The following is a 60,948-nucleotide window of genomic DNA, read 5'->3' on the forward strand; positions in this document are numbered from 1 at the left end:
CGCGGACATCCGACTGTGATCCTGGCTATATATATATTGGTGGAATTTTATGGTGGTGATAACAATTTTAGTGAAGTTGATCATATTATTGTTTTGTGACTTGACTCTGTGAGAAAACAATATGAGAAAACAATACATCGTGAGGATGATGATTTATATTGTTTTGAATAAGTGCTTTGAGTTTTATGAAAAACTTTTGGGTCTTGTGTGATCTATTTAATGTTTTGGTCTTTGTACCGAGGGTCTGAGAATTGAGGGCCATAGTGGTTACCAAGAGTATGGAATCGTGTTATTGAGTTTTGTGCAACATTTCTGGGTCTTATGTGACCTCCTTAAATGTTTTGGTCTAGTGTGACCGTGCATGAGAGGTGCGAAAATAATATTTTCAAATCGAGTCTTATATTGTTTTGAGATTGGTGTCAAGTTGGGAAAACAATATTTTAAAAATGATTTTGATATTGTCAAGGTTGGAGGAATTGTGAACAAATTATTCTGAGGCGGTTGTTAGGTCCATAATTATCTAGTAATTATTCCCCTAATCTTGCACTTTTACTTAACATTTGTGTTTATTTTTACATATTTATTATGTTTTCCTCATCATGCTAGGAAATAATGGAAATGCCCTAAAAACTCAACTTTAGCACATTTTCCTACTCCGGCTAGAAGAAACCGTGCTAGGCAAGGAAGGAGGAGCGGAAGCCTGACCAAATAAACTGAAAATTTCCATATCCATTCTAGACATCCTAAGGATCATTTCTTATGAAGAGATCAAGAGCTATTTCGGAGTGTAAGGACTTCAAAAGATCGGTACAAGTTTCTGCACTAGAAGACAAAAAAACTGCAAAACCGGACCTGTACGGATTCCGGCAGCATTTCTGGGCAAACCACGCGAATTAAGCTCTCAAATTTTACCAGGATGATCTACACTCATGGAGGAACATTTGGTATGAAGAAGTAAAGGCCAATTCCGAACTCTCGGTGGAGATTCAATTAAAGGAAGAAAGGAGAAGAAAGTGCGCAAACGGACAAAAAATGGGTCAACGCCGGATTTTGGACATTTCCGGTCGAGAACATGTGTGGAGGACAAGAAAGAGCTGACTAGGGTTAGAGACTTTAGGTGGGAAGACTTTAGGTCTAGATTATTTTGAAATTCAAAATTTGAAAGATGACAAGTAGTCCTATTCTTACACCTTACACCTTTGTCTCCCATTTATTACTTTGTTCCCCTACACAATGACCCTTATACCCTTACTTTTTATCCTCCACCAAAATATCTATGGGCTTTCTAAGTCATTTCTATATGGAGTCAAAGACTAGATCCATAATTTGTGCTTACACATTTGTCAATCACATCTAGCCCTTCATTCCTTTTGATCTCGACCCTTGATTTGGATTGCCTTGGCCTTTAAATAGCCCTTCCTCTTTCCCCAAAACCGTGCATCCCCTTGGCTCCCTCATTTTAGAGCATCAAAATCTCTATTTTCTCTAGTTTTAGGTTAGTTTTTCATACCTTGTACATAGTTCTTTGAGTTTGTGTGAGAAATAGGTGTGTAGGCACTTGGGTTTCACCAAAACTGAAGTTACTACACACTCTAAATCAATCACAACACTTGCTTTCACACATCCAAGCCTTTTTTTCTTCTTTGTTCTTGAGTTTTGTGGATGTGTATGGTGTTTTGGGTTGTAAAACCAAAAATCCCATACCTTAAAGCAATTATCTCATCATTTGACATCTTTGAGAGCTAGGTGGGAGGTTGGGTGCATCACGAGTATGAAAGTATATGCAAATATATGTGTGATGTTACCTACTCCCAATTGTAGGAGGTCAAGTTTTAATATAGGGAAAAAAGTAAGAGTATCGTACCCAAGGGATTGAGTAACTCTACCCTAGCTAGATCACCGTGAAAATACACAGTCATATTGTGTTATTGAGATGGTGAATTGTGTATTTAGTTGTGATTGTAGAATGGTGTGAATGAGATGCAGTGGCTTGTATGTGTTGAATAACCAAAGTGGCCACCTATGTGGTGATTGGGCTGTGTGGCAACCTGTGTGGTGATTGGCCTGTAGATGAAAGAGTATTGCTTATAGATTACTGTTTTCTGAATTGATTGATTTTAATGTAATCTCCTGAACTAAACTATATGTAGGGATTACTATGATTTTGATTTGTGTGATTTTGGGTGATCCCCTGAACTAATTTCTCGACAGGGATTACTGGTTGTATTTTGGTGAAATTGTGGTGCAAATTTCTGAGTTCACCTTTAGTGTTACTTAAGGTGGAATTGTTTAGTTATCGTTTTGATAACCGAATGTTGAGTCGAGAGTCAGAGTATATGGTGTTAGTCATGAGTTGGCTTACTTAAGCATGTTACTGAAGCTTGAGGTGGAATTGTTTAGTTATCATTTTGATAAGCATGTGTTTTTGTTTTAGTTGTTTGAGTTTACTCACACGAGCTTCATAAGCTTACCGGGTTTGTTTGTTGCAATCCGGTGCACTATTCAATGGTGTAAGTTTATCATGTAGGTTAGGGTGAACGTGGTTGAAGCTAAGAGGTCCCTTGCTTTTGCAGTTGTAGGTTTAGAAACTTATTTGTTGTTCGCACTTGTTAGTCTTCCGCTGTGTAGTGAGCATGATGAGTGTGTTATTTATTGAATTGTTGTTTCAGTTTAATTTGTAAACTTGGTGTAATGTAATATGTGACTCTAAAGAATGAGTCTCTATTGACATTGTGGGTTTAAAGCATCTTCATGTACTTGTTTTAAAAAGAAAAATTTCCTGGTTAGTGTTGATGTCTGAACCATCACGCTCGGAGTATTTGTGATTGTTTATTTTATTTATTATTTGTGCTTGAAAATCGCGGCGTGACATATAATGTCCTAATCATGTGAATTTACTGATTCTGTATTTTTTTATTTATTTAGAGAAATGAAATTGATTTAATAATTAAGGAACATTACAATCGAGTAACAGCGAGCACTATCCATAAAGATGGAGTTACAATGTAAATGTAAAGCTTCTTGAGCTAGAATATGGGCCACCTGCTGCAGGATTTCTTGTATACATCAATCTTGCTGCAGATAAGGAGGTCAAGACCTCCCGCAAATCTTCCACCAACAAACTCAACTCTAACAAGCTTTCCACCAGAGAATTGACCTCTAAGACCACCTCCAAAATAGTCAGATTCAACAATCAGAGGCATCAGCTTTTACACCCCACATCTAATTTAACCATTAATTAGGGCTAGCATTTTGGGCCGAACTAGCTGAATTTCGAACCGCTCCGAACCGCTTTGGGCTGAAAACTCGGCCTGCTGACTTTCGGCTCTACTAAGCCGTATCGTTTGGCTTCATTCGGCTCGACTACGGTATGGTATTCGGCATACCGTCGATATACCGTACCGATCGAGTATACGCCATACCGGATATATATTGTATATATACCCAAAATGATTTGTCAAAAGCGCGACTTGAACCTCTATCCTCTTACATAAAGATTCCGATCCAAACCACTGGACCACAAGTTGCTCTCATTATATTTTATATTTATCAGTGTCTTACACAGTAAAATGAAAATTGGTTGAAGGCGCAACTCGAACCCCTCTTCTCATAGATAGAGGTTCTAATCCAAACTACTGTACCACAAGTTGCTCTTGTTATATCATCTACATATTTTATATTTATTAGCTTCTTAAGTAATAGAAGCAAAAAGGGAAAAGGAAAATTGAAAACCCATCATGTTCAGATGATCAGATCTATCTCTTCTTCTCCTCTCTCATTTCAGAATTTCTTTCTAGAAACCAACAACCATTCCAGAATCACACAAGCAACCATTTCAACTCATATAACTATATCAAAACCTCAAAAGCCCAAATCACCAAAATCCCGTTTTCACCATGGAGTAATTGTTAGTTCTGCGATCTGAACACTTTTTTTGTTCCTTCACTGACGTCATCCTCGATGACGGAGCTGGTCGCAGAGTTGTGAGGATCGGAGTCGAAGTCTCGATGCTAGGATCGGAGTGTGAGTCTCGACTGCCTCTACTAATTCGATGGAGGAAGAAGAACATGCCCTCTCAATTCTTCTCTTTCTTCCTGATGCGGCTGAAATAGCCTCACAATTTAACCCTGCAAAATGTAGTTGTTAGTATAGGATAAGCAGGGATCGTTCAGTCCGGGGATTGTAGGGTACACCTACATAAAAAGGTCAATTAACAAATAATAAAAGAATAAAATGGGGGTTTTGAAATTTGGTTTCTAATCTACTTAAAATAAAAACAAAACAAATAAAACTATCTACAATGATGGACTTCCCTAACCTAGACCACTACCACTCGGAAATTACTAAGTGTAAACACAGAAAATTCATTTCAACATGCTACATAAATGTGCCCATCTTAAATGCTAGATAAGAGCCCAAATGAAAAGCTGTCACGTTCCAATCCATTTATCTAATTCGTTCTTCGAATCAACTCACACGTGCAAATTAACCATTACACATAGCAATTAACACGTAATTTCCAGAACCGTTTAACCATTGAGACATGATTTTTACCACTCTTTAGAACTAATTACTACTTGTTTAACTCAGCGTCTTAACAAATAATAATTACTCTTGGAAAATTAAGCAAACACACAAGAATACTCAGCGTGATTCTAGCATGCAAACTTATTAACCTAACTCTGAAAATTACCTAAACACATAAAAGGGCACAAGATTGTAACATGCATCATTAAAGAATTCTCGAAATTAACTCAATAATAAACTGAAAATCTCAAAAATATTAATAAAAATATTCTGAAAATTTCATGTCTCCAATTACACAACTCGCAAATCCAAACACACAAAACCGAAACAAAAATTATAAGTAGAGTCATAGTTACACTTTGAAGATTTTTCCTTAGCGGCTTGGCAACAAGGTGATGAACTCGTCTCTGCTATGATGGTGGAGCGTCCTTGACTTAGCGCCTAAGAACTTCGTAGATTGATGGAAGGATGGTGGTCACGGTCTTGTAGGTGATGGAGGTTTGAGGAGTGAATTGGGCAGAGTTATGAATTAGTTTTTGGTCAGGAAGTGATAGGCCAGGAAGTGATACTCTTGGTGTTGAGAATGGCTGCTATTTATAGAGGAATCCTCCTCTCTTGTGATGTAATCATGGCCAATCATCTAGAGGTGATTTCTCCTCCAAATTTCCTTGATTTTCTCATGACAAAGTCATGAATTTTCTGATCTCTTTTCCCTTTAATGACTCATGGTATATTCCTTGAATAGTGACCAAATACATCCCTTATTCCTCTCCTTTGAATTGCACTAATTTTTTCTTGCAAGATTTGTGCACACAACAAACTCCTATAATCAAGAAAATCATAAATTAATTAGAGTTATAATCAATAGGAGATAAGATAATTAGGATAAATCTTGAATAAAATCTCCCCTTTTATCTCCCCTTGAATTCCTCCTGATTTATGTGCTTCATCTTATCCTTCATGTTTGCTTGATTACATCACTCAAGAGTTCTTAATGGGATGGACTCCTAAATTCTCTCTTTAAAACAAGAAAATCAGAAATAGGAAAGTTCAAATGAAAAAAGTTCCCTAAAACAAAATAGCAAATATTTCCTAAAATGAAAGAGGAAAGTTTCTAAAATGACTTATCCTTCATTTACACTCATTTCTGCTCTTTTTTTACCTCTTTTCACCATTTCGGACCTTGGAGTACCTAAAAATAGAAACTATGTTATAATTAGTAATTTTAAGAGAATAACTTAGCCAAATGAGGGAAAATACATATTAAAAACGTCACACTTTGTGCTCCTATCACTTCCTTCTCTTCCCTATTTTTTCATCTTCTTCTCCTCCAGATCTGCAAACCAACTTTCATGGAGTTTGCTTGCAAATACCGGTTACCGACCAATCCCAAACCAAGATTTTTGGTTACCGACTTGTTGGTATACCGATTATTTGGATCAGTTACCGTTTGAGAATCTGCTTACCGAAAAGAGTCGGTTCGGCAAACTGTTGAGGCAAAATTGCCTCGGTTTAGTACCGAATCCAGCCCTACCATTAATTAGTGTATTGTTGGTGTTTACGAGTCTTTACTTCTTTGGTTTCTATTTTTACCATTTAGGGGACCTGAAAGTTCACTTTTTCATCGACTCATTATTTTGAGAAAATTTTCTTCAGGAAAGTCATAGAGCACATTAAACCGAGTCTGTAGACACATAGAACACCCGAAACGGAGTTCGTATAAAAAAATTAAGGTCTAAAAACCCCAAGGTACCATTTCTGAACATGGGTATGAATAGAGAAGTTTATATTTAAGGTAATTTGTATTTCAATTTACCCAACCCAAGTTAAAAATTCTCTCCACGGCGCCCATATTCTTGACCCCACCTAAATTCACTACCCGGCGGGGTTATCCGCCGTCTAGCCACCAATCAGTGCGCCACCGATATCATTCGAACCGCGTTGTCCTCCTCTTCTATTTTGTGGTGGTGGCTCCAAATGATTTGAAGTGTAGAAGGATTATCGAAGCAAAAACCCTCGCGATCGACCCATATTTTTGACCTGGTCGGAATTTTCATCTCCGACCACCATTTCTGATGAAACCACTTGGGTTTTGAAGCGCTTGGGACGTCTAACAAACCCTCCAAATAGATTGAACCGATTTGAAGCGAGAAGGTGGAATTGAGCAATTGAAGTTTTAGGGTTTTCGATTTCTATCGAGGTAAATTCCGGCAATTCTACTTGTCTTTGACTGATATTGTAGTTGAGAATGTCGTTGGGCTAGTTGTAAGGGTTCTTTTGCCATAGGTTCTGTGACCTAATTCTATGTCAGAATCAGCGGCCCGTGGGGGTGCGTGCCTCATGTTTTGGCTTTCTAGTTCTGCTTTCTGAGGTGAGCTCAAGCTGAGGATCCAGGAAATGTAGTTTGTTCTAGAATTTGGATAGTTTGATTTTCGTTCGGAAATTAGTGAGATTCTGGATTTTTGAGTGTCGATTCGTGAAATCTGACCGTTGGATCTTTGTTGTTTTTCTTTCGATAGCCAGAAGTATTGAAACAAAGATAACCTTGAAGTTTAGGTTAGTTCCGAGGTGAATTCGAGCCTTAGCTTCCGGGAGGTTGATGTTCGAGGGTTTTCAATTTTTATTTAACGTAAAATTAATTTAGACCTTCCAATTGGTTGTTCATGAGTGTTACTTTATACAGGATGTGAGGAGAGCCCACTTGAAGAGAGTTTCTGTCACGCCCCGGATTTTGAATAACAAATCCAAATCCGAAACATGAATTAATACAACTCACATAAATACAACCTGAATTTTTTTTTTTTCAAAACAACCACACCTCACATCGCTCGATATTACATAAACCAAATCTCAAATTTGTTTATTACAGCACACTCTCACCAAATTATATTGTAAGTCTCAAATGAGCACAACTCACCTCACAATTACAATTGCTGTAAAACTAAAACAAATTCTCTAACCCGCACGATCACCGTCCTGATTCTCCTGACCTGTAGGATTACCCGCTACACAATTTGAATAGTGTACCGGGATTGCAACAACACAAACCCGGTAAGCTTTTGACAGCTCGTATGAGTAAATGAAAGGATTGCACGATTTAAAGTAACCAGATCAACTCAAGCATAAATTTAACTCAAGTATTTTCTTTGCATAATAATTGAAGTGTACAACGTCACTTCAAGCATCAATCAACTCACATCTCAACATGACTACTCAAAAACAAACAACTGTTTACTCAATATATACTCACAGGCTTATGATTTATTTATATAAATCATCCCATGCAGTATATTATACTTACAGGCTTATGATTAATTAGATTAATCACCCCATTCAGTATATCATACTTACAGGCTTATGATTAATTATATTAATCACCCCATTCAGTATGTCATGTCATACCCAAGGGCATATGATAACTCGTTTATCCCCCAAGCAGTATGATGGCAGACAGACTAGAGCTCTAACTGTATCGTAAAGTGTCACCTGGGCCAAGGTTCACCTTACGAATGACTGCTTTTCTCAATTCACTCGACTCCTCATTTAATTCATCTCAACGACTCAACTATCGCACTTTACTCAATTACCCATTATCATAGACAACACAACATCTAAGATAAATCACATATTCCAAAGGGTAATGCTCAAAATATAACTCAGTAAATTACACCATCCAATATATATTCCACGTAAATATATATATACGTAGTCACCCACACAAGAGTGACCACTAATACCAACTATAGTTCACATGCAATAAAATCTAGAAATTCATTTTTATAGTTTAAATACATTTTACTTACCTATGGACCGTAGTCGATCAAGTCCATATAATTTAAAACAAATATTTATTTTCATAAAACAATTTCCACAATTTCTCAATTAAATAAAATCACCGAATTTCGGTTCGTGAATGAACCATGTGCGATTTACTCACCTCGATATTCCCGCTGCGTCTTCAATTCAACACAATACACACCGAAACCGCTCACCCAAGGAAGACCGTCAATCACCTAGTCAAACATGACCTTAACTTAGCCAACAACTCAAAAACATACTCAAACAACAATCCAACGGTCGGATCGAAATTAAATGATGATCCAACGGTCGGATCCTCACGGATCGCCTTTAGGATCACCCTCCAAAAATCATCACGAAGATCCAACGGTCGGATCTTCCTGAATCGTCCTTACTAACATCTTCACAAATTTATACGAAAATCCGACGGACGGATTCTCACGAATCGCCTCCCTAATCACTGTTTTGCATTTATACGAAGATCCAACGGTCGGATCTTCGCCCATGACCACACAAAGCCACTGGGACAGTCATAAGATCATCATATCAAAACTACAAGTCCATCTGACGGTCCTAACTTCACAGATCACAAATCTAACGATCGAAATCGATCTAAACTTAAAAATTCATAACTTAATCATACGATATCCAAAAATTGCGTATAATATATCAAAATGATCGTATTGAAATATAGAATCTGAAAATGCACAGAAACCATATTTTTGATCCCCGGAGGTGGCCGGAAAGGGCCGCCGGAGTTAGTGGCAGAGCCGCCGCCGACCACCGCCAATGGTGTCGGGGCCGGGCTGCTCCTCTTCCTCTCATCATGCTTAACAACTTTCATAACTAGCATGAAGTCTAAAAACGAAAGGAAGTGGTTGGAAATTACCTAGAACAGTTGAAGGTGGCCGGAAATTTTCCAGAAACCGGCGAAGAAATGCAGAAACCGGCGAGCCAAGATTTCGACGTAAAAACTTCAATTTCAGGCCTCGATTCCTTCTAGAGAGTTGTTAAGAACATCAAGGCAAACCCACTGGTTCAAGAATCAATCAAAACGATGCACTACAACTCGAGATATCACGATCGAAAGGTTTTGATTTTCGATCAAAAACCGGTCGAGCTCCGACGAACGTGAAAATGGTCGATTCAGGTCTGGTTCTTCTTGGTGCTTGTTCAGAAAGTTGATGCGAATCATATGAGCCAAGAATCAAGAGTATTGGTGGCTTGTAGCTCAAGATATTGAGATTGATTCGAAATCGGCTCAAACGGAGCCAGGTCCTCCGCCGTCACTACAGTTCATGTTGCGGCGCAAGGATGCCACCGGCGGCTGCGCAAGGTCTAGGCGAAGCTACTGGAGGTGGTCCGACGTCTTGAGGTGGCCTGAGGAGAGAGAGGTCGGCAGGTGAATGGTTGCTCTGTTTTTCTTGCTGGGTTCGGCTGATAGAGAGAGTGAGAGTGTGAGTGGGAGAGAGGGAGAGTGTGAGTGAGGGAGAGAGAGAGTGTCGGCAATGTCGATCAATACAAACAATTAACCCAGCATAATCATTAAAGTTAAAGTAATCGAATCATGAAAGTAAAGCACACTGTTTGCTTTGATTAAAGAAACAACCGGGTATTACAGTTTCCATCGACAGTAGACTTAGTCATATACTGTGAGTGAACCTTTATTTTAAATAAAATGCATGCAATTATTTTTCTGAACTAATGGTTTTAATTATCTTATTGGCATATTCAATTTTGGATTCAAAAAATGACTTACGATTATTGCATTGGTTTGATTTTCCATTAAGAATTTTGGATTTGAATTATTATTCTTGATTTGTGATTTCCGATGGAAGTCTAGAAATTTGATTTCCTTGTTGATTTATGATTTTCTTAGAAATCTCGCATTTGATTATTGTTCACGATTTGCATTAAGATAATTGATAATTCTAGGGCCTTTTTTTATGTTTACTATGAATTTTTTGGTTATGAACCTTCGACTACGATTGGGAATCGGACTCATTTTTATGTTTGTGATTTACAGATTATATGAGATCTTAGGGAAGTGCTTTTGAATTTTTTTCTATTTTTATTCTCACCATACTATGGGTAAGCTACGGTTATTTGATTTCATTGCTAGCTAGTTTTTTTCTGTTATTGTCCGCCTTCGTGGCTAGGTGAACCCTTGCCTTGGTGCAAGGACACCATAGCCCATCTGCCTTCGTGGTGAGGTGAAAGGCTTGAGTTATTATTTTTGTCCACTCACGCTAATGTTTTTCTGAATATGTTTCCTGGGCCCTTCGGTTTTTCAAATACCCAGTCTGCAGATTAGCTATTCGGCAATAGTAGGAGTTGAGGCATAGTATCTACCGTTGTCATCTTGTGTGTTTAGACTTTAGATTACCTGTTTAACCTACTAGTTTGTTATTTCAATTATTTCTCTTAGAGCTCTGATTACCTATGGGAGGTTGTCTTTAAAATGGAAGTTTGATTAATAAGGGTCTACGACCCGACTACCAAATTGTGGAGATTTGTATTAGTTAATTTTGTAGTCTTCAAATGTTGGATAATTTGATGTTTATTTGGAAGTTTGGATATTAATGAGTAGGAATTGTATTTATTGTGGAGTCAGTATAATTTGTGGGGCATGTAGGCTCTATGTGTTGAGGATGATTGTTGGGTTGGAAGTGTAAATTTTGACTTCTATACGTTTGGGTTTCCTTCTTTAGGAGAATTTCTGCCAAATATTTGTAGAATTACCTCTTAAGTTAGGTCCCATAGGCTCATTCTGGTTTAAAGGGTTTAATCCAGGATGGGTTCTGTCATCAGCCCTTAAGCCAACGCAACTCTTGCACCATATAGACAGGCAAGCAACTCAGCTTGCTTTGCACTATGAACCGCGTCCATGACATGCATGAAGCACAACATTTTTAGGGATGTAGAGGGCGATGACATGGGGTGCTTCATGCATGTTATGGTGGTAGAAACGTGGTCGCTGCCATTTGCATAAACATGGTCGCATTATAGAAGGTAGGTTGGCATGATTTGCAATGTACTCCTCCCACCAACCCATAGTAAAAGTCATAACCTCATGAGCCATAAAGAACCCTCCCACGTACACCATCTGATTCATGTTCTTCCAAATTGCCCACAACAACCTAAGTAGGGTTGCAAATGAGTGTTTACAGAGGACGCTTGATAGTTGCCGTAGCCAATCATACACATTAACAACATTTGGCAAGAAAGGGAACGGACCATTTGGGGCCAAGATTAGTATCTCGTTGGCTGCGTTACACTCCACCCTAGCATGCAGCGGAGATTCCACTTCCTCATCACATCTAGGACATTGCGTGTCAAGATCAATACCTCTATCTCTCATTCTGCTTCTAGTAGGCAGGATATTGACAAGCTTTCCACACACAGATTTTTACCTTACCTAGAACAGGAGCATTATCATACCTTCTTCGACAGATCATTTGAAGAGGTTCACCCAAGGCTAGATCACGAGCAACTCTATAAGCTGATTTCACTGTAAACAAACATTTTCTATCAGGAGCTCAACTCTATTTATCACAATGGTGTCTGTCACTCAAAAAAATACGAGTAATAGCTGCTGCAATATCAGGAGGGAATAACGTCGCAATCAGTGTGCTATTCCATTGGCCTGGGCTTTGCATCAAATCAGCAACCAAATAGTACTGGGGGTTGAAATAATCAGACAGGTCATGACCATATAGCCACGGATCAGTCCATCGCTTAGTCTATAAACCATCTCCAATTAATTTGACTTCGGATACCAGCCTTTAACACTTCTCTTAAGGACAGGATGAGTTCCAAGAATAGGAAATACCAACTCCCATATCTACTTCCTAAAAAGAACGAATCGGAAAATAAATAGCTTTACATAAACGACATACCAAAGAATCTAGACGTTAAAGAAATCTCCATGCCTGTTTGGCTAACTTTGCAAGGTTGAAAGAATATAGATGTCTGAAGCCCATGTCTCCCTGAATTCTAGGTTTACAGAGTTCTTCCCAGTGGCGCCAAATTATAGCTTTCTTATCATCCTTGTCACCGCACCAAAATTGGGCACATAATTGATGCAACTCATCACAGAAACCCTGAGGAAGCAAATAACAATTCATTGCATATAATGGCATAGCCTGAGCCACAACCTTTAACAGAATCTCCCGCCCAGCCGCACTTAACATTTTCGATTTCCAAATTCCAACCCTTGAGCTTCTTGGTGAGTCCATCCTTGACATAAGCAAATGCCTCATTCTTGGACCTTCCAACATAAGTGGGTACTCCCAGATATTTCTCACGAAGTGAAGCCTGCTCCACCATGTTCAGTTGGCAAATGAGGAGGCCCCCACCCACTAATAACCACACTACTCTTTCCCATATTAACTTTCTCACCCGAAGCCCTTTCATAGATATTAAGCAACTGTTTAGTCAGCCAAAAATCCTGTAAAGTAGCTCAGGAATACAACATACTGTATTGGTTTAAATACAAAAGTTAAAATTGTAATCAACTACTGTCTAGACAGAGTCTAGGGGTGAGCAGCAGTATAACGATTGATTCAGTACCTATTTATTTTAGGTCATAGCTAACCTAGAGTGGTTGATTTGAGCAGGATCAGCGTCGAAACATAGTCGAAAAGGAAGAGAATTGAAGAAAGGATTAAAAATTGAATGCCCGTCAGATGGGATCAGTATACGTTGTTTCAACTTACTGAGCATTAAAACTTTTAAAGACCATCAAAAGAGGAAATCTTGAAAGCAAGACCACTATAATCTATACTAGCTTTTAATTACTTTTAACTGTGCATTTGGTGAACGTTTGGTTGTATCTGCATGATTATAATTATTTATTGGGCAAATTCAAGAGTTATATCAAAACAGAGATGCTGAAACTCACAGCAGGTTCAGTTTTATAGGGGCAAAAAGGAATGATACTGAAAAATTGCCAATTTCACTGATATACTTCTCCATAATCATATGCAGGCTCTTTCATCATTAATAATAAAAGCAACAATAATGTCCCACAAAATTTGGAACACTAGAATTATCAAAATGGCTTAGTTTCAACAGCAGTAATGTTGGTGTAAATGTTTTTATCTTATAGCTAAAATCACATCAACTTCACCAAGTTTGTTCCCAAGAACAACAAAACATCACCAATCACCAATATAGGTTTCAGAATAACAGTCCACAGTTTTCAGATGAAAAGACCAAATGCAATCTCATTCATTTGCAGCTGTGTCCTCAGAGGGAGCACCTCCTCCATCTACACAAACCAGACTATAAATCAGACTACAAAGGCAATAGCTTCTCTTTTCTGTTTTCTTTAGTTGAGCAAAATGTAACTGGGCTTTCACAATGTTCTCAGAAAAAGAAAGTCCGTGATAAGCATATACCTTCGCCATCGGATGGAGCACAAGGAGACTTTCTGTATCTTGTTTGCTGTTGTGTAGGCTGCAAAGCATAAAGAGAGTACTACATTAGCCCTACAATCACTCATTCCTTGGAAATACTAATGCAGTTTCTTTTCATTACTTATCTGTTTCTATAATCCTTAAAAGGATTGTTCCAATTTTTATATCTCATACAAGTTCAGTATACTTTAATGCAACTACTTGGCATGTATTATGCACTTTATTTGCATTAATTGTCAAACAAAATGGCACCTTCTGTTACATTAACCCTAAAAAACTAGTGTAGGGAGATTAGCGCGAATGTTTAACGATAATATCAGAGTTGCATTCTGCCCAAAAAAGTTTGCCATCTAATCCAAAATCCTGATATAATCGACATTACACCTTGTTGTGACCTAATCAAAAATTATAACTACAATAATGATTAAACCAAGCAACTTCAATAATTTACTCAAGTATATTCATGTGCTTTATAGCAGAAAGAAAATAAGTTCATAGCAGTCAACTAAGCACAAAACTTGTTTTTGAATTGCCAAAAACTATCATCTAACTCATGTTTTAACTTCTAAGCAACGACCCTTATCAGCAGAATAAGTGGACACAACCATAGTTGAATCAGGAGTGATACCTGTAATTTTGGCCGAAGGGCTTCAAGTGGTCCTTTAGGCTTCTCAACACCTTGCTGTTATCATCCAGAAATCATCAAATAATATGCAGTAAATACCTTAATGAGCATTTCCCCCTGTTACAATTAGCAGGTTCATCTACAGAGTTGGTAAAAATACCTTTCCAAGCGCCCAATCAGCAGAATCAAAGTAAGCACGTTCATGGTCCTGAAATCAAAATCAGAGTCTTAGGTTGGCGCCATTTAAACTAGCATAACATTCTAACAACTACTGACGTAAGATGTGAGCAAAATAAAAAAAATAATAAAAAATTCACCTTAGAAATCAGTGGTGGTTTCTTCGGAATGATTCCACCATACTTTTTCTTTAAAACATCTTCCTGTGAAAAGCAATAAACTTGAGTCAAATGTCTATAGCTGTACAACAATTTTGATACAAACTATTTCCATATGTACTTCTTTAGCAGTAGATAAAGACTCTTCATGAAACCAAAAGGGCATCTAGAAAAGCCAAATTATGAACACAACCTCCTCTGCGGATGGTTTTTCCGACTGCTCCACTCGTGGCTCCTTGCCATCCTCCATTCCCAAAGTTAAGTCCTCACAGCACCGTAGGAAATGCTAGCTGTCATAACAAACTAGTTGTCATCAAACAAAAACACGCACTTTGCAAACAGATTCAACATGAGAAAATAAACTCCTTTATCACATACAACTTCAGAAAGGCAAAACAAACATAAACCATTCCAACCCTAATAATTAGGGGACGAAAGTCCCCGATTTTCATTAAAATGAAAAAAAAAAAAAAAAACTGTCCAAACGAAAAGTTTTAGACCTCAAAAACAGTTATTCTACTCCTTAATACTTGGACTGAAGCATTTTTACATACTTGTTATAATGTGTGGAATCCAATTCAATTTTTCATGTAGGTCAATTGTTCGTGTTAAAATGACAGTTGAATCAGCTAATGCTATGTATCACAAACCGCAACCACCTCAATTTCCTGAAATCATTATCTCTATACTAACAATTACAGCCAACTTGAGAAAAACAGAAAATTTAATATGAACACTGAAGAATCAAATCAACGAGAATTGAGCTGAGAATTTGATAATTAGATTGGGGACATGAGAAGTGATTCACTGAGCCAACAATTTGATGTTTTCTCTCGGAATCTAGATTGAACATTGATCTAATACGACATTGAAACGAGAAGTTGGAAATGCAATTCGAAATTGAAAAAGAAAAAAGTGTGGGGGATTGTTCGTACCTGGAAGAAGCGATCTAGAGAGAGAGAGAGAGAGAGAGAGAGAGAGAGAGAAAGCAAATCTTGGCGAGAGAAAAATGGATGGGAAGAGGGTTAAATGGGTTTGTTGAAGATGATGGGAAGAGAGGGAGGACATTTTGTCACGTGGTGCGTGTGAGGACTCTTTCCATTTTGGTTTAGCTCACCAGAGTACCCTGTCACTCCAGCTCAACGCGTTTTTGTTTTGGTTAAACTGTATGTAACAAACAAAAATTGTTAGATTTTTACCTTGTTAGGCTTGTAGCCGTGCGGTGCACGTGTTAATATTGGAAATCATTGAATGTGAAAGTTTCCTTCACTTCTTCAATTTGTTCATATTTATATATTTTAGTTAATTTTTATAGTTGTGGATATAGCCTGTGCCATCACCGGGCTTCCCTTTAGATAGATAGATAGGATTCTTTTTTTTATGAGAAACACATTTTTTGATGTCTCTGACAGAAGAGATAGATGTGAGTCTTGCTTCTAAGTTTTTTTTTTTTTTTTTTGATCGGAAATTAACTTCATTCATTAAAGACTACTGCAAAACACAGCACCCATCAGGGTTTACACCAAATGACTAACACTCAGACTAACATCACATATCCTCACTCCGACAAAGAGAAAAGGACGCGTCAATGGATCCAACAACCACAATCGAATTGAGCCGCTGCTCGAGCCAATCGGACCAAAATAAGTAGCACTAACTAGAATAGGTACTAACCAATAGAACACTATTGGGCGGGCTATCCCAGGATCACCCTTTCTCCTCAACACAGGCTGATAATGAAAACCCAGCACAAAGACCAGGTAGGACTGGATCCTGACGACGAGCCAGCAACCCAAATCGATCCGATTGCCGGAAACCACGACGACTACCATAACTCTAAAAAGCATGGACTTATTTGAGATCTGACGAGCAGATCCAACAATAACAAACTAAAGACTAACAGCAAAACCAGTAAACTAAACAGACTAAACAAAAACCCTAGCCCAAAGGCTCGGCCCAAAAGCCACTCCCCATAAGGATCCGACGCCGCAATCCACCAAGGTTGAGTCCAGTGACCGCGCGCTCCGCCGTCCCGCCCCTCTGCATTGCCTCGCCGCCGCAGCGAATCCCACCACCACAACGTCGTCGCATCACAAAGCGGGCCACCCCAGTACCTGGACGCCAACAGAAGCAGAAACCCCAGAGAGATCAGATCCCCTCCAGGCCCGCCTCTGCCATGAGATCGATAACCCAGCCTTCGCCAAGCCTCCAACCTCAGCCCCGCCATCGCCAAGCAACGTCAAGCCACCATCCTCTGCCGTGACACCAGAATCAGCCGGTAAATCGCACCACGCCGAGCCACCTTGACCCCCGAACCAAGAAGAAAGAAAATCGATCGGTCTTCTCTGTCCGAGATCCAGCCGCCATCCCTCCCTAGGCCAAGCCTCCGGCATAAAACTGCACCGATCATCCTCTCCCGGACCGGACCGCTACGGCAGGAGCGCCGGCGGCGTTCGGCCGGGAGAGGCACCACTCGTACGCCCTCTGTGTTTTCGCCGCGCGTGAGGCGCGTTCCTTGTCCTTAAGGCGTTCTTTTGAGACACTGTCTTGCTTCTAAGTTTGCTTAATTAATTTTATTTTTGTGGATTTCACAATTCTTGAGAAATCGAATAGTTTTCTGTGGTAATGCGTACTTAGTTTGCTATTTTGTCTCTTAGAGACCAATAATGTGTGAGATATTTCAAAGTGTTGTAAATATTATTATCTATATGACTGTCCACGTAAATACTCATTAGTTGTGTACTTTGATGTAAACCCTACCTCTATATAAAGGAGGCTAATGAGACTGAATGAAGATACTTCTACTTCTCCCCAAACTATTCTCTCTTCATCAGCTTTCTCTACTTTATAACACGTTATCAGCACGCTTCGCTCTGCTTTATTTTTTTTATACTCTATGATGATCCATGAGTCATTTGGGGTGACATTGTTGCTTGGCCATAACTCTCGATCTATGAGTTTCGATAATCTCTGATAATCTTTTGGTCGATGTTATCTGTAAAATCTTATATTGATCGATTAGTATGGTTAGAAGACCCATCATGTTAATTGCGCTACTTCAATTTGTTTATGTTTGGTGGTGATCTTGGTTTCGGTTACGGAATTAATGGGTGTTTTCGATTTGCTAAATTGCTTTGAATTGTTTGTTGGTTCTTATTTTATATATGTGGGGATAAATACTTGGTAGTTACCTGCTTCAAGAAAACGTGTTATCCATGTTTTTCATTGGATTGTGCCTCTCTGCTCTTAGTTTTGCTTCTTCTAAACCAAAACCAACATCTCTGTTTCATGTTTGGTTTTGTCTTTAGCATATAGAAACATGCATCAATTAATTAATATTGTATTGTGACTCTAGTTTTTTGTTAGAATGTTCTGCACTCCTGTATATAGTAACAACATCAGAGCAAAAGATTCCATTCCATTTAACATGGGTAGCATACTTGGTCAATTATGTTTTATCAATATCATACGACATATACGAGTTCGCAGATTCCATCAGTATTATTTCCATCGCTATCTCAAGTTCTCATCAACGGCTTTTCACTTATAAATTGGTAAGCATATAACCTATATATCCAGGTATGTTTTCTGTCTATTTGACCATTTGGATACAATTTATTAATTTCATGATATATTTCAATTTTATGAATTGAGATTAATCACACGTTTACATCCAGTTGTAAATTTTATAATCATGGATCGAGACATGAAGTCTCTTGATTGAATTGTAGAGGACCAGAAGTTCCTCAGAGTTATACAATGATCAAAATCGCATGTTGCTTGATCCCTGATCATATGGGGACCTGAAGTTCCTCTAGGGTCATGAAATGTAAATTGGAAAATTGTGACATGAAGCTCTTCAGAACTTATGCAATTACGAGGGCCAGAAGATCCTCAGAGTTATATAATCGAGCATATGAACTCACATATTTTTGATCCCCAATAATTTTAAGAGGGCCGGAAGTTCCTCAAAATGTTTGGGTATTGGGGTTCCATCCTCTGCATGAAAATGTGAATTTGAAGTTCCTTACCTTATTTGAGATTATGTTCTTGTGCAATTAGAGGAGAGAAACAAGATTATCATATTTGTAAAGTTAAGCAGACCAGAAGTTCTGTGTACTTTATTCATTCACGGAACCAGAAGTTTCCACTATTTGTTTGTTTATTTATTTTCCCTGCAATTTTTCTATTTTGTTATGTACTTTCATTACAGTACTTTTAAATTAATTTGTTTTGTTGCTTATACGGACCAGCAGTCCTATACCTTGAACATATGAATTTTGAGTGTAATATTTTTGAACCAGAAATTCAAAATTTCAAAGTAGAACCTGAAGTTCTAACAGTAAAACTCAAACCCGAAGCTCTGAGCATAAAATATAAATTAGAAGTGAACTTGAAGATTCACTTTAGTTACCTCGAGCCTGAAGTTTCGAGCATCAAATTCATTTGAACTTGAGGTTGAACATACGAAATCTTAGAACCTGCAGTTCTAATAGTAAAAAAAAAAATTCGAACCAGAAGTTTCGAGTGAATTTTCGTATGTCAATTGATACGTTTTTTTTCCTTATGCTTACCTAAAACTTTCTTATTGTTATCTTATAAGTGTACAAGAAGTTCATTCCACCTTAGAACCTGAAGTTCTAATTGTGCAGACTCGAGCCATAAGTCTCGAGTGAATATATGGACAATTTATCATAAAGTTTTAATCTGGGTCAACCTCAAACCTGAAGCTTTGAGGGGATTATTTTGACACCAATTTAAAAGTAAGCAGATATTTAACCGTTGGTTTATGGCGAATGAGTATGAGTATACCCCAAAATCTGTGATCGTGACTTTTGTAATTAAAAGAGATCAGAACCTGTAGTTCCTTGATCCTTAATTACATGAGGACCTGAAGTTCCTCAATGATCATACTCACTAGATGACAATCTAAAGTCCCTCACTTATAAGGTATGATCGTGAAGCTAATCATCTCAGATCTTACATATCTGATTATTGGCTCTAGAAGAGCACATAATATTATTACCTATAATGTACAATCTCACACTATCATGGTCTCATTGTATAGCAAGAAAGCCGATTGACATGGCTACACCATGAAATGCCACCAGAAGTGGACCATGGCAAGAGAGAAATCATGAGTCAATGTAAATACTGCCCTAACATCCACACATGTGAGGAAATTATAAATTGGGCATGTGTCGCCTATGGTACACTATATGGTGGATGTTCATCAAACCATTTTCAAAATGGCACTAGTCAAATTAAATTGCATTGACTAATAAGAACATTGTTGATGTCATAATTTGGTTCGACAAATACTTTCGACTTTTCAACCCATTCCACGTGGTACGCGTTGAAATGTCAAAGAGTCAACGTAGGACTCTGACCTTTCAACGCACTTAAACCTTTCATCGAGAAAGAAAAGATAACTCTAAGATGGAAATAATCATGACTAGTGAGATGCCTCACTTTGGTACTCCAAGTCTTCAACCTTGGATCTCCATCTCTTAAGTCTTGGAAGGTCACCATGTAATTGACTCACCATCTTGGATGGCAAGGCAAAAACATATCATGACCTCACTACCAGAGAGGCATAATCCAAAGGAATCAAGAGCCTCAACCCCCAAGACCAAGAGTTCGACCCCCAAGCTTAGAAGCCACGACCTCCAAGGCTAAGGCCTCGACTACCAGGATCACTCTTAGACAAAGTAGTTGCAAAGGAGACATGGTTAGCGGAAATCAAGGGCCAACTCTTGCCTATTAGGCCAGGTGTCGCACTCTGATGATAGGTATGGTCGGAGGGCATGGTCCAAAAGTGACGTGAGAGGAAGAGACCACATAGTTGTGACATCTGTCACCAACTCTGTCAGATGGAGTGTCAGGAAGCAGAAATCATGGGGCTGACACCCTGATTTTCGGGAAGAACCCATGCCTTCCCTCACCATCTCAGCCATCCCTCTCCTACAAATACTGCTCTTTCACAAGCAGAAGGAACTCAACTCTCTCTTCTCTCCGAAAGCTATGACAAAATGCATAGTCCTTTCCATAGAGCTCCGCCAACTCGAGGTGGTGGAAGCCCAACATCAGGTGGAGGAAGCCCGACGTGGCCATCAGTTCCACCCAAGAAAGGAGCTTGGAAGCCCAACATCAGGTGGAGGAAGCCCGACGTGAGGCCATCAGTTCCACACAAGAAAAGAGCTTGGAAGCCCAACATTAGGTGGAGGAAGCCCGACGTGAGGCCATCAGTTCCACCCAAGAAAGGAGCTTGGAAGCCCAGCATCAGGTGAAGGAAGTCTGAGGCGAGACTATCAGTTTCACCCAACAAGGAGCTTGGAAGCCCAACATCAGGTGAAGGAAGTCCGAGGCGAGACTATCAGTTTCACCCAACAAAGAGCTTGGAAGCCCAACATCAGGTGGAGGAAGCCCGACGTGAGGCCATCAGAGAGCTTGGAAGCCCAACATCAGGTGAAGGAAGTCCGAGGCGAGACTATCAGTTTCACCCAACAAGGAGCTTGGAGGCCCAGCATCAGGTGGAGGAAGTCCGAGACGAGACTACCAGTTCCACCAAACAAGGTAGCTTGGAGACCCAACATCAGGTGAAGGAAGCCCGAGGCCATACCTTCAGTCACAAAAGGTGAACGACCAAGGCTAGGCACAGGACCACCAGGGCATACCTTCAGTCACAAGTGGACGACCAGGGCTACTCACGTAGTCAAACTAATCGAAGGGAAAGATAGGCCCACTTGAAGAAAACAACCCCACCACTTTACACTTGGATTTCAACGGAACTTCCGTTGACTCGTTGATGCCGAAATTGGCACCAACAAACATTGAGATTATCACACATCCCTGATGTCTTTTGCTTACAATAAGCAAACTTGAAAGCACTATTGTGTTATTTGTAACCTCTTGAGTTCCCATTGAAACTAAATGTTTCTTAGTCTGATTATCTTAGAACGTCATGTTCCTCAAGAGATTGTTATAAAATGAAAGAAAATCGAAATCTCAAGTGTATTGTATGATTATACGAGGGCCTGAAGTTCCTCATCTTTATGACTGTACATATATACTTGACAAAGAACTTGAGGTTCTCCACATGATAAAGTTTTATGAATTGTAGTCTTCAACTCGAAATTTCGAGTATATCATTTTGGCCACCAGTTCAAAATGAATTTGGTCCATTCCAATTGTTAATATTTCACAATTGATGTTTACTCAAGCTAAGGTAACACTCATATCATGAGTTGTAGATCTTGATTTATGGCTCCAAATGAGCTACTATCATGCTACCGAATTTGAAATATTGTTGCATTAATTGCCTCCTATATGGTTGAAGAAGACTTTACGCCATCAGATATATACTGTATCGAATTTTCACAGTAAATTGAGGCATATATGTAATGTCATGATGAACCAGAAGTTCATTGAACCAAATACACTATTTTGGCTTGACCGGTTACGTCATCTTTGTCGACCATGTTGCATGGAATCACTTATAAGTTTTGATGACTGCTAACCTTACTCACAAGCAAATTGTTTGTTTACCGCATATTTGCGAGTTGTCACTTTAATGAGACAATCCTCCTGCAATGAGGGGGAGAAATATTGTTCTTGAAGAACTATATGAATTTGTGTGAGATATTTATCCACAGTCTCATTTTGATTTTGAGAAATACCTAAGTTAGTGAATTGATAAAACAAAGTGACAATTATATGCTTAATGCAAAGGCATATGCATGCTTGGGTTAAAGTCCCTAAAACCAACCATATTAGCACAAACAATCTAGACCCCATTTGATTTGTGGGATGCAAGTGTATCCAATTGACATGGTTCTCCTGAAGAGAATGTCATTAAACAATATCACAGCTCCTAATATGGCTACACATACAGAGGGTGTAGGTACGCCATTAGGAAATGACGTCTTAGTGATACAATAATAAATCAATATGGTTGATGCTAATGAACAAAGCATGTTTTGACCTGAATCTTGGTTTGGGTTCGCCACCAACCAATGAACATCTTCACTCCAAAGAAAGTGATAGATTTTTGAACGTATTTTTTTAGCATGGTCAAAATAAGACAGTCTTCCCACCGTTAGGGGGAGGAAAGACTACTGTCATTTGAATAACGGCGTGAATTTGTGTGGATTATATCCACCAGGTCTAAAGTTTTAAGCTCCCAAAAAGGGAAGATTATACAAGCCCTATAATGCTCTACATGAGATTATAAGTAAAGAGATCCACATTCTCTACATAATTAATCTATGAGAGATGATTGTGCTAGAAGTGACAATGTATGCCCCAGAAGTGCGGGTACCCAATATCAATAAGCTTATTATAGCTAATGCATGCATATAAGAATGTGTGGGATCTATGATTGTTGATCATCGATGATAGTTTACATTTGGTAGCTACCAAAAATCACTAAGGGTTGTATTTATACTATACCACGTTTCATTATGTATGTCGACAAAGTATATTATTGGCCAAATTGGAAAGAGGCAATTCCAATGAAATTGAATATTTGAAACGTGATGAAATACTTGGACCTTTAACCCTACAAGTTACAAAAGGGTATTTAAGTGAAGATAAATCACTATGACACAATGTCTATTTATCGAGACATGAGATTATGAATATCTTCCCTAGCCTTATACGAATGACAATTTTCTATAAATACAGTGTTACATATAGCTGTTATATTGACGAGAGATTTATGGCATGTTGTCATCGTATATTATGAAGATCTTAAAGACACATTGCTAAAAGCAAAATCTCAAAAGCAAAGTGTCATAATAAGCGTATTGCTTATCAAATCCTCAAGGGATTCAAATACATGAATGATTCAAGTTCATGAAAGGTTGAAAGAGCCTGAAGCTCACTCATGGAATCAAAGAGTCTAAAGCTAGCTCATATGTACTCATTTCGTTCTAGTCAACGAGATCTAAATTGCCTTAATGAGTACTATGAAGAGACTACTATCGAATTCGAATTATGAATATAATGTTGCAACATATTCTAACTGTCGCAAAGTTATGAATTACTTAGAGCTCTTGAAGAGCTTATATGAGACAAATCAATACACAAAGATATTGATGTGTATGGCTAGGTATGCCATGATGATTTTTCAATGTTTTAAACTATAAAAAGTTAAATGTGTAATTTCTTTATATTGTTTAGCTATTACTTTGTGTATGATTTTGAGCATATAGAGATTGTTTTCTAACCTTATCATATGAGGTAAGGCTTATTGAAAATCGTCTAGCTTTGTTAGTATTGCTTTAACTTTGCAGGTATGAAATTTTGTGATGAGCCCCTATATGCAAAGCACACATGGTCTCATTTTAGTGATAGACACATCAAACTACTATACATGGTACATGTAGCTTATCGCATACATGAATGAGGCTTGCAACAATCAGGGGGAGCATCCAGAAGCATGCTACCTAGGACATATGCGCGTTGTGCTCTTTTTGTCCTTCGACCAGGGTTATTTTTGTCCCACTGAGTTTTTGTTACCTGGCAAGGTTTTTTTAACGAGACAACAATAAGCGCGTCCAATATCATCATTCATTGGTGGACATCCAAGGGGGAGTGTTGTAAATATTATTATCTATATGGTTGTCCACGTAAATACTCATTAGTTGTGTACTTTGATGTAAACCCTACCTCTATATAAAGGAGGCTAATGAGACTGAATGAAGATACTTCTAATTCTCCCCAAACTATTCTCTCTTCATCTTTCTCTACTTTATAACACAAAGAATGATTGAAAGGCTTTGGGGTTTCTATGGTATTGTACAAATCTAGGAGGCTAGCTAGTTTTGGTCACTTTGTGACACTTTGGCAGGGGTATAACTGACTCCATTTAGTTCGCAGACATAAAACTTAACATTTACACTTACTTGTTCGACACTAATTTTTCTCTGCCATTCTAAAAGGAATATTGGCTCAAACAATTCCATCCTTATTAATCAAAACAACTACAAATGTTTCAAAAAAAAAATTAAAAAAAAAATGTCAGCATACAACGTATAAAAAGTTCATGCCCCTCTTCTCTAAAGAGTAAAGATAGGTGTTTCTGTTGGTTTCTTCGGTGTAGCCAGGCTGAATGCTATACCCGTTGGCAGATATGAAGACAACTTCGAGACCCTGTCAAAGGAAATACACAACGTTGGAGGTATAAACTGAGCTGGTCGTTTTATGGCTATGTTTTGTATGGCTGTGTTTTTCAGAAATGCTGACTTCTGCTTATTTCTGAGAATAAGTAGCTGAAAAGTAAAGCAGCTGAATGTTTGGTAAACTGGCTTTTTATAAGTGCTGTCAGTAGCAAAAGCAGTGGCAAAGTGTTTGGTAAACTTAAACTGGCTTGTGCTTTTTGTTTGTGGAATGACCAAATTGGACATGAGAGATTATTTTGCCTTAATTGTTTGATAATACAATGTTGTTCAAATGCTTTTGTTATTATTTTTAATTTTTATTATGTCTTTATTAATTTTTGTTAACTTTCAATTTTTATAAATCATGGTGACCATATGATTAATATTGGACAATTTTAAAAATAATTTATACAAATATATTAGTAACGTTAATAAGCATCAAGTAACCACAAAAAATATCATAACATATTCAAATGTTCATGTTATTACGCACACTCATCAAACTTAGAGTAATGTTATTTCTTATTGTTTCCATTTCTTATGCACCATGACCATGATATTCTTCTTCTACATCAACATCCATCTCTATCCCACCGCTTGACCCGGCCATCACCTTCTCTTTCTTCACTGCGGACAAAATGTAACCCCAACATTGTAGCACCTTCATTAGCTAGTCAAGGCAACCCCAACATTGTAGCACCTTCATTAGCTAGCTTCCTCAACAGTTTCAGGTCAGAGATTGCAAGGAACACAACACTGCAGCACCTTCATTAGCTAGCATCCTCAACAGTTTCAGGTCCAAAATTGGAAAGAACACAAATCTGCATAACAAAGAGCAATCCAACATCTATCAGACTCTTACAGGAATGGTAAAAGATCATTTACTTCAAGCAATAGTGAAGAAAATGAGCTTGCAAACCATTGCAGAGAACATGATTAAGCACAGCGCAGAAAACACAAGAAACCTAATGTTAATATAGGAAGTTGGAATCATCCATTCTTCTTCGCTTTCAGTTTCGTTATCGATGTCAACCTCATTTGCACTAAAGTCATAGACCTTAGGCTTTATATTTTACCATAGAGTAACAGATACAAGCAATTGTGATGGATAGTAAAAGCCCACCTACATCCATCATAATCACTTGTATGCAGCAGAGAGATAACGATATGAAATGTTACTAGAGCAGAGCTCTAGCCGTATGGATTACTTTCAGACCACAAATAGATAGCTTTCAGCTCTAAGTGGATAACTCATCTTTAACTTAGTTGCATATCATTTCCGTCTGCTACCGCAACTAATTTTAACAAGTAGCAAAACATTCAGTTCTGCTTCAGTATATTGTCAACAGAGTTTTACATAATGTCCAATACTATATGTAGATAAATATATATATATATACCTTTGTGCAACTCCTAGTTGAAGAGCCTTGTGCTTTACCCTGAACATCTCTGGCATGCTGCTGAGAAGTTTGTTTATCCGACTCATTAACAGCTAATAAATTATCCACTGATTTTGGTCCCCTTGACTTTTCCAACTTCTGGTCAGACTCCAAGGTAAGTGCTTGGTTATGACGAGCTGATTTATTCAGTCCAGTTCTCTATGATGAAGTTTCTGGTGTTATGAGGGGAATGCCAAAGAGCTTGCAGCTTCCATCTTTAGGTTTAACAGGCTCATGTTTCAGTAGTGACATATGCTTTGGCATGACTTCCCGTGCATTCGCTTGACTCTCAAAATGAGATGGGGGTGGTGGAGGCATCATCCAATTTCCTTGAGGTTGCTCAACTCTATGAACATGGTTAACAGAATGATCATTCAATCCACTATATCTAACATTCTGTTGGGCTTGGTAAGATGCATTACAATAGGAACCTTCTTATTAGAGTCCAAACTAAGTGACAGCGATGAGGGTAACATGGACCATGAATTCAAGTTAAACTTGCCTTCCTGATCCAGTGAATGCTTTCTCATTGAATTAGCAGATGCTACTGCTTGATCAACAAAGGGCTGACAGATACCATGTGACGCGTCACCATTAGTCCCAAAGCCTGATAGCAAATCTGTGTAGGTTGGCTCATGTCTCCCTGAGGGCATCCAGTTATCTGCACTGGAACCAAATCTTCTTGAACCAGACACTGCATCAATCCTCTCATCATCAACCGAAGCTGGCCATGCAGTAGACTTTTCAGCTGTATCAGACTCACTCTCCACAAAATTGCCTCGCAAGGTCGAGAATTCTTGACCTTGCAAGACCCTTGAATACCCACATCCTTGTAGTACAGGGTCTACCGTTACTTTAGATGATCCTACTGAATAACAATGAAAAGGAAAATTTAGTTCTTTCGAGTAGGAAAAAACTAACAATGTTCTGGACCTAACTACCCAGGTATCTAAAACAGATTGCAACGGCAGTAAGACTATACCTTCCCTTGTGAGAACCGAAGAGTCTGGAGAAGAGGGAACCATGTTTGGGCGCGGCCTCTTTGGTAGTGGCATGGGAAGAGGATTTAGTGCAGAGAGTAGGCTCTATTTTCCAAGATGAAACTCTCTCTGGACGAGGTATGGTTGAATTTTCATCCCATCTCACCTTTAATAAACATAAGAATATGTGTGGACTTCAGGATAACGTGTAGCAGGATTTTGACTATAAACTACAAAAGATAAACCATAAACTCCCAAGACTTTCTGATTGCTACGATGAAACTTCAATAACATTGCTTAGGGACCAGAAGCGAGACATTGTATATCAAATTTCTCAATGCAAGATAATCAGATACAAAGGCAGATACATGAGCAGCTCAGAAAGTCCAATATGTCTATAACGAATTCCCAAAATAATAAAATCAAGAGATAATAAGATAGCCAAATAGCAAACCAGTAAAAGAAACAAACCAAGTGGATATAAATCATTTCCAAAAGATATCATTTCTAGATGGGTGTTTCTAAAGAAACAGGTAGATTAAGATAAAACTAAACTAAATGAACCTGCATGCACTGTCACTATCATAACACAGAAGGATTACACATGCATCTTTACTAATTTGAAAAGGGAGAGCATATGATGTTACATCCGCCTCGCTGTGAAGATTCAGCTTTTTCACCATCTACTTTTTTATGAAAGAACTGGGTAAGTTACCATCTCTGAGACATTTGAATAAAGAAATTCAAATTAATGTGTGATAAGGAAACAGACTAAACAAAGAAATACACTAAGCACTGCCAAATTTCCAGAAGGTTTGAAGAGAGCTTTTTCGGGTTGATCACCACTTGATATTATCTTATTGGGATTTTTAACAAACAACAGAAAGAGTGCCATTAAACTTCAATAGAAGTAGTACCTTAAAAGAATGCAAATTTCACTATAGAACAAAAGAACTAATTGAAACTGACAAACTATGATTAGAAAGTCAAGAAAAGAGCTTCAAAAGTCAAAAATCGCATAATTCAATCAAATGACTTTATATTATAAGATGGTATCACAGCCATATCCCCCTTTGGCAGGAGGAAAAGGTGAGTCATCAAAATGGAATTCAATCTCGTACTTAGACTCACGAGAATTATGACTAAAAGTGCCACCTACTGATGAATATACTGAGACGAAAACAAACAAAAAGAACATAAACTTGCAGCACCAGAAATTCAATTAGGCATTTAAAAATGAATGGTTTCCTACCATAATGATCCAACCTAATTTGTGCACAAGTTGACATACTAAACCAAAAAAATGCTCAAATTGATGATACACAAACTAGAGTCCAAAAACGTGAATTAAGAAAGTGAAGCAATGAACCCCTAGTATCATCATTGCTAACCTGCACCATCATTTACAAACAACCTAGCCAAGAACACTACATAACAAAACAATCGACTTATCTTATCTCAACGATATCATTCCCATCTACCTATTGCAACTAAGCCATTAGAATCAAAATCCTCTAGCTCAATTCTCCCCATTACATTCTTCCTAAGGTGCTTGTCATCTGTCCCACCTTCATTGCTCTTCTTAGAGCCTAGAACTACCTCTGAGCACACTTCTAAATCTCCTCCCCTACTACAAAACACTCAGATTGTCCCAAATAATAGACTGAGCAATGACTCCATAGATGAATAAGCTTTACCTGATTGTCCCAAATCAACCTAGAAACTCATTGATTCAATACCCAATTACACGAATTGAAACTGAAATAGATAGAAAACTGAAATCAACCTATAATAGATACAAAACTGAACTTGAAACTGAAATTGAACTTGAACTTGAAATTGAAACCCAAATCAACCTATAATACCTCTTTTTCAAAGAAATTGAAACTGATATAGATATAAACTAACCGTGAATCAAATTGCCAAGTAGCTGGGGCAATCAAGGATTGAGGCTTCGATTTCGAACACGGATGAGATGGCTTGTGCGTTTGTGTTCACTGCGGTGCAGCTCTCTCACTTCGACTTTGAACACGGAAGAGAAGGGTTTCATGGCATTGTGTAATTGCTGAAAGGAAGAGAGGATAATACATCCCGGTATTTCAAAAATTTCATTAAACTACAGTATATACCGCTACAGTGAGAAAAATAAATCGTTGCCCGCTTCTAAAAGCAAGGGGTTGGCGGCTTTCGCTTTTCGACCAAAGAAGCGGTGGCTTCTTGAAAAAGTCGGCCAGAAGCTGGTTTACCAAACGGAAACGGTTGAGGTGCTTATAAGCGGGGGAGCAAAAAAGGCCCCCCCCCCCCCCCCCCAAAACGCAGCCTATGCCTCTCCAATGCTGAAGAAGTAAGGCTATGTATGTAATTTGACAGAGTAATAGTAAAGGATAAGAAGTTATTACCCTCATGAAGGTAGTTGAGTTTGGTTTATATATTATGAGCATGGGAAGGAGTTTCCCATTTCTTCGATGTGGGACGCAGTTTCATGGTTTGCAGAATATCAATAGGTTCTGGTGCGTGCTTTGGCAAGCCCTACCGGGCTGAGTTAAGACTTGTGCTTCCCAAGGTGCGGCCCATCGTGGGCACCGTCCCGCTGGGTACCGGGCCGAGCCCATGGCCTAGCCCTTGGGTGGTCTGGCTGTAGTATGAAACCTTGTGACAGTCTAAAGTATTTGCTGGTATGTACAATAGGATGTCCAAACCTCTCAATAGCTATTCTATCCCCTTTGTCCATTGAGCCCACTCTGAATAATCCCCATTTTGCTGGATTATTGCCAATGTAATCATAAAAAGATATTGAGTAGCGGTGTAGCATGACATCCCAAAGATAGTCTTTCCCCTTCTTATGAAGTCTTTTTCAAAGATTCTATATACATTTATATATGAAATCGTCCAAATACTACCTAAACTTTTCCCGACAGTAATTTTCATTCTTCAGTTTTGGGAAATATCACAATAGTACCTGAAGATTTAAATCCGACCCAACATACATACCTAGTAACAACATTAAGTCTTTTATCTTTCAAGGGTATTTTCGTCCTTTTAGTATTCATCTTCTCTAAAGTTTTTATTGAATCGGAAATCTGTATATCTACCGAGGATTTGGTGTCATCAACTTTCTGTGCCTCTTCCATTTGATTTCCAGAAACAACAGTGAAGACATTTTGATATGTTTCTGAATTTTAACCATGGTTGTTAATCAAATTGATTGGAGATTCTTTAATGCTTGGTTCCCAAAGTATGAACAAGAGCAAAGAGCATGGTTTTGTTGGCTTTAGGAACTCGATTACTTCCTTTGTTTCTTGGATTGACAAGGTGAACTCAATTCTATTAATTGCTGGTGTTTGATTTCGGGTTCTGGGCTTTTGGGTGTGTTCGATTCAGAGTAGCATGGATTTCTTAGACCAAAGAATGGCTTGGTCTGGGTGTTATGGGTGTATGCAGGTGAAAAACCTCACCAATCGAAGCAATCAAAGATGGGCATGGCATCAGAAATTGGTTTGGAAGATGGGCATCGCATTGGAACTGGAAATTTCTTTATTTTCCACTTGTTTGTAGCTAGGCTTGTCTAGAATCAGAAATTGCTGCATTTCCCCACAGTGAGAGAACAATTTCATTTCCTCACAAAATTGCTGCATTTGTCCATATAGTGGAGAAGATGAACACTGAAAGAACAAAAATACCCTTGAAAAGATAACTTAACATTGTTATTGTTTCTAGGTATGAATGTTGGATCGGACTTAAATCTTAAGGTACCATTTTGATATTTCCCAAAATTGAGATATGAAAATTAATAGTTGAGAAAAGTTCAGGTACTATTTGGACGATTTTCCCTTATTTTTCTGAAGGTGGGTGAAAATATAAAATTGATTATTAAGAAAATTTTAAACTTGAAACCTAGGTAATTAATCTCTTTCTTTTGGTTAACTCGAGATGAAAAGGGATCGCGTTATATTTATGCGAAATCTCATTCAATTAGATACGATATATAATCAAAAAAAATAATAATAATTAGATATGATAGATTAGCCCCGGCCTTACCCTAGAACAACTTTGGTGACAGCCCAAGGCCCAACAGAGGGGCACAATTTTTTTATATAAGGTTTATATATATAGATCTTATCCAGAGTGAGATAGAGAACGTTAAAAAAAATAATAATAATTTGCAGATTTCCTGATGCAATTATTTGCATCTTTTCTTATTCTTCTTCTTCTTCGAACTGCAAAGTCATTATTCCGACGTCTCTTACTCTCTCTCAAACCTTGAAATCAAATTTTCTCTTTAAATTTGAGGTTTCAATGATTGTTCAATCATTCAATTCATTCTCATCATTTATCATCACCCAATCTTTCTCCTCTCTATGTTTGGGGATCAAGAAAAAAAAAATTCACCTAGGCATCAAAAAGCTGAGGACCGGCTCTGCAATCGATTGAAAATTTGAAACGGTGGTGCTATGTAGTGGTGTTCTACGTACATGGTGTTCTCTGGCACTTTGATAACACCGTAGTTGTGGAACTGTGCGATGGACGTCTTTCGAACTCGACCCTGGTGGAGTTTTAATACCGTTGGAGTGTAAGGACTGTCTTTATAGTGAATAGTTTAGTGTGGTACCTATGTAAATGGTGGTTCGAGTGTGGATAGAGATGCAATGTCTAGCACTCTAGTGTGGTTTGGAAAGTCTGTAGATTAAAGTTTCCCCTTCAGTGGAGGTAGATCGATCGGTCTCTTTTATGTGAGAAAAAGGTATTGAAGCTTGTGTTATTAGATGCATAAGACTGGAACATGCACCCCTCTAATGGTTGTTCGGGCACGACGGGTATGGCAGAGGCAAGGCACGGAAGGTATAGGAACAACGACTTCACCTATCAAGAAACCCAAGTACGATGCTACGACGACAGAGTCGTTAGTGGTGGTCTCTAGGGTTTTAGCCCTTGTACCGTCAATTTTTCCGAGGCTCTCCACAGTATATTGCACCTTCCATGAGGCTCTCCATGGTATATTGCACATTCCATTAAAACAATTAATCAAAAGCTTTTAGTCTCAATCAATCTCTGTGATTCGATAACCTCAAATATTCATACTTCTCATATTTTAACAGTATGTAAGCTTATATTGGCAGCGGAAGGGTATGTAAGGGCCATTCTGGCTTTTGATCAATATATTGGCTTTGCCTTCTTTCAAAAAAAAAACAGTATGTAAGCTTATATTTAAATAAAAAAAATCACTATCAAGTCAAGATGTCTGATGCTGACACATCAAAGATCATATCGTGTCTATCTAGCTAATTGTCAACTTCTCGTTTTGTGAATGTTTGTTCCCCTGTTTACCATTCACATGAAACATTATAATCTATATATATCCAATAGATTTGAAGTCTAGAGGCCAGACATTAGCAAAAACATGATCCACAAAGAATCTAGCTTAGTCTTTGAGATAAGGTGAGAAGAAATTTCTCATGCGCTAGCTAGGTTTAGCAAATAAAGGATATATAACAAGACATCCTTCCACTCAGAAACAAAATATCCTTACTGTTAAAGCATTCATCCATATTATTGCGACTCTAGCTAATATCCCTACTCTTTGTCTTGAACATCGTTCTCAAAAAATCAAGTGCAGCTATATATTCTTGTCATCAAAGTTTTGTTCGGTCAACCGTCAAATCTCTAGAACTCTCTTTTATAAAAACAAAAATATCCTTATATATGCAAAATCTAAGGTGTGACAATTCACCGTTAGAGAGCATCTTGCAAAATAATAGCAGGATAAACCCAACTTCAGTCTCCGTACATAACCACGATTGCTACACATGAAAATGAAAGAACATAAAAAAAAAAGAGAGTGGTCATTAATCAAACCCCAGCTGCGAAAGAATGTCTTGCATTTAGTCAAGAGGTTCCACTTTCTTATTTTTGGTATAACTTTTATGATGAACTAAAACTTCAATATATGCATCTTATTTCCAAAAGTCCATGTGCGAAATTGGGTACTGATGCATGCACACAGCTCTTTCTCTCATTCTCTGTCTCTCTCACTTTCAAACGACGCCCATTGCTCCCTGTTCTTTAAATTTCAATGCCACCACTTTATTTGCTGGAAGCTAGATAGGAATTTCTCATTACTAGCTAATTGCATCTTTAAATCTCATTATCTCTGTTAAAAGGAAAACGAAATATGCTTTCAAAGAATGGACACTCACTATGATTGCCTTTTATTGGATATTAGCCATGCCATGCAGGCAGTCACCCTAGGTCGACAATGGTTTTCAGGATTTTCGATATCCTTGCGCTCTATCTCTTTCACCATCTTCTGCAATGCCCATGGCAGAAATGAGAGCAGGGTCGGCGTCGGCTCTCCTGTAAGATCAAATATGGACATAACACATATCATCATAAAGTAATTGATGATTAGCTTAATATCAATCCTAGTTTAACATGGATACAAACAGTAAATCAATACTAGTAACTTAATGAATAGTGTATCAATTCATTAAGGATAGTAATCCATTGCTTAGTCGACAAGAAAGGCTACAAGTTGTGATACATTAGGAATCTAAGAGTGGAACCTAAACCGACAAGGAATGCTTTAATGGGAAGCTTCTTGAGGTTTAAGTCTCATATATATACAGATGAATTGGTCCCTGATTACTACCACGACTATTGCATATTGTTCTGTCCATTGAGAAGCAAGTTGGTAAGTAACAGAAGACCATATTCAGTGATCGTGTTTAGCAGCTGCATGAGATGGAATCCATGACAGTGATTGCTGAAGGTAAGCCTTAATCCTATTATGATTGTTGTGCATATGTTGTGAGCATGTAACTATGGTTTTACAATTGGTATCAGAGCATAGGCTCACAAATATGAAAAATCGTTTTAGGGTTTTGCAAAACAAACATAAATTTTTTTTTTTTAAGGGTTTTTGCTTTACGGGTCAAGTAACTGATCAGATTATTGACCAAGTCACTGGTCATGTAACTGATCAGGTACCTGACCAAGTAAGTAACTGACCAGGTAACTGACCAAGTAACTGGTCAGGTACCTGATCAAGGTAAGTTACTTAAGTCGACTGCTGCATCTGGTTAATTATAAAATTCACGCTTCCGCTATGATTTTTTAGCAGCAAATTGGGGAAAAAGCAAAAACAGGTTTTTCTGTGAAAATTGTTTTCGATTCATAGCATGATAATTAAAGTTTTGATTGTGCCCAAGAACCCTAGTAGCATTCCCGGCGTGCGTTAGGCTAGAGTAGATGGTGACCGGATGAAATTTACAATTTCTTGATTGTTCTGTGTTTTCTTGGAATCGAACCAATTTTGGTTATGCTTGAATATGCATGTTGAATTGATTGATGATGTGGTATTGTATCTGTGATTGTGTGAACTTGTATGAAGAACAAAAATCTCCCAGATTTTGTTTACACGTTATTAAAATTGACAGATACAAGAGCTTAACTTTCTTACAAGGATGAATCTGGATAGAATGTAAAGTAAAAGAGCTCATATGTTTTGTGGTTTTCTGTTGGCACAAGTGATTATGATGCACAAAGCATCCTTCATTGATGTTGGCAGAAAACATTGATCAGGTACGTGTAACTGGTCAAGTAACTGACCAAGTAACTGTACCTGATCGAGTAACAAAACTGAAATTGTGTTTTGTGTTTTAAAACTACGCTTCAATTTTATCTTCCAAAGAAGTGGTCAAGTGTGGTTTTAGAATACAAAACAGCAGTATGCATGCTTGATGAAAATAAATTCGGATACTTAGAAATTTTTCTTCTGTCTAAAGATGTGGATAAATTTCTTTGGATAACTTGTTTTCATTGAACATGGCATATTGATAAAGAACTCCCGGATATTAAGTTTCTGCTCAAAAGTGATGCTTAATATTGTTTTTGTTATGGACTGACATGAATGCAAGTATGGTTGTTTAGGTTTTCTGTATGTTCTTGTTTTGGTTACTTAAAGCTAAATAAAACACAGAAAACTTAAACATATTTTCTTTACAAACTGAGAACTCACTCGAATTTTTGTTTTGCTCCTTAGGTAACTCTTACATGAACTTGAACAGTGTCTTGATGTTAACTGGAACCAACTATAGAGCTTGGCTAGACTCTGTGGAAAATTATATGGGAATGCATGAGAACATAGACTACTGCTTTACTGAGGATAAGCCTGAAGAGTTAAATGAAAAGAGCACCAAGAAAGATACTGACCTTTACAAGAAGTGGCATAGATCCAATAGAATGGCTAAGAACCTCATCAGAACATCTATGTCTAAGACTGTCAGGGGAAGTATAGAAGAGCCTGAGCTTGCATCAGATTTTCTGGAACTCATAGGTGCTAAGTTTAAAGAAAGTGAAAAAGCAGAAGCAGCTAGGCTAACCAAGGAGTTTCATGATTTGAAGTACATGGGTTCAGGGGGAGTTAGAGAACATATTATGAAGATGATCAATATAAATGGCAGACTCAGGGAACTCTTAATGGGGGTTAGGGATGAGCAAGTAGTGCATTATGCACTACATTCCTTGCCTAACAGTTTTAGTCATCTTAGGACCAGTTACAACTCTCAAAAGGGAAACTGGACTCTAGATGAACTTATATCCATCTGTGTGGATGAGGAATCTAGGATCAAGGAAGAAAAGGAACCTGCTACAACTATTAACCTCATTGAGAAGCCTAAAAGGAAAAAGCCCCAGAATAAGCTCAAGCCTACCAAAGCCATAACTAAGAGTTCAACAGCTGTAGTGGCCAAGGAAAACAGGCCATTCAGGTTCAAGTGCTACTTTTGCAAAAGAGTAGGACACATGAAAAAGGACTGCACTGGCTATAAGAACTGGTTAGCCAAAAAGGGTAAGATTTTTTCTAATACAGTTTTTTCCTTAGAAATTAATCTTATAAATGTTGAACCACAGTCTTGGTGGATAGATTCAGGCTCACCTATTCATATTACTAATTCTTTGCAGGGATTCATAAGGAGGAGAATCCCAAAAAGTGATGAAGTGAACCTGTGTGTAGGAAATGGCATGAGAGTAGCAGTCAAGGCTATTGGAACCTTAAAGCTCGATTTAGGATTAGGAAAATTATTAGTTCTGGACAATGTTTTTTATGTACCTTCCATGAGAAGGAATTTGGTTTCAGTTTCTCTTTTAGTAAAATCTGGTTGTAGACTTGTTATGGATAGTAATGGAATTCTTATTTCTAAAAATTCTGTTCAAATTGGTTCTGGTGTTATTATGAATGATTATTTACAGTTAAATTGTTCAATGGCTCAACAAGAAATTTTACTTGTTGAAAATAACACTAACAGTACTAGCACTTTAACAGGTGTTAAAAGAACCAAACTAAATGAAAAGTCTGCATTTTTATGGCATAGAAGACTCGGCCATGTTTCAAAAGAGAGACTGAAAATTTTGGTGAAAAACAACATCCTAAATGAACTTGATTTTTCTGATCTAACAGACTGTGTTGAATGCTTTAAGGGAAAAATAACTAATACTAGAAAGAAGACTGCATATAGAAGCCAAAATTTATTAGAACTCATACACACTGATATATGTGGACCATTTAGGCATCAAACTATCTGTGGAAATGTGTATTTTATCACATTCATTGATGACTTTTCTAGATACAGTTATATTTATCTACTTTCAGAAAAGGCACAAGCATTGAAAGCCTTTCAAATCTTTAAGTCTGAAGTAGAAAATCAACTAGAAAAGAAAATCAAAACAGTAAGATCAGATAGAGGAGGTGAGTTCTATGGCAAGTACACTGAATCCGGCCAACAAAAGGGTCCATTTGCCTTGTTTTTACAAGACAATGGAATTAAAGCTCAATATACAACACCCTATAACCCACAACAGAATGGTGTTGCAGAGAGAAAGAATAGGACTCTTTTGAACATGGTTAGATGCATGATGTGTACAACAGGTTTGCCTAAATTTCTGTGGGGTGAGGCTTTAAAAACTGCAAATTATATTTGCAACAGAACACCTAGCAAAGCCATAGAAAATACTGCTTTTGAGCTTTGGTGTGGCAGGAAACCTAGTCTTCATCACTGCCATGTTTGGGGATGCCATGCAGAAGCTAGGATTTATAATCCAAGCTTGAATAAACTTGATCCTAAGACAGTTAGTTGCTATTTTATAGGTTATCCAGATAAATCTAAAGGCTATAAATTATATTCTGCTTATCATTCACCTAGAATTTTTGAAACACATCAAGTAAAGTTTCTAAGTGAAAAAGTTCACAATACAAACCTTGAGGATTTATCCTCAGATTTTGAGGAAATTGTGTCGGATGAGAATATAAGCGTAGCATTGCCTTTAGAACAAGAAGTAACTGATCAAGTCACTGGTCGAGTAACTGACCAAGTAACTGATCACGTACCTATAACTAGTCAAGCAACTGACCATGTCACTGACCGAGTAACTGTCACTGGACAAGTCACTGACCATGTAACTGGTCAAGTATCTGACCAAGTCACTGGTCGAGTACCTGTAACTGGACAAGTCACTGACCATGTAACTGGTCAAGTATCTGACCAAGTCACTGGTCGAGTACCTGTAACTAGTCATGTCACTGACCAAGTAACTGGTCAAGTACCTGTCACTGGTCATGTCACTGACCACGTAACTGACCAAGTAACTGTCACTGGTCAGGTAACTGACCACGTAACTGACAACCCTCAGCCTAGAAGATCACAGCGAGCAAGAAAACCAACTTATGGGGGGGAAGATAGTGACTACATTGTTTATCTGCAAGAAGCAGAAATTGAAATAGATTGTGCAGAGGACAATGATCCAACTACATTTAACCAGGCCATTGAAAGTAGTGAATCTCATCAATGGCAGCTAGCAATGGAAGCAGAAATTAATTCCATGAGTCAAAATGCAGTTTGGGAATTAGTTGAACCTGACCCAAATCAGAAACCTATAGGTTGTAAATGGGTTTTCAAAACCAAAAGAGATGCAAATGGCAATATAGAGAGACATAAAGCAAGATTAGTTGCCAAGGGTTTTACACAGAAGGAGGGCATTGACTTTACTGAGACTTTTTCTCCAGTTTCTACAAAAGACTCATTTAGAATAATCATGGCTTTAGTTGCTCACTTTGATATGGAGCTACACCAAATGGATGTTAAGACAGCCTTTTTGAATGGTGAACTAGATGAAGTGATTTATATGAAGCAGCCAGAAGGTTTTGTGCAAGCTGGAAGTGAAAACTTAGTATGCAGGTTAAGAAAATCAATTTATGGCCTTAAACAAGCTTCTAGACAGTGGTACAAGAAATTTGATTCTGTGATTTCTACTTTTGGATTTACAGAGAATCTTGTTGATGAGTGTGTTTACTTGAAGACAGTTGGGAACAATTTTATTTTCCTAGTACTTTATGTTGATGATATACTTTTGGCTAGCAGTAACATTAAACTGCTTAAAGACACCAAGAGCTTTCTGTCAAAGAATTTTGACATGAAAGACTTAGGAGAAGCATCCTATGTACTAGGCATTGAGATTAAAAGAGATAGAGCACAGAGACTACTTGGTTTGTCTCAACAGAATTATATTACCAAAGTTTTGAAGAGATTTGGTATGGAGAAGTGTGCAACTGGAGAAGTCCCCATGTCCAAAGGAGATAAACTAACCAAGAAGCAAAGTTCCAAAAGTGATGTTGTGAAAGAAAATATGGAGTCAAAGCCTTATGCTAGACTTGTAGGAAGTCTCATGTATGCACAAGTCTGCACTAGACCAGACTTGTCTTTTGCAGTAGGGATTTTATCAAGATTTCAGTCTAATCCAAGCCATGAACATTGGGTAGCTGGGAAGAAAGTGTTGAGATACCTGCAGAAAACTAAAAGTCACATGCTAGTTTATAGGCAAGTGGAGGATCTGAACCTCGTTGGATTTTCAGATTCTGATTTCGCAGGGAATTATCCAGACTCCAAGAAGTCAACTTGTGGATACGTGTACATGCTAGCAGGAGGTGCAGTTGCTTGGAAAACCATGAAGCAAACTCTAGTTTCAACCTCCACCATGCAAGCTGAATTTATTGCAGTATATGAAACTGTGTGTGAAGGACTTTGGATCAGGAATTTCTTGATGCAGACCAAAGTGTTAAGTCACATTGTGGCAGACACACTTGTGATTTATTGCGATAATGAAGCTGCAGTTTTCTTTAGCAAGAACAGTAAAAGATCAAATAATTCTAAGCATATTGATTTAAAGTATTACAGTGTTAGAGAAAGGGTTAAGCATGATGAGATAGCTGTTTTGAGCATTGACACGAATTCACAGCTAGCAGACCCCTTCACCAAGGCATTGTCAGTAGCAGCATTCCAGAAGCATACAGCCAACATTGGAGTTTTAGCTAGTCTAGATGCTTAGGTCCAGTAGAGAGTTAATCCAGTTGGAGCAATTTAAATTTCTAAGGTTTTTGAGTTCTTGTATTTTTTTAGTTGTGGTCTTTTGACTTTATTTATCACAACTTGTTTGTAATGACAGATTTTATTATTATCAATAAACTTTTGAGGTATTTCCAGTTATGATTTTGCTGCAGCTTTATTGTTTTATTTTGGAAATTATCATCTTGTTTTGAATATCATACTTGCTATCAGATGGCTTAAATCATGTGAAGCATGATGTTAAGGTTCAAGCAATATTTTTAAGCCATCAGTGTTCAGTGAATTTGCTTGAGTTTCTGGATTTAGAAACATAAAGTAGGACCTAATATATGTTTACTTGTTGATACACATTAACATATATTGTATCACTTCTGGTTGAACATATGTGGATTGCAGAAGCTTATGTTAGTGGTTTTGAAACTCTGCATTTTTGTTAAAATGTATATTGTTTCTTGCTCTGCATAAATAACTGTGATCTGACCATGTTGGAATGGATTTTCGATTTGAGTTTGTTATCTGGCGCGCACTTCAGTAAGTTAAGTAGGTTTTGATGTTCTCTGGTGCAAATCATCGAGCATGATATGTGTGAGTCCAAGGGGGAGATTGTAAGATCAAATATGGACATAACACATATCATCATAAAGTAATTGATGATTAGCTTAATATCAATCCTAGTTTAACATGGATACAAACAGTAAATCAATACTAGTAACTTAATGAATAGTGTATCAATTCATTAAGGATAGTAATCCATTGCTTAGTCGACAAGAAAGGCTACAAGTTGTGATACATTAGGAATCTAAGAGTGGAACCTAAACCGACAAGGAATGCTTTAATGGGAAGCTTCTTGAGGTTTAAGTCTCATATATATACAGATGAATTGGTCCCTGATTACTACCACGACTATTGCATATTGTTCTGTCCATTGAGAAGCAAGTTGGTAAGTAACAGAAGACCATATTCAGTGATCGTGTTTAGCAGCTGCATGAGATGGAATCCATGACAGTGATTGCTGAAGGTAAGCCTTAATCCTATTATGATTGTTGTGCATATGTTGTGAGCATGTAACTATGGTTTTACATCTCCCTCTCGCTGACTAGTCTGACAGGGTAGATCTCGGTCTTGAAAGGCACCATCTGATCGGGAAAGATCGATCACCAATTAATCAAGAAATATATATAGTTTGATTTTGATGGCCACTGATACCTACCTCTCTCTCCCTGTGCCTCCTTGCCACCCTGAGCCCACTTGGAATAGCCATGGCTTCTCGTGAGCACATGGGACTTTGTAGCCATCACTAATGGTTACTGTCATACTGTGCATGCTTTATTTCATTTTACTAATTTAGCTGAAGAGATTGGGTGAGAGAGACGAATCCCAGCTAGCTAGTTTGATTTCCCATATTCGGTTTTTTTTTTTTAATTGTTTTGTTTTTATATTAACTATCCCTAATAAGTGAATTTTAGCAGGAGTTTATCGTGTGATTCTCTAGTTACAGCTAGCCATGTTGGAAACATGATGTTCATTCTACAATTCAAGGATCATTTCATAAGTACATAAACACATACAACTCAATACATGTACATATGCTTATATTTCAAGTAAAATTAATTGGTCCAGTGCACTAAGAAAACGTAAACCCAACGTTTTCTCCATTGACTAAGAAACCCTATACCTATCTCACTATCTGTCTAATCGAGACTAAAATATCCGTTATCCACAATCGAAAGAAGAAGAAAAATGATTGTTGATAATTCACCCAATATAAAACGGAAAATGTTGTTTAGCAGGAGGAGGAGAAAGAATGGATGGATAAGCTTGTTAGTTTGTGGACAGAGGGCACTACCCAAGGCCACAAAAAGTCCATGTACATCTACAAACGGCCGCATAAACACAAAACACCAAAAGTAGTAAAACGACTTGTGACTTGTCCCTCCAACCATTACCACCTGTATCATGTTCTTTGTACTTTCCTGTATGGAAACCAAAGGAAAAAGGAAACACAAATCATGTTATCTATAAATTTCCAATAGTTGCGAGACGGTACACACCCTACTTTGTGCTTCCCACAGTAAATCATTTGTTGGTGTACCAAACAATGCACATGCTATGTATACGTACTTCACTTTCACACCTTCATAATTTGATGAATGAACTAAAAGTTCACTCACTTTTTACTAGTAAAAACAGAAAAAAAGTAATTATTTTTTGCATACAAAGTACATATTATGTCCTGAAATTTCAGCTAATTGGACTCGTAATTCTTTACAATATACTGTAATCAACTCCTTTATAGAAATGCTAGCTCCGCCGTCGACCTCTTTACTAACAACCTAAGGAGCATGAGCCGGCGATGATCAATGGCTCTAAACGTGCACTATGCCACTACCAAAGTCTAACCAAGTGTTACGGTTTGGTGGCAAGCAGCACATGACACATAATTCAGGTAGCTAATACTATCGAGTCTGGTGATAATAATGTCTTTAATTTATAAGTGAAAGGTTCCAAGTCGGATTCAATTTACAACGAGTAATTTATCGTGCATTTTGGACGGTGATTCTGGATTATTTTACGGATTTAAATGAAAAAAAAAGAAGTGATGTTAGGGTTGCTCTTTTTTTTGTTGGGCAACTAAAGGCATCGATGCTGGTGGTTGAATAGAACTATAGAAGGTGAAAACTGAACGAACAGATGGCAGAGTACAGAATCATACATGTTCCGAATCCGTATCCATATCCATATCCAAACTCAATCAACACTGACTTTAGCACCTCCACGCGCTCCACTCAGTGCGTGCATTCCCACACCCCCCTCACCAATAAAGATGCATCGTATTCACGTGGCTCTCCATGCCACACGACAAATCACACCCCCAATTCCTACTCTCCTTTCATTTCTGGATTCATCTCTATCAATCTCAAAACCCTCAAAACCACCATGAGCGCCGCCGCCGCTACGATCACAGACCTGCCGGAGGCGATTCTCGCCGCCATCATCGGCTTGGTCTCCGACACCCGCTCCCGCAACTCAGTCGCCCTCGTCTGCCGCAAATTCAGCAGCCTCGAGAGAGCCACGCGCACCTCCCTCACGCTCCGCGGCAACGCGCGGGACCTCCACCTGATCCCGACCTGCTTCACCTCCGTCTCCGACCTCGACCTCTCCCTCCTCTCGCCGTGGGGCCACGCGCTGCTCTCCCCCTCCGCCTCCTCCACCGACCCCGCCCTCCTCGCCCAGCGCCTCCGCGTCGCCTTCCCCTCCGTCACCTCCCTCACCGTCTACTCCCGATCCTCCTCCACCGTCCAGATTGTCGCCAATCTCTGGCCGGGACTCCGCCGCGTCAAGCTCGTCCGATGGCATCTACGGCCGCAATCGCTTCTCGGAGCCGACTTCGATCCTCTCTTCCAGCAATGCCAGACTCTCTCCGATTTGGACTTGTCGGAATTCTACTACTGGACCGATGACCTCCCTCCGGTTCTGGAAGCCCATCCCAACGTGGCCCGCTCTCTCACCAAGCTCAATCTCCTGACGGCGTCGTTTACCGAGGGTTTCAAAGCCAACGAGATCCGATCCATCACCGAGGCCTGCCCCAAGCTTCAGCAGCTCTTCGTCGCTTGTATGTTCGATCCCAGATACATAGGGTTCGTCGGGGAGGAGGCTCTCTTGGCCGTATCGACCAATTGTCCGGAGCTCAGAGTCGTCCATCTCATCGATACGTCGTCGTTGGCCAACGCTCGTGGGGATCCAAACGACGACGGTTTCACATCGGAGGACGCTCAGATTGGGCGAGCGGCTTTGATCGACTTCTTCTCCGGGCTTCCTTTGCTGGAAGAGCTGGTGCTCGATGTGTGCAAGAACGTGAGGGACAGTGGACTGGCCTTGGAGGTTCTTGCTTCCAAGTGTCCCAGACTGAGAGCTCTTAAGGTTGGGCAGTTCCATGGGCTGTGCTCGGCGGTTGGGTCCCAGCTCGACGGCATTGCTCTATGTCAAGGGCTGGAGTCACTGTCGATTAAGAACTCTGCAGATTTGACAGATATGGGATTGATCGAAATCGCGAGAGGGTGTTGTAAGCTTGCCAAGTTTGAGGTGTATGGATGCAAGAAAATTACAGTGAAGGGGTTGAGGACGCTGGCTTGTTTGTTGAGGAAGACTTTAGTTGATGTGAGCATATCTTGCTGTAAGAACCTGGATGCTGCAGGCTCAGTGTGTGCTCTGGAGCCAATTCGCGATCGGATTCAACGTCTGCACATAGATTGTGTCTGGCCACGGGACTTTGATCTCAATCAAGTCAATGATTATGATGTTGGTGATGATGAAAGTGTTGTGATGAGTCGGAATGGTAATGATGACATGGACCTGAAATGGAGTGATGATTACGAGCACAGGATCAGCAAGAAGTGCAAGTATGGATCAGATGGGGACTGTTCGTATATGCCAACCAATGGCTACGCGAATGGAAATGGCCATGGTAATGGAAATGGGTTTTGGAGTGATGAGACTTGGGAAAGGCTGCACTACCTATCACTTTGGATTGAGGTGGGGGAGTTGCTGACATCATTGCCAGAGGTGGGTCTGGACGAGTGCCCCAATCTGGAGGAGATTCAGATCCGGGTCGAGGGCGATTGCAGGGGAAGGCACAAGCCCACACAGCGAGAATTCGGGTTGAGCTGCCTATCCCGTTTTCCTCGGCTGTCAAAGATGAAGCTGGATTGTGGTGATACTGTGGGATATGCACTGACTGCTCCACCAGGACAGATGGACTTGTCACTTTGGGAGAGGTTCTTCCTCTCTGGGATTGGAGACTTGAGTCTCAGCGAAGTCGATTATTGGCCACCTCAAGACCGGGATGTGAACCAGAGGAGTCTCTGGCTTCCAGCTGCCGGATTGCTGGCAGAATGCATCACTCTCCGGAAGCTTTTCATCCATGGTACTGCTCACGAACATTTCATGATGTTCCTTGTGAGAAACCCAAACCTCAACCTCAGCTTAAGGGATGTGCAACTGAGAGGGGATTACTATCCAGCGCCTGAAAATGAAATGAGTACAGAGATGAGGGTGGACTCGTGCTGTCGCTTTGAAGATGCGCTGAACAGGCGCCTAATCCTTGATTGAAAGTGGAACTACTGAGAGTCAATAGTATGGATCACAAGCAGTCAGATTATGTTAGTAATTAAGAATGTAAGAGTTCTGTACGTTTTTTTTTTTTTTTCTTTCGGGGTTACAAGAGGCTGAAAGGCTTACGGAGTTCTGAACATGTTCGTTCCTCATTTTATCATTTCCGTTGGCCAACAAATAGACTTAAGTTTTCCTTCTCATTATATGAGTGCAGTTACGAAACAATAGCAACAACGAAGTCCAGCTTAAGTCTGTAAACCAACTAACTTGCTTTGATTGCACAAAAAGCCGAGTTGCCACATTGGATTGGATGATGAAAAATTTTAAAGGAAAAAAGAAAATCAAGCTTAAAATTTTACGATGATTGGGAAGTTAACAACAGGATACACCTTAAGCCGAGAGAATACAATGTAACACCTCTACCATGTTTTCTATACATAAAGAAACAAGATTGTATCAGCAAAGTGAGTATTCGCAGTCTACCAAGCGCGAAAGTATCTCATCACAGGTTGGTCGTAAATGCGGCTCTGTCCAACAATCTGTAATCCAAGATAAAAGCAGAGATTGTAGGGTTTGGATGTAAAATGTACGGCAGCTAAATCAAAGGTTTTTAGATAGTTGATGAACCATTACACTTTCAAATTGCCCATACCTGAGATGAGCCTGCCTAGTGGATTATCCGGAATGTCTAACCGTGAACCCTCATTGGCAACAGCATAAACAACCTGAATAGAAGAAGACTATGAGTCACTGAACTGATTAAAAGTACAGTATCCTGAGATGCTACAAGCTATATGATCAAAACAAGGAGTGAAATCTGACCAACACATACCCTCTCTGGTGGTACACCTTCCCAAGGTCTATTTAGAGTGCAGAGCTCCCACATTATCACCCCAAAGCTGAATATATCACACTTTTCTGTGAAGGGTTCATTTCGGATGAGCTCAGGTGCCATCCATTCAGGAGTTCCAGCAGATGAGGAGTCCTTCATGTTTGCCTCAGTCATCATTCTTGAGAGCCCAAAATCACAAATCTTGACAGCCCAATGCTTATTCACTAGACAATTTGCGCTCTTTAGGTCACGATGAACTATCTTCATGCGGTGTATGCACATCAACCCCCTTTGGCCAACAAAAAATCCAGTCAGTAATCTACACTACTTACAATCATAATGATGAATGCATTCATACATCAATTATATGGTTTTTTTATTTTTATTTAAATGGACAAGTGGTATTTTGATAATTATGATAATCCTCTGCAAGAACCTATTGTATGGAATCTAAAGACAAGCCAAATTTCTTAGCAAGGTTACGATCATAGTTTATATTACGTCAATGAAGTTCACAGCCTAAAATGCTACTTGGATAAAATCTTCCATTTCTACCATCTGCAGAAACGTTGCAAGCAAACAAAGATGAAATTGTTTCACACGGTTCTGTAAAACATCTATGAGCCAAAATTAATTCAACACCTCGAAGAAAAACAATGAAATATTTTGAGAATGATCCTTCTACATTTCTAGCATAGCCAGCATATAGGAACTGACAACATATGATACTTTAATCAGACAATTATATGTGGGAGGCCACTGACGTGTCCATTGGCCACATGAATCTCGTTTCTAATTCTTTCCACCCATTTACTTGGAGCAATTATTTTTTCATTTAGAAACCGAGATCTACCGCACTGGCAACATTACTATACAGCAGATCAAAACTCATCGAGTCTTGCCATCTTTTAATCTAGATCTTAAAGAAAACATTTAACCATAATCCACGCACTGCTCACAGTGATCTACTAAATGTCCGTTGAAGTTTACTCATTATTTGATTGCATTGCTGGGACTATTCCTTTAGCCACTGCAATTATCTTAACAGTCATTTTTTCCCCACTTCAGGGAACATTTTTGGAACCTTCCATAAATTAGTCAAATCAAGATACCTCCTCTAGACTCTGGTCATCAATGTGATCCAATAAATAGAGAAAAAAAAGTCCGATAAAGCTGAAATGATAATACTAATTAAATGGCTCTTTCTCGTCTATTTTACTATCTACATAACTTCCCTATAATCGTAAAGCAAGCTGGTAAATAATGCATCGGAGTGTCAGAGAGACGTTCAAAGGCCTGATATTATCCCTATTATAGCTAACAATGTGATACCCATTTTGACTTCTAACTGTTCATTTCTTGTTGTGATTATCTTTCGGAATATTTTCTTGCCATATGCTGAGTACCGCTTAATCTAAATTTTGATAAGCTTGATAATATCATAATTGTAAAAGAGCATAAATCTGTTATGTAGATCTCATATGTAGTGCCCAAAAGAACTGAGACAATGAGTTATGGAAGGATAGACTTAACACACCTGCATATATCTCGCAACATTTTTAGTTTCCTTCGCCAGCTAAGCTTCTTCTTCTGGCCACTTATATGAATCAAATAATACAAGGATCCCATCTCCATGTATTCTGTAACCATTGACAAGCGTGGAGGCTTTGTGCATGCACCCAGAAATAAAATGACTGCAGAAAACATGGTCAATCTCAAATCAGTGGAAAACAAAGGAAATTTGTATCAGAATATATATACAAATTTCAAAGAGAAAAAGAAATATGGCTTGCATAATTAGAGGTAGTACCATTTGGATGCCGAATGCGGCTGGAAACAAAGAGACACAACACGATAAAGAGTTCATCAGAAATTAATAAATAATAATTAATAATGATAATAATAATTAATAAATAATGCAGCAATAAAAGAAAACAAAAATAATGATAATAATAATTATTAAATAATGCAGCAACAAGAGAAAAAAAAAACAGAACACAACAATGAAGGTGTCGCTGAGAAAATACCTAAGAATGGATATTTCATTGCAGAAATCTTCCATGTTCTCAGTAGTAAGATCTTGCTCTAAAAAAACCTTAATTGCAACATCTGTTCCATTCCAAATGCCACGAAAGACTTCTCCAAAGAATCCTGAAAAATGGAACAAGCAACAAAAATATGCTCAATGAGTTAAACTTTTGTTTTTCAGAATGGTGAACTAGATGCTTTTCCTAGACAAGTGAAGCTTCTTATATTCTGGGAAACCTAATGTTTGCTAGATTAAGATGGACACACAGCATGTAAGAGAGCAGCCTGAAGTTGGAAGTGATCTCATGCAATTACCACAGTGTCTTAATGAGAGTACCAAACTTCATAAACGACCAGCAACATTAATCAGAAACTCTTCTACGCAAAAGTATCTTGTATTATTTGAAATTTTTCTCCTACTTGTGAAAACTTTATTACTATCTGTGATCGCGTAAAACAAAAGGAATGATGATGTACTGATGTGTTCATGAACTTGAACAATGATGTAAATCTACGAGTTAGCACTGCTATGATATATCACCTTTTTCCTGCAGCAAAGTTACTCAGATGTCAATGCCAACACTATTAGGACCTTTAAATTTTCTGTTGGAACACTTAGTACTGCAGTATATATATATAACACCCAACAATAACTTAAAAAGAATCACAAGTTCATGAAAGAAACGATCTAAATCAAGCTGGAAGAGCAGCTAGATTTAGAAAAGAAACAGAGAGCAGTGAAGTTTTATAGAAGTTAATTCTTACCTATTCCGACACGAGTTCCAACACTCAATTCTGAGAAATCAATATTCCATTCTTGGTAAGGCAATAGAGGTTTGTTATCAAATGTGGCAGATTCAAGAATTCTGTTCCATGTTGAAACCAGTTCAGCACTTCTCGTGAATTCTGAAGGTCCAGCCCTCTCAGATGTTTGGCTCCTATACTGATGCGGCGATGAAGGTAATGATATTGCTTTCTGTGTACTGATTTGGTCCTGAGGAAGAAAACATATAAGCAGGCTTCAATGAGAATTTCACCACAATCTTCTTGATCAAAGTAGTGTTACGTATGGCTGTCTGATAAGTAAATAAAAGTCATGGAGAAATCTAACAGCTGAGATTTGTAATAAGAAAACTAACAAAGTACTCTATGCAATCTGTTAAGAAAAATAATCTTAAGAAATACTTTCTGCACTAGAGAATTTGCGCATTTGGCAAGGCACATGATTACCATTATCTTCTTTATCAAAGTACTATATGTATGACCGTCCAATAAGTAAATAAAAGTCATGGAGAAATAGCTGAGATCACTAGCTTATAACAAATTTGTAAGAAAAACTGAGTACTCTATGCAATCTGCGCTAGGCGCCTTAACGGACAAAGAAAAGAAGAAACATATTTTGTCCTAAATTGAAGTGCCTTGGAGACATTGCAAAGGAAAAGCGAAAGACAAGATGACATTTGAGTTTTATTTTTCCTTTTGAGGAGAACAACATGAGTTCTAAATATCTTACATGTGCATTTTCCATGCTATCTGATAAGTACTCATACAAAACAAGTAAAGAAATATGGCATTTTAAAGAATCAAAACCATAATTTTACTGAGAATCATGGACTTGAATACAATATTTTCTGGTTTTTCCAATGTGACTCTTTAATACCCAACCCACAACATGGTCCATTAATTCGAAGATATATTTTTGCAGTCCCTTTCTAAGGATAATATTTTTAAAAACTTGGCCAAATAGGAAACTATTTAATTATCTAATCCTGAATGTATGACCATATATAACAGACAAAACCAGTGTATAGACTTGATCCCTATTTTTGGCTTCTTCATTATTATTTTCAGCAATAAGTTTTAAATGGGGACCTAACAAATCTCATACTTTGATCATGGAACCACACCTTGGAGTTACCTACTGTATAAAGAGATTCCTACTTATACGGTAGTTTACAGGAATAGCATAAGGATTAATAAATAAGATCTACCTCCAGCTTCCCTAAAACATGGTAACATACCATAACTTATATGCATTCAGGTGAGCAGATATTAAGCCTCAATTTTGTACACAGAAATATAGAAAGCAGTTGATACATAACAAAGCAACAAGTACAGGCATCCAGTTGACATAGCTTCAATGTGTCACAAACACTTTCCTATTACTAAACAAATACACCATATATCCTTCAAATATAAGCATACGCTAGAAGCAATAATTTCCAGTACAAAATAAATATTTGTCAATATCATGTGTTTATCAAAGTATCATACTCAAGAGTATTATGAAAAAAAACTTATTTGATGTAGAATTGACCAAGTTAAAATAAAGTCAGCAGAACGAGAGAAACATACATTATTCTGAAGATTATTACTGTCATTTGAAGAGTGGCTGTATGACCTCTCGTCTCCCTGCCCTCTTAAGAGACGGTTTTGCTTCAATGTTTCATTCATCGCACGTACAGCCCTAATGTTGTTGATTGAATACCCAGTTATTGAGTTATGGATATATACAAATCCAAAAATCAGATAAATAACATTTAAAGCGTGATCCAAAGAATGATGGGTCTGTGGAAAGTATGATCAAACTATGCATAGACAAATTAACCAAGTCATACACAGACTATCATCATATACCAAGTATAAGGACCGCTCTATGGTTTGAGCCAAATGAACAGTGAGTCAACTCACCATTGCTTTCGACATGCTACAGTGATTAATCCAAGCGAATAATTGAAAACAAGTGCAAATAACAAACTACTATGGACTAAAAAGGTAGTACAAGGCTAATAGCTTGAAGAAATCCAACGAATTACTCTACCATAGACTATGAATGTCGCCATATGAAAATCAACATCTAATGATCTGTTAGATTAGCGCCTTATATGGTTTAAGAGTGCAGAAATTTTTCCACTAGCTAGTCCATATTGGTTTTGCAGCATGAAAGTGAACTAGTTATATTCGAACATTTCACCGTTGTATCAGGCTATCAGCTCAGTTTTACATTATTACCCTAAAACTTTAATTGGTGCTTCTGCTTTTTAATCAAAGTTAACTAAGTGTCAATCCCTCCCTTACTCACCAAATTCAATCTATCCTTGACAAGAGTACTTCTGGTAAGGCGCAATATGATGATAAAGGAAAAAAAAAAATTTAAGTTAAAACCTCCGCACACAAAGATCAAAATATAATAGCAGCCTATAAGGCTCCGCAAGAGATCCTTTATAATCAGATTACATTCCTTGACAGATTTATTTCCATGGCTCCAAATGCTCTTATAGGTGAATCCATCAACGCTAAGTGATGAAATATCAAATCCATAGGGCACAACTGTTAATATTAAATGTTCCTAAATTTAAGAAAGAGAACCTAAATTTAAAAGTTTACTTGCCTTTCTGTGTAAGAAATTGTTGATAGATGTATTAAACTATTAACAGCATTCTGCCTCACAACAAGTTCCTAGTGATCCTTACATCAGCAATTATATCGCAAAGCACCCAGGAATACCCAAAAAAAATATACATGTTGTGGGCCAAGAAAGGAACAAATATGACATCATCTTTCATCTCTAACGACAATATATGATCATAAAGTATAATATATTTGATAACAAAACCAAAAACAACGCCTATTATTTTTTCCTCAGGTTTTATTCTCCTAGTACAATTCCAAATGAACCATGAAAACTTCTCTTCATTAAATAACTTTCAGATTATATCAAAAATTACATTGGTCTTAAGTTCTGACAATAAAATCAAATGGAAGATGCAAATCACATTCTAACAGTATAAAGAGACTATAAAGACTAAAGAGGAGACAAAAAAGGTATGAGCATGCCCAATAAACTAAACCAAACAGATGCACGGAAATTTAATACAGGGGAAAATATCAGTTTGCCACAATGGAGAATAACAATCTATAATGAAGTAAACACTTCTCTTGGAAAACATGAAATAAACATCAACCTTACGATGTCATCACCAATCTCTGGAGTAATACTAATGCTTCTTCTTCTTAATCTACGCGCTTCTGATGTTGATGCACCATCTGACCTGTAGCTACAATCAAGAATTGAGGACAAGCAGTCCAGCATGAATATAAATATTTTTGAGGTTATGTAGATAAGCTAGGAAAGAAACATCCAATACAAGACAAAAGAAAATATTAATAAAAGATAGTAGTATTCAATTCAAAATTCAGCAGACCATAACACCAAGCCTGATATGAATGGTTTAACTTTATAATCCTATTAAAGAAAATTTCCAATGCTTTCTAACAAATAAGCAGTATATGTGTCAAAAATTCAGTTCTAATTGACGTCTCCTCCGAAATATAGTATACATGTAATGACAATTGAGGTACACACCATGTAACCAAAAATGGCTGCTCCCCACTCCCTCAACCCCATCACAAACAAAAAAGACTGAAAGCTACATTAAGTACTGGCAATCAGTTTGGGCCAAAAAGAGTGCACTCACAATTGCTAATCCCACCATCCACCTCTACACCTAGCCAATCTGGAAGACATCTAAATAATGAGGTGATGCATGTTCCTTAGTTAAGGAATAAGACTTGTATGACTGCTGTCTATTCATTGCCTTAGGATGCAAGAAAAGTCTGGATAATTAACTATAACACCTATCACTAGATCTAATTTTCATGTAAAGGGATTATTATAAGATCAATAGAAATAAAACCTTGATTTAGGCATGTCATCAGCATAATCTCTAAAAGACTTCCTATCACCACCGAGCATGGACCGGCCACGTGCCCGAAAGGAAGGATGTTCTGGACTGAAAAACCAAATGAAAGGAAAAAAAATAATTACAGCAAACAAATAAATGATGACATTGCTTCAAGAGAACAGGAATTCTGAACAACTTTAGATATCCTAGCCAGTAAATTAAACACAATTCCAACCACAAATCATACATACATACAAAAACAGGGATACGTGTGACTGATAATTGAGTTGGACGCTAGAGTTATACATTTCCCACATGTAAGCATCTCTATATGTTAATAAAAGTGGACAAGAACTCCACAAGCAACAAGGAGAAGGAAAAAAAGAAACATCATAGACTAGAAAGAACACTACAAACTCTTAACTGAAGCAGACATAACTCCCAAAGAAACTGAGCCTAGACTGCACCTAAGATACATGTGACCTGCTAATTGAGTTGGATGAAAAAGTACATTTCCCACATGTAACCATCTCTATATATGAGCATGTTACTCAATAGAAGTGGACAAGAAGTCCACAAGCAACGAGGAAATTAACATTAAAGACTAGAAAGACCAACACTACAAACTCTTAACTGAAGCAGATAAAACTCCCAAAGAAACTGAGCCTACACTACACCTGCCATCCAGTCAATCATAATTAAAGACGTGTTGTAATCTCTAAATTCCTCTGAAACAGAAGCCCATAAATCTACCAGGCATTTTACTCTAATCCAAAGTTCCTCCAGCCCTACACCTCTGTAATCTTTAAAAGTTCTTCTATTTTTCTCCATCCAAAGCACCCAAGTGATGATAGCTAGCACGTTACAACCACATAGAACCTTAGCCTTTTTACCTTTTCCGAAACCAGATCCCCTTACACTTAAAACCAGACCTCCAAAAATAGCCTCTCCCACAAGTGAGAAGCAACTTCACACTGCACAAATACATGGTCTCCATTCATTCCCTGCACATAACACAACACACCAATGGGAAAAAAACAAGCATTCGGTCTTCCTTGCTGAAGAATATCACAGGTATTAACCCTCCCAAGCACCACCAACCAGCCTAAGATCTTGATCTTTGGGTGGAAATTTTGACTTCCGGATACAACTTAGGTGGTTTATATTTCCCAGATCTGTGTAACTGTGTGATTCTTTTTCCCTGTTTTGTACCTTTCATTCCAGTGTTTGCTGGATAAGAGACTGCCAGTCCACCAATGTTTCTATTGTTCCTCGTTTCTTTATTCCTGAATCATCTATCCTAGGTGTAGCCCCAAAAAGAAAACTAACAGCGAGATCAACACCTCTGGCTCAACCAAGAATAACTTCCTTCACTGTTTTCCCAGGCCATTTATGGTTCCCAAAACAGAAGGACGTAGCTTGCTGTTTTTTTTTTTTTCCTGAAGAAAATCACATTTGTTGAGCTTTGCATGAGCTGCTATCCACACCAGAACTTTGATTTTTGGAGGAACTTTTGCTTTCCAAATCAGTCCTGCCCCAATCCAAGGTGATATTCAAACCCTCGGCCATAGTACTGAAGCACCATGATAATCTGACAACTAATCTTTGGAAACTGCCTACCCAACCCAGCAATCCTCTCCATCTAGGATAAAGACTATTTAATCATCTAGGCTGAACATCTTGTTAGCATAGATTGTAGATTAAGAAAAAGGATGGAACCATGTATTCATGATATGAACCTCCAAGTATAACTCATTTGAATCTATATCCCGTCTAATTTCATGCGTTTATATTTGGTGCTCCTCTGATCCAAGATCAAAATACCTCCAAGGTCCCAGAAAACCACACATTAACAGGTCATCATAAAATTCTAACTTGTTTTATAAGATATTAAATTCTATCCCACAAGTGTCCACCTCCTCATCCCATGTAAGACACTAGATTACAAGGCAGATAACCATGGATCACTAGTTTGACTTGAAAATGGAAAGTCATACACAAACAGTCCAATGACCCAGTACGGCACTGACTTGAATCAACCACAAATGCTTCTCTCGCCAGTGTCATTTCTACTTACAACATCCATAACTCGGTCAAATTCAAGGGAGCTATATGTCAGGATCACTACTTTGACATGCACCTTTATTAACGAATCAATTATAGCCATGGTGATTACAAAGCTGCAACATTGCAGTGACTTCTACTTATTTATGAAGACGTTCTACAGCAGAAACGAGAAACCAGCTTCGGCTCATTAATTTTTTTCTTTTACTAGCATGATTAATGTCATCTTTCTCATTCATTACATAGGAGTATATGACACTCTCCCCTTGCAATTACTTTTACTCATTTCTAGACATTTTTCAGCAGAACCAGTAAAACCAGTATCAGCTCAATAATCTATTATCAAACTAGCTTGTATCATGTCATCTTCCTCTCATCCATTAGTATGACACTTCTTGAACAGAGTCCCATTTTCACAACAACAGAACTGTATAGCAAAGTTAATCCTATTATCCACTCCTAAACTGAAGGATGTATGATGTCTGAATGCAGGTTCTCCTTTTTTCAGGTTCTAGAAGTTATATAAGATACAAACCAAGGATATGAAAGGTTCACAAGTCAAGTATACTCATGCGGAAAAAGAAAACCAAGTTGTTTTCAAAAATAAACTGGTGGTCTTTTCACCTAGACCCACACCAAAACATGGAATCTAGCATGATGGACAATAAGGAGTTCTGAATCTTCACAACTGAGAACACCAAATTTGAAAGACACGAATACAAAACACGATGAGATTAAGAAAAACCTCGAACTAGCAGTCCGCTGTTCAGCAATGGCCTTTCTCCGGCTACGCCGCCAAAAAGTAGTTGCAATGTTGGGTTCACTATGTGATAAACTGAAGGATTTGAACAAATGGTGTGGTAACAAATATTTCATAGTCAGCATTTTAGAGGTTTCAAATCAAGCACATGACCAGATAATAGACAACATCATGGAAAGTAGAATACAAAGCACACATGATAGGGAGATCATAGCAGAAGTCATCTATGAATTACAATTGAACATGTCAGGTCGGATTATGTAAATTACCTCAGTTTTCTATCAAAAGCAGCTGTAGGTCGCAACATCATATTTCGCAATGAAGGACCTGCTACATTTGAGGCAACGTCAAATCTTCCGCGGAACTGAAGGCTCTCATCCTTTTCAGCACTGCAACAGAAGAATATAAAATAACTACATTACAATTTTGTGCACTACGCCTTGCATCAATAACATCAGGCATTACAGGTTTAAAACTCCCAAGCTCAATCAAGCACTCAGCTAACCTGTCAGGATCCACTCTCTCTGAAACTCCATATAGAGGACTGTTTGGTTCTAATGGTGAATCACAGGAGTCATTTTCTGCAGAATCACTCTCCCCTGCTGCAGATACATGGGTCATAAAGATTGCCTTGGTTGAACGAGGAATCAGCTGGCCTGGAAACCGCATTAGGTCGACCAACAGTTCAACAGAGTTCAACACAACTATCACTGACAAATGCTTATATGAGTCCGCACACTCAATAGTCCCATCGTTAGGCAAACCCTAATAAAACAAAAACACAAAAACAAAAAAAATAATTGAAAGAAAGCCATTCAGATAGTACTACTGGTGATTGACAAGAAATTATAGCATATTTTTATTAACTAAAAAGAGTTATTTAAAACTTACCACCATTAACCGACTTTCAAGTCCAACAGTATCTGCTAGAACTTTGAACAAGATTGCTCGAGGACGACATGAACCATTCCGTATTTGCCCCAGTAGCTGAACTCCTCTATTCTCAAACATGTGGGAGGTTTCTTCCAGTGCAGCTTTTGCTGGACTTTCTGAGTTTGGCCGTTTATAAACATCTGAAACCTGTGCAGGCATTGGAGTTAAACAATTAAAATTGAAAACTGAAAATTAAATAAGCAGCATGGCTAAGCATAACAGTAGGGTTTAAATGACCCATTTTCAACAATCATATGCTTTTAGCCTCTGTAAACAAAAGAAATTTATTTGGTTTAAGTGGCAAGATGGTAGCATTTTGACCAGAACCAAATTGCAGATCAATATGGCATCATGACTCGTATCTTATTAGGATTACAAATGATCAATGGTACAACATAAAAGTAGCAGTTGTTGACAATTGAAAACATTGGATGATACATTAAAAATTAGATCAAATGGAGTGTTGACACGAGGTAGCTTCAAACAAAATAAATATAGAAAATCAAATAATATTCTCACCAATCCAGCAATCTTTTTTATCATTGCATGTGGATTTGAGTTCAATCCTTTCACTAGTGCTGCAATCAGTTGCTTCAGCATGGACAACTTTTTGTCTTTTGCAGTATCTACAAGAATAATATCGGCTTTCAAACCCTCTGCCTCCAAAGCATGAAGCTCATCAAGAGTAGGAATATCATCAAAACCCTCCTTGAGCCTTTTCTCCTATATATTGACACATTTATTCAACTTCAATGATCAAACATCTAGTACTGGTAAACAAGTTGAGAGGAGTTAATATAAAGTTATCAATAAAGCCAATAATTGGAATAATAGAGTGCTACATCCAAATAACATCACTATATCAAATTATCAACAATGCAGTGCTAGCTCTTCACTTATGTGCATTGTTACTATAATTTTTAGACGAGGATAGTGAGTGATCCATGTTATGTATGTTCGCATTTTTAAGGAAAGGGAAGAATCAATCAAGATCATTTCTTAAAAACTGTTTCAAAGAACACAGTCACAGCAGGCAAACAGGGTACCATGCAGAGAACTTGAAACATACCAAAAATTACAATATGTGAAAGCAAACTTTCCGAGAAAGATAAAAAGTCAACCCACCAGTGTAAATATTAAATTATAAAAGAAATAGAAATATATATATATATATATATATATATATATATATATATATATGTCTTTAAAACCACATCCATCTCTAAGACACCCACAATATATATATATATATATATATATATATATATATATATATATATATATATATATATATATGTCTTTAAAGCCACATCCATCTCTAAGACACCCACATTCTGCATCCATAATACAAGATGTAACAAGAAGCAACTATAACAGCAGCAACAAATTATGACTGCAACAAATAACTATTAATTACAACCAAAAATTGAACCTCACCGGAATTACAGAGTAGAATCCATTGGGAATTGGTTCAAAAAGCATTCCTGTTTGCCATAGAACTTGTGATGCTTTCTGAGATGAAAACACATCTTGATCCAAGCTTCTAGGAGAATCCGTGTTACTCAAGGTCTCTTCTTGAGAGCCCAAAGAAGCAGACCCAAATCTTTCCACAAAATCTGATGGCCACCATGAAGCATTTGAAGGCCCTTGCTCTGCTGGCCCAGCATCATCTCGTGTATCCTCCATGTCTTTATATATTTAAAATCCAAAACCATTTCGCCCCCACTTTCTACCCCATAAAAGATGTCCTCCACCTAATACTAGTCATTTAGACGTAAAACAAAGAGCTACAAAATTCAAAGGTACCGACTTCGTTAGGCTGGAGGCCATAAGACCTGCAAATATACCAAAGTCAAAATTTGACGTCAAAGATGAAATAATCTAAAACAGAATGGCTTAAAGGGCTTCTGAAGAAGCACCAAAAGAAGAGCAGAATTAAGCAACACACTCAACTAAGGTAAAAATGGAAAATCGTAAATTCTAATTAACAAAAAGTATCTAATGAATACAGTAAATTAAAAGTAAATATGAAATATATCAGCTAAAGAATAGAAAGTAGACATAGCTAAACATCCTGAACACAATAGACAATGAACCAACACAAAGATTAAAAATCTACTTGAAATTATACTGCTTGACATCAGAAGCTCAAAGAAAGAAAGAAAAAGGAGAAAAGAAAACTAGTTCAAATTTCTTTTAACTCTGTCACTCGATATATTTACTTCTGCTGAACCAATCACGAAAGAGATTATGGATTCGTTTCTAAAGTAAATTTAAAAAAAAAAAAAAACAACAACAACAACAACATACAAATTCTATTGATCGAACGAAAACACATTGAAAGTGGGTAAGATGTCAACATTAGAGATGAACAGAAAAAACTTCACAAAATACAGTACCAACTAGGATTTGCACACACCACCCTATGAACAACAGAAACCCTAAACTACTGTTCTACTGCAGCTTTCCAATCTATCAGAAAATAAGAGAAAGTGCAGTACTTGAAAGCCACCAAAAACAGAAACCCAAAGAGCTGAATGGAATCTTACTCTCTCCCAAAGTAAACTGTAATAAACTTATGTATGTTATTTGAAATGATAAACAAAATAACGGGGAATGTAATTTACTACAAGTATACTGCTGTGGAATGTGTGTATACACACACACACACACTCTTTTAACTTCCCATAGTCTTAGTTACAGGAATCTACAATAAGAAATGGCTCTTAGAGGATATCCACTGTTTACAACATGCGTTCTCATTATATGTACGCTGCTGGCCTGCCTAATAAAGAGGAGAGATTAAAGAAATGGAATAAGTAGGTAACTGTATATACATGAGAGAAGTCAGTAGGGAGAGCTAACTAAGGTAGAAGAGACTTAGCATAGGAATGTAGCAGAAAGCTAACAATCTAGATCAAAACATTAAACTGACAAATTTTCATTAAATAGGCAGTGTTTCATGGGTTTTCTTTTCCATAAGTTTCCATACTTCTTTACAGTATTATTGATCATGAAATTCAGTAATATAGAGACTTGCTATAATTCTAGCATTAACAAAGAAATTTAAGATTGTAGCAGCTAGTGAACTAATAAATGTATTAGTATAAGCAGGTCTACACTTGTGATGCAATCACAGAGCTTATTACATGGATATGGTGTAGTTTGTAATTATATGCCAAGATAAAGGTGCTTTTAATTTTCTTCCAGTATTTTATTTTTATAAAATAAAGTTGAAAACAATACCATTCCTGTCTCCTAGCTACTGAATTAGTACAATTTACATTTAATATGATCATCTACACTTCAATATCATCACACAAAGCCTCCACGTCTGCCATTCCTATTTTTCCCATGGATCAATCAACATCCTATTTTGAAGTAACTATTCTATGACCTTATGTTAAAACAAAAGAGACGACACTGGGCAAAATTGAAAGCAAGTAGGAACTCTAAGACCGGTAATAACCTACAATAGGGTGATGCTTCCAAACATGACCTCTAGGGTCAAAATCTCAATGGATTTAAAAGCAATGAGCATCACTTAAATCTTTCCCAAGTCACCTCAATTTGTGATCCATAGCAAGTTAACCCCTCAATTTGAGACACACATAGCAAAAGAATCCTAGGTCTTTTTCTCCCTCACTTTTGTATCCCCGTGCCGTGCCACGGACACCAAATGAGTGCATCCTAGGATACGAAAGTGCCTCTCTAGATCCTCGCAAAGCCAAACTCATAATTGCCCAACTCAAAAACATTGACACAAGCACCGGGAACACTAGACCTTTGCAATCACAAAAGAAAGAAATAAAAAAGATGAAACCTACAGTCTTACACTTAGGCCTGCACATGTTCATATGACATGAACAAAGCTTAAGCATCGGAATTAGACAAAATCCATCACTCCATAAAGACCTAATCACAGAATGCTCCCCCTAAGTCAGTTCAAATCGCCACTAGAGTTACACTAGAGCCCTACATTTCTACGCAAATCTAAATCCTGCTTCCACTAATCAACGAAAAACACAATCACACATCGCCAAGAAAGACTGAAATTCACGATTCCGCGGATTCAAATGTAGGATGAGTAAAACGGAAAAGATTAGATTAGAAAAACCTCGAAAAGAAGAAGAAGCAGGAAATTACCGCCAGCAGATCCAAGAATTCGAATCCAGACCACCTTTCGTGCGCAGTAGCATTTGAATCTCAATTCACATCGCGATTCTCAGCAAGAATTTGCATAGCGTTTAACAGTGATGGAGAGAGAGAGAGAGAGAGAGGAAAAGATGAGAGAGAGAGCTGGCTGTGGTATATATAGAGTGATGCAAACGAGGAAAGAAGAGAGAGAGAGAGAGAGAGGGAGAGAGAGATCGATGAGGAGGAAGAAAGCGATGGGGTTTTGGAGAGAGGGAGGGAGGGAGGGAGAGTGAGATGGTGAGTCACGTGCAGAGCGACGAGGGATCTGGGGACCTCTCCCCGACAGCCAGCTGGCACTGCGGTTGGCTCACCAACATCCACACCTTCATCCGCGTGAAACACCCTTTCTCTTTCTTTTTTTTTTATTATATTGTTCTTTTTTCTGTTTTTTTTTTTTTAAATAAGAAGTGTGAAAGGTGTAAATTGGTGACCAAACACTATTATGACCCCACCTACCTGTGTTTTACCGATGCAAATATGGTACGACTTTGGCAGACCAAATGAGTCAATACCCGGGCCTAGCCATATCCCGCCCGTGCTCTTTTTCGATTAGGTCAAGCTGGTGATGCTCTTCACTTACAGCTAATGGTTATCTTTGACAATCCGATCCTCTCTAATGTGTCGTATTTATTCTTTAGAGCAAGTCCAGCGGTATCAC

General features: G+C 38.1%; 3 protein-coding genes and 1 long non-coding RNA gene across 11 annotated transcripts; 1 reads left to right on the top strand and 3 right to left on the bottom strand.

The window, feature by feature from the left end:
• Positions 1–13,291: 13,291 nt before the first annotated feature.
• Positions 13,292–15,798, bottom strand: LOC133724885 (uncharacterized). The gene is made up of 7 exons (XM_062151785.1): positions 15,641–15,798; positions 14,899–14,995; positions 14,688–14,750; positions 14,531–14,578; positions 14,374–14,427; positions 13,728–13,785; positions 13,292–13,597 (listed from the first exon to the last, which is right to left on the bottom strand). Exons 2-7 carry the CDS (start codon positions 14,953–14,955, stop codon positions 13,554–13,556), a joined length of 324 nt encoding a protein of 107 aa, XP_062007769.1. The 5' UTR covers positions 14,956–14,995; positions 15,641–15,798; the 3' UTR covers positions 13,292–13,553.
• Positions 15,799–25,300: 9,502 nt separating this feature from the next.
• Positions 25,301–29,664, bottom strand: LOC133724886 (uncharacterized). Its single transcript, XR_009854089.1, has 4 exons — positions 29,196–29,664; positions 27,290–27,453; positions 26,269–27,175; positions 25,301–25,689 (listed from the first exon to the last, which is right to left on the bottom strand). It is a non-coding gene; the product is annotated as an uncharacterized LOC133724886 (long non-coding RNA).
• A 12,677-nt stretch (positions 29,665–42,341) lies between these two features.
• On the top strand, positions 42,342–44,951 carry LOC133724887 (F-box/LRR-repeat MAX2 homolog A). Its single transcript, XM_062151786.1, has one exon. It carries the CDS (start codon positions 42,371–42,373, stop codon positions 44,786–44,788), a length of 2,418 nt encoding a protein of 805 aa, XP_062007770.1. The 5' UTR covers positions 42,342–42,370; the 3' UTR covers positions 44,789–44,951.
• A 169-nt stretch (positions 44,952–45,120) lies between these two features.
• On the bottom strand, positions 45,121–60,497 carry LOC133724888 (probable serine/threonine-protein kinase SIS8). Of its 8 annotated transcripts, none has more exons than XM_062151788.1 (17): positions 60,240–60,497; positions 57,531–57,928; positions 56,613–56,816; positions 56,052–56,240; positions 55,666–55,925; positions 55,430–55,549; positions 55,146–55,235; positions 52,349–52,444; positions 51,617–51,703; positions 50,007–50,118; positions 48,417–48,645; positions 47,651–47,774; positions 47,434–47,453; positions 47,161–47,317; positions 45,624–45,912; positions 45,444–45,516; positions 45,121–45,330 (listed from the first exon to the last, which is right to left on the bottom strand). In XM_062151788.1, the coding sequence occupies exons 2-17, from the start codon at positions 57,777–57,779 to the stop codon at positions 45,248–45,250; spliced, it is 2,382 nt and encodes a 793-aa protein (XP_062007772.1). In that variant the 5' UTR covers positions 57,780–57,928; positions 60,240–60,497; the 3' UTR covers positions 45,121–45,247. The 8 variants fall into 8 exon arrangements, with proteins under 8 accessions (XP_062007772.1, XP_062007771.1, XP_062007775.1 ...); XM_062151787.1 differs by having other exon boundaries at positions 51,617–51,709; positions 60,240–60,496; XM_062151791.1 differs by lacking the exon at positions 55,146–55,235.
• Between the last annotated feature and the right edge of the window lie 451 nt (positions 60,498–60,948).

This window comes from Rosa rugosa, chromosome 1 (genome assembly GCF_958449725.1).
Source record: "Rosa rugosa chromosome 1, drRosRugo1.1, whole genome shotgun sequence".
NCBI classification, from domain to species: domain Eukaryota; kingdom Viridiplantae; phylum Streptophyta; class Magnoliopsida; order Rosales; family Rosaceae; genus Rosa; species Rosa rugosa.

Excerpts from the sequence above, each read along its gene's own strand:
- LOC133724885 (XM_062151785.1), bottom strand. The coding sequence starts at position 14,955 with ATGGAGGATGGCAAGGAGCCACGAGTGGAGCAGTCGGAAAAACCATCC. Across the intron at positions 14,751-14,898 it reads AAAAACCATCCGCAGAGGAG|GAAGATGTTTTAAAGAAAAA; the intron begins GTTGTGTTCATA and ends TGCTTTTCACAG. Across the intron at positions 14,428-14,530 it reads CTGATTGGGCGCTTGGAAAG|CAAGGTGTTGAGAAGCCTAA; the intron begins GTATTTTTACCA and ends GGATGATAACAG.
- LOC133724888 (XM_062151787.1), bottom strand. The coding sequence starts at position 57,779 with ATGGAGGATACACGAGATGATGCTGGGCCAGCAGAGCAAGGGCCTTCA. Across the intron at positions 55,926-56,051 it reads TTGAAAGTCGGTTAATGGTG|GGTTTGCCTAACGATGGGAC; the intron begins GTAAGTTTTAAA and ends TTGTTTTATTAG. Across the intron at positions 45,517-45,623 it reads AAGGTGTACCACCAGAGAGG|GTTGTTTATGCTGTTGCCAA; the intron begins GTATGTGTTGGT and ends TCTTCTATTCAG.
- LOC133724887 (XM_062151786.1), top strand. The coding sequence starts at position 42,371 with ATGGCAGAGTACAGAATCATACATGTTCCGAATCCGTATCCATATCCA.